Source organism: Spermophilus citellus, assembly GCF_964194105.1.
Source record: "Spermophilus citellus genome assembly, chromosome: 2".
NCBI lineage: Eukaryota > Metazoa > Chordata > Mammalia > Rodentia > Sciuridae > Spermophilus > Spermophilus citellus.
In genome coordinates this window covers 127,705,664-127,777,752 of record NC_138183.1, presented here as the reverse complement: position 1 = coordinate 127,777,752, position 72,089 = coordinate 127,705,664, and the positions used below count along the sequence as shown (strand labels likewise).

General features: G+C 39.8%; 1 protein-coding gene across 4 annotated transcripts; it reads right to left on the bottom strand.

The window, feature by feature from the left end:
* Positions 1–24,513: 24,513 nt before the first annotated feature.
* On the bottom strand, positions 24,514–68,168 carry SNX19 (sorting nexin 19). Of its 4 annotated transcripts, none has more exons than XM_081260608.1 (11): positions 67,965–68,168; positions 63,284–63,422; positions 62,268–62,368; positions 62,035–62,154; positions 60,057–60,187; positions 58,849–58,945; positions 58,165–58,345; positions 54,946–55,075; positions 33,174–33,358; positions 32,236–32,323; positions 24,514–31,071 (listed from the first exon to the last, which is right to left on the bottom strand). In XM_081260608.1, the coding sequence occupies exons 3-11, from the start codon at positions 62,319–62,321 to the stop codon at positions 30,939–30,941; spliced, it is 1,119 nt and encodes a 372-aa protein (XP_081116734.1). In that variant the 5' UTR covers positions 62,322–62,368; positions 63,284–63,422; positions 67,965–68,168; the 3' UTR covers positions 24,514–30,938. The 4 variants fall into 4 exon arrangements, with proteins under 4 accessions (XP_081116734.1, XP_081116731.1, XP_081116733.1 ...); XM_081260605.1 differs by having other exon boundaries at positions 65,934–68,105; XM_081260606.1 differs by lacking the exon at positions 32,236–32,323 and having other exon boundaries at positions 30,935–31,071; positions 65,934–68,105.
* Positions 68,169–72,089: the final 3,921 nt, after the last annotated feature.

Here is a 72,089-nt window from a genome sequence, read left to right as displayed (position 1 = left end):
GATAGGTATACTCTAACTCACTGCTTGTTTATATTCTCCTCCTCGTCCTCCTCCTCCTCCTCCTCTTCCTCCTCCTTCTTATACCAGGGATTGAACCCAGGGCCTCTTCACCACTGAGCAATATCCCCAGTCCATTTTAATTTTTTATTTTGAGACAAGGTCTTGCTAAGTTGCTCGGGGCCTCACTAAGCTGCTGAGGCTGGCTTTGAACTTGTGATCCTCCTACTTTATCTTCCTAAGCTGCTGGGACCACTGCTTGTTTGTATAAATAAAGTTTTATTGGAACACAGTCATGTCCATTTGTTTATGTATTGTATATAGTGGCTTTAACAGTACCCAGAGTTGAGAAGTTGTTACAAAGATAGGTGGTCCACAAAACCTAAAATATTTACTATCTGGTTCTTAACAGAAAAAGTTTGCTAATCCCTGCTCTAGAAGCAAAAAATATAGGGAGGAATTAATGCTTTTATTGAGCTTAAGTTACCAGGAAGTCAGAGCTTTAATTGGAAGAAGTTGGATGAAGAGTTTAAATGACCCTTTAAAGCAATGGAATATTGTATTTTCCTCACAGATTTTCAAAATATACTTAGAGGCAGAGATGAATGCTAAGAAATTTGAAAGGGTAAATCTTTAAGCCTGAACATGTTTAAAGATTAATGGGATTCTTTTGGTTTAATAGAAAAGCCACAGAAGCCAGCAGAGAAATCCTAATGAGTTGGGGGATAATTATTTCCAAAAATTTGATTGTGGTTTAAGTCATTTTATTAAAATGGAAATTTCTGTTTTCAAGTCCAGAGGAATAATTTGGAGAAGGCCACAGAGCGTTTATAGCAGGGGAGTATTTTGAACAAAATTTGGTATTTATACTTAGTGATTTTTTTCTTTAAACCTGAAAATTAATATTCTCAAATACAGGATACAGTGGAATTCCTGGTCTTTAAACCAGAAAGAGAAAACAACTTTAACATTCACTTGTAAGAAAGGAGTGAGTAAATTTGATAACAGCAGATTGAAAAGATAATTTTAAAAGACCAAAAAATTTTAAAAAAGAAACAACAACAATAAAAAGCCCAAACCATCATAACACATTGAAGTTAGATAGAACCTGTTCAGAGCAGGGGAGAAATAGAGAGGACATGCCCACGTAGAGGGTTTGGTATGGCTAAAAACGAGAGACCAGGACAGGAGAACCACCAGGACAAGGTTAGCATTAACATCAAGAAGCTGGTTGGGCAGGGCATAGTGGTATACACTTGTAATCTCAGCTACTTGGGAAGTTGAGCCAGAAGGTTCACAAGGTTAAGGCAAATCTGGGCAACTCAGCAAGAACTTGCTCAAAATAAAATTTAAAAAAAAATGTCTGATTCAGTGGTAGAGAACTTGCCTAGCATGCAAGAGGTCCTGAATCTAATCCCTAACACCACCCAAAAAACAGGAGAAGGAGAAGATGAAGGAAGTCAGCCTTGGCCCAGGAACAGCACTCTTCCATGATGCTTTGGTGCCACATACGAAAGGCCAGGATCTCATTGCCCCAGGACCCCATTATCCTTTGAGGAACAAAAGTGTTTCCTGGTGCAAGGGGCTGTGGTGCTAGGTGACCTTCTTTTGTCCCATTGATCATCCAATAGGAATGATGGATTGTCATTTGTACCCCGAAACTTTGCTCATTTATCTTCAAGCTACTTCAAATAATCCCCATTTTTAAGGGCTAAGGATGTGCATTAACAGAGAGTAATGGTGGAGCACTGTAGGGTTGAAGTGATATGGAAAAAAACAGTTCCTAGTGTCTGTCCTGGGGCTGAAAGGTAGGGCAGGATAGACATGAGTTTTAGATCTCCCCCAAAGTAAGTTTGTAGTGGGATACACCCTGTGCATAATAATGGTTAGCTCATTAAGAGATTGGTTTGTGGAATTCCTCAAGTATTTCTCTTTTGTCTTAGTTTGTCCTAAGATTTGTAATAGAGATTGAGGAAAGCACTGACAACATGGCTTGCTGAGCAAGTGCTCAGTGCAAGGAAGCTATCTGTACCACTCAGGTTCTCTAGAGAAACAGAACAAATTGGACAGATATAAATATTAAAGAGCAGATATATTATGAGAATTGGCTCACATATTATGGAGGATGAGAAGTCCCATTATCTGCCACTTGCAAACAGGAGAAGCTGGTGGTCTGATTCAGTCTAAGTATGAAGGCTTGAATATCCTGATGAGAGATGGGAAGGGAAGAGGGTATTGGCAAGAATCTTATAATCCAAAGATCCAGGAACCTGGAGTTTGATGTCCAAAAGTAGGAGACATATGTCACAAAAGAGAAAGCAAATTAGCTCTTCCTCTGTCTTTCTGCCTTCAACCTATTGTATGACACCAACCCACATTGTTGAAGGTAGATCTTCTTTACTCAGTCTGCTGATTCAAATGATAATCTCTCCTGGAACATCCTGACAGACATACTTATAGCTAGCAAATAATAAGCAGCCAACTGGGCATCCCTTAGCCCAGTCAGGTTGACACATAAAATTAAAAATTATACTATTATTATTTTGACTATTAAAACCAAACTAAAAACTTTGGGTTTTGTTTTATCAGCTTTAACAAATCAATTTGCTTCTTTAGAACAAACAAGTAGAAAGCACTTAGTCTGAATATCAGCGGAGCTTTTAGATCCTCATACCCAGAAAGTCCTTTTCCTAGTCACTCTTTTCTCTCACACTAGGATGCACTCCTCTTGTAGCAGTTTTCAGGAATGACTGCCTAGGAGTATCTATGAGCTTAGCAAGTACTATTCCTGATCTGTTTTTGTTTCTAATTCCTAAATTAACAACTTAAAATTCCCCATTCAATAAACTTCTCCACCAGTTCCCGCTTTCCCAGAAACACTATTCTTGCTGTTTTATACATGTTCAGGATACAGGAATGTAAACATTTAAATAATTATATATTTTTAAAGGCATAATGGGGTTAAGTAGGTAAAATAGCCCCTATCACATCATCTGCTGAAGAAATCTAATAAGTTTTGGGGTTCATTGGGGAGCCAGAGAATATTCAATTTTATGAGAGGATTACGTTTTTATTGAATTATTACATCTTTATTCAAGGTGATTTGGTTCATCTATTAAAATGGGAAGTTTAACTCAATGATTTGGGGACTAGTAAAGTGTAAACCATGACGAGACTCTTTTGATGAATCGGTTCTTTTGATAAAGACTCTATTGGGGCTTGAGAGTTGCAGACAGAGAATGTTCCCTGGAGATGAGTTTGGTGGTGACTTTTGGCCTCTTCTCCAACAGACACAGCAAATATGTTCTATGTCCCTGAATGGCCAAAGGCAGAGGAATGAATAGTGAATGAAGGCTCAGGAAATCAAGGTTCTAGTTATGGTTTTGCAACTGATGGTTGAGGTTCCCCAAATTCTTTAGACTTTAATTTTTATCATCTGTAAAAAATAGGGTATAAGACTACTGGTGATTTTAAAATACTGGTTTCATGTGCAGCTAGTGACTTAAAACTAGTTGCTAAAAATACACAATTCCTAGCATAAATCTGGAATCACCCTAACTGTTCATTGATAGGGGACTGGTTAAATAGGTTATGGTATATATCCAACCATAAGTGCCCTTTACAAAGCAGTAGATCTGTGTGCGCTGATATAGCAAGATCTCTAAGGAGTGTCTTTGAAAAAGCAAAGTGTAGAGCTCTAGTGTAAGTGCAGAGTTCTTGTGTAAGTAAAACTGCACGCATGCTCTGTGAGTGTGGCAGAGACTTACTTTCCATTTTTGTTTACTAAAAGATACACATGAAACTATTAACAGTGTTTATCTTCTTGAAGTCTAACAGCTCTACCTATTTACAATATTACTAGTAACAATCATAATGTCATCAGTTAGAGGTTGCTTCAGCCTGCTTTTATGATGTCTTCCTTCTTTTGCAACTTTTAACATTAATCTGCTCTCATTTAACAACAAGGATGGGCTTGGTACTGTGGGAAGACCACTGAACAGGCAGGAAAGGAATCTGAGTTTAGATTACACACTGCTTGAACAATTCTGTATCCTCATTTCTCTGGATCTCAGTATGCTCATGTTTTAAATGGAGTTATAGGACTAGCAATCAAATTGGTGGGTCTATTTTAATTTATACATAGTTTTTATAATCTCTCTAGGGAGACACAGGTATATAGAAATACACATATATATATTTTAAAATTTTTTTAGTTATTCATGGACACAATATCTTTATTTTGTTCATTTATTTTTATGTGGTGCTGAGGATGGAACCCAGGGTCTCTTGCGTGGAGGCAAGCGCTCTACCAATGAGCCACAACCCCAGCCCCACATATCCATCTTAACATAGAATATCCAGTAAAGAATTTGTAGTAACTCTTGAAAATACTTTAAAGTATTTTCTTTGCTTGACAACATGCAGAATAGAGAAACAATAAACTCTATCCTTAAGAAATTTTATGATCTCATTTGAGAGACAAAACCAACTAGAGAATAATTTACAGCCACATCTGAATGACCATGGATTACCCTCATTCTTATGGAGGACCCTTTAAAATATCACTCACCTGAAACTCAAGAAAACCAGACTCAGTAATAAAAGTAAAACCCAAGTCCCTTGGCCACACTTGCATTGATCTGTAAAATAAGGGTTAGACAGATGATCACTAAGTGACTTTGCAGTGATAAATTCTCGGATTCTGCAATTTCTGAAAACCAAGTCCAAACGGAGGAAGATTTTTACCCCTTAAATCAGATTCCTCTTTACTCAGTAGAGGCTACATTTCCACTGAAGGACTTTGATAACCCCATAAAATCTCTGTGTATGTTTAATTCCCCCAAAGACAACAGCCAAAAAAGGGCCTTGCGTTATGTTAGCCCAACTGTCTGGGTCATCGTTAGACTCTGCACTGCTTTGTCAATGAAGTGGGAGAGGGGACCTAGCTGGGGGCAACCAGGTGGCCGTCTGGCCTGTTACTCACAAAGGCCCCAGTGAGTGTGGGACAAGCACAGGACAGGGGCTCTGGCAGGTCAGACTTGACGCCTAACTTGACCCCATTGGCAGCCAGAGTCTGATAAAGACGTGATTGAGTAGGATTTCTTCATGACAACTTAACGGATGGCTATAATTAGGAGGTCTGCTCTGAGGGTGTGGAGAAACATAGACTCCTTTGTAGGGAGGCTACATACTATAAAGGTCAAGGCCAAAGTATGGCATGAAAGAAGCTCAACGTTTTCCAATATGTAGGAGGAGTACGTCTGCAGGGAAATGTGTTTACTGAGTAAGATCAAGAATACCAGTCTCCTGTTCCTTCCTGTGTCTGAGAGTTGTCATCAAAGGTGGATCTTTATCATGGAGCTTTGATCCCTGAGACTCAAAGAGTCTAATACTGTAAGGAGAAGATAATATAAACTTCTCAGTCTAACAGCTTGTATGGGGGCATCTCAGAAAACTAGTTGACTTTCTTTTTTCTCCTAGAACTATCTCCCTGACTAATAATAATAATGATAATGACAAGAATAATCAACACACACACCAAGATCTTTAATGGTAAATTTAATCAGTATTTGTCAGATCTATTTATGCTTCATTGTCAAAATGATGATTAATGAAACTGGTTTTAAGCCCAAGACAATTCTGGGGACTTTTTAAAGCCTTTTTCTTAGAAACAAGAGGTTGCATTGTGCCAGCCATAATTAGATCCAACTTACAATGATCAAGAAAAATACAGTGAGTAATGGCAATAATGTTCTCATCAAGGAAAAAAAAACAGCTCACGATCTGGACAGAAACTTGGAGAGTTGGTGAAACTCTGACTACACAGGGAAGGTAGTTAGGACTTGAAAATGCTCTTACCTGATCATAGTACCAAAGTGATTTGATTTCCTGGTTAAATTGGTAGTATAGATATCTTGAAGGAAATTCATTAATCCAAGAATTAGATGATCCCAGGGTTCCCAGGGAGACTTTGGAGGCCCTACAGTGCAAAGTTTGAATTATATCTCTCATATTCCTGCCAAGCAGCTGACCCACATCTGTTGTGAGGATTCTGGTGATCAGAAGCTCTACCTCTTTATTCTGCCTATTCCAATTTAGGCAGCCATGAATTTTTTAAAAATCTCTCATCAATACATATTAAATTAAAATTTATTTCTTCCTACCTTGTACTGATTGATCCCATTCTATCTCTTGGGGTCACATTGATAACAATTAAGTTTCTGTTCTACATGGAACCAAAACTGGCTGGGCAATTTGCAGGGCCCAGCTTAAAATGTAAATGTGGACCCCCTTATTTAAAAGTATTAAGGATTTCAAGATGGTGACTGCAGAGCATTAAGCCAAGTGTGCAGTTCTACCAAGTGCAGGTCCTCCGTGGGGGCACAGGAGAGCCCACCCAAGATGTCAGCCAGCTGTGTAGGTTACTTTTTGTTCTGTTTCTGATATTTGAACTAAGTAGAGTGCAAATAGAAACAGCTTTATTTTTTCATCTATTTTGTGTGAAACTCTTTTGCAATTCCTTCCTGCAGACCCCATTGTAATATTCTGGTGTTTTTCAGTTATTAAAAATTCCAAACTCTAAACTCTCTTTTAGTTATTATTTCACCCTCTCCTGTGGGGACTTGCTCAGGGCTGGAAAGCCTGCAGACACCTGTTTCTCCTCTTCTGCCTCCTCAAAGGTCTCTTCTTCTTCCCACTCTCCAGGGCTGACCAAGGGCAGGAAGCAGAGGGTTAGTGGGTGGAAATGGCCTTTCTTACTTGCAAGTACAGATGTGATCTGGTGTAAGTGCTCTTTGAGTTGAGGACCCAAGTGCTGCCTCTTTCTCTCATAGGAACTTCTCAGGATTCCTGTGACTTTTTTCCACTGGGGACTCTTAGCTACAGTTTGCTGTGTAGGCATGCCTCCCCAGGCTGGATGTTTATGGCATTGTTTCCACCCATGGCTGATGGTTCACCACAGTCTCCTTCTGCTGAGTCTCCCACCCCACACTTCCCACTTCTGACAGTCCTCTTGGATAGAAAGTTTGCAAATTGCTTCATGGATGGCCTTTTCTTTGGGGTGCATAGTTGGACCTTGAGAGCTGTGTAATTTGTCCTGTCTTTGATACAGCTCACTTAATTGCAGCTGTCTCTCTGTTTTGCCAGCCAAGCCCACACCACCCCCCCCCCCCGAAAGCCATAGTCTCTCTCCTTCAAACTTTCTTCCAAATGTGAGTCAGATACCAGTCTCAGAATCTTCCCCAACTCCAAGGTACATATGTCAAACCCGTTGAGAGGTTGGAAGTTCTTCTCAGTTGGCTTGGGTAGTGCAGGATCAGGGGGATGCATGCAATTGTCTTTCTGGAGAAATTTCACCATTTGTTTCTCCCTACTAATAGATTCTTGGTCTTTTCTCATATCATCTGAAGGTGAGAGATGGGATAATTAATGTGAACTGGACAAATTTTGGGCCTGACAACTTTCTTTATATTTGTGATTAGGACACAGTTGTTGGATTGAGTGTTAGGGCTTCAGCAGAAATTGAAACAAGAAAAATCTCATTTTCACATCCTGTTACACAAGTAATGAACTAAAGAATGTTTAAAGATGACTACTGCTATGGACTTAATATTTGTGGCCCCTAAATTCACTTGCAGACTCTCCAAAATCTAATCTGATTATATTTAGTGATAGAGCTTTTGTACTTAGGTAAAATGCAATCATAAATATGGGGGCTCTAATCAGATAGAGATACTATTCTTATAATAGGAGATAAGAGTGAGGGGAAGGGTGGGAAAGGCGAGGAATAGCAGAATGAAATTAACCTACGTCATGTGCATGTATGAACATAACAATGAATTCCACTTTTATGCGCAAATATCATGCACCAATTAAAAAAAGTAAATCAATTTTAAAAAGAAGATACAGGAGTGCACTTTCTCTCTCCCTTTCTCTACCTCCTTCTTGTTCTCCCTTTGCACCATGTGGGAACTCAGCAAGAAGAAGGGCATCTGCAGTCCTGGAAGAGGACCTGCACCAGAACCAAAATGCTTGACCCCTTGGTCTTTGACTTCCCAACCTCTAGTTGTGAGAAAATAAATTCTTTTTTTTTTAAGTCCCTCAGTCTAAGGCATGCTGTTACTGCAGCCCAAACTGACAGAGATAATCATTCTGCACTTTCTTGAATATTGAACACTGAACTCTGAACCTCTGCACTTTCTTGAACATTGCCTTCTTAAATTTGGGCATCTTCTATTCCTTTGGCCTTTCTCAGCAGATCAGAATCTGCTTGCTCATATCTCTGAATGGGCTTTGGTTTGTTAGGTAGTGAATTTGCACCTTCTTTGGAGATTGCCCTCTGGCATAAGTGAAAACTATGATGAGTCATCTCACCCTCGAAAATCTTGTGGGTTGCTCATAAAATATAAAATACCAGATGACAGAGATGGGCTGCGTGCATAAATATATAGCCAGTTTGGGCTCTTATTGATTTAAGTTAGATGGCTGTTTTCTTTTTTGCTCAGGTGGTACTGTAGAATTTGGGTAAGTTAAATGCACTTTTGGGATGCAGTGAGATTGCACTGATCCCGATGGCCTAAGTTTGTCCTATTGTCTCATTTTCATCTTATCCTTAATGTGTATATTGTACATAAAAATGTAGGTATAGAACTTATAGCCCTTCCATGGTCCATCCCTATTTTCCAACATTCACTGATTGATTCAAATGCATGTATTGACCTTAAAGTACCTCTTTATATGGTACTTGTTAATTGTAAAGGGAAAACTAGGAACTTCATTGTGGAGAAACCTGGCAGACAGTACCTTAACCAAGTGACCATCCCTAGTAACAAGACACAGCAACATCAGACACCACCTTATATGATGCTTCAAGAAGGACATAAGATCAGTCTGGTATTCTTACCCAAAAGGCATAACTTCAATCTAACCTTGAGAAGATATCGGACAGATGCAAATGGAGGAATGTTCTAAAACAAAGTAACCAATCCTCTTCAAATGTGTCCAAAGCATGAAAGAGATAAAAAGATAAAGGACCTAGCTCCCAGATTGGAGGAAACTAAGGAGATATGATGATTGGAGGCAATGTGGGATCCTGAACAACAACAACCAAAGACTTCAGTAGAAAAATTGGTAAAAGTCTTTAGATCAGTGAAAAGTATGATACAATGATAATGTCCAGGTTCAAATAATTTTACTAAAGTTTTATAAGCTGCTAACACAAGAGAAAGTTGGGAAAGGATTTTTGCAATTTTTCTTTGAGCTGATATACTTTTTTAAAAAAATTAAAAAATATATTTAAATGAATACCTTTTCTGTGCCATCTCTGTGCTGGGTGGGTGAAGACAGTGGTGAACATGATAGAAACCTGCCCCCAAAGGCTTGTGGTTCAGTTGGCAGGAGGATGGGCAAACCTGCATTTGTTAGATAGTTTTATGCACACAATACAACAAAGACTGTGTAAGGCAGCACCTGGTCTAGTCCCGAGGCCAGAGAAACCTGGAAGTAACATATAAAATGAATCCCAAATATTGGGAAGAAGTTATCCAATAAATGAAATAAATATGGAAGAGATCTATGGGGAAGCCATTCAGGCAGATGGACAAATTGCTCAAAGGCAGACAGCCTTGAGGAAATGTAAGCCCTTGGTATGCTGGAGGGTGGGGAGAAAGCCTCCTTTAACCCTGCTGAGGAGTTGGGAATGGTAGCCATGCAGGGGTGTCAAACAGAGACTTGAAATTAGATTTATGATTCACTATAATCACTCTGGTTGTTTAGCAGCTAATTATCTAGAACCACTAGTTAGGGAAAGTGATTGGATCATGAGGTCTCAGACCTCATATTAATCAATAGATTACTATTAATCCACTTATTAATATCAACCCACACATTGACCAGTAGATTGATACTTGAAGGCATTATAAAGAGGATATGGGACCTAACTGAAGAAGTAGATACTTGGGGACACGCCCCTAGATACTATATCTTGTCCCCAGTCTGTTCCTTTCTCTCTGCTTCCTGGCTGCCATGACTTGAGCAGATTTCCTCTGCCCCACCCTTGCACCATGATATTATATCTCACCTTGGGCCCAAAGCTTTGACCCCAGCTGGCCATGAACTGAAACCTCTGAAACTGTGAGCTGAAGTAAATCTTTCTTTCTCTAAGTTATTTGTGTCAGGTATTTTGGTTACAGTGGCAAAAAGCTGAACAACACAACTGAGACTGAAGCCTTGGGCTGTAGGCTGCAGAGCTCACCAGGGATCATCTGATATTACATTTGTGTCACTGGCTCATCATTGTAAGATTTACACTCTGGAGAGAACTGGTCTCCTCTAGCTCCTGTTCAAGGTCAGCCAGACTGTATGCATATAAACAGCAGAAATCTATAGTTCCTCTGGGACCTTCTGCTAAGTGACCCATAGTCAGTCCAGGCCACTGAGTTTTCACTGTAGCCAACTTGGAGCTCCACCCTGTACTCTGTACTTTACCCTCAGTTTCCCCAACCTCTCTGCACCCTGGACTTCCAGGTGGGTTGAGCTTTGAAGTTTGTTCTGCTTTTCCACATATTGTTCCAGTTAGGGACTTAAAGAATGATTTTAAGCTATTTCTCATTCAGATTTGTGGCAGTTATTCTCTTTCACACTCAGCTGTGTTTCATGTTCAACTTAGATCCAGGTTCAAAGAATTTCACAAGATGGTCTTAGATTATAAACTAAAGAGACCAAAAAGGCAGGAACATTCAAAACCAATTAGGTCCCAAATTATACAATTTCAGGGCTAAGTCTACAAATACATTGTCAAATTGCCTCTCTGCTCAGGGTCACCATAATTTCTTCTTGATTCTGGAAATTTATTCTGAAGATGTCTCTCTGTGGGTTCTTATACCTCATCTCCCTCTACCCACAAAGAAACCTCTTTTCCTCTTCTGCTCCTAGGCTATGTCATTTCCCACACCTTTCCATTGCTGACACTTCCATAGGTTCATAGCTGTTCATCTTCATTGAGGTGCCCAGAGTGGCTTCCACACTTTCACCTTCTACTGATTCTCAGAGACAACACCCTTCTCAAAGAGCAATTTAAATCCATGTTTAGCTTCCAGAACCTGCGGTGGACACAGTTACAGGTAATTTGGCTTCTATAGCATAGAAACTTATTCTCTTTAGGATATCTTTCTTTCTGGTCTAGCAACAAGTTTGCTTACTGTCCTTTACTAAGCCCAATAATAACAGCAAACCCTCTGTTTGAATTCTTCTGGGACCAAGTCATTTCTCAAGAGAACACCCTGGGGACCATTTTAATCCTCATGGTTGAGGTATTCATCTAGAAATACAACCATTCACATGATATTACATACTCTGGCCTATTTGAGCAGGACCTCAATGCTGATTGTTAAGAATTCTTAGGCCATTCATCTGGATAAATAACAAGTTAAAATTTTATACAATAGTCTGGGCATGTCCTTGACAAGAGAATAAATTTATTTTAACCTCAAGAGACATATTTTTAGTGTAAAAACTTTAGGTATTATATTAGCAGTAAGTAAAAAATCTTTGGAAATCTTCTGCAATCCAAGTATTCCCTTTTTTTTCCCTGTGGGTGATATAGACTTTCATGATTTTCTACTATGTCCATGCAGATCAGTATAGGTGGAAATATCTCTCAAGTGATTTTTTGGTATTTGGAGGTGAATAAAATTTTTTTCTCCAACTTCCTTTGTTCCTTTGTTTATTCATTCATATAATGAGTATTGGCTTGCTATGAAGTGCTATTGTTAGGTTATGTGAAAGTTGTGTGGGAAGACAGAGGCAAGAGCGTGTTCTGTCTGAGAGATGGTAGAAAGCTTCATGGGATCATGGAAAGCTTGGAGGAGATTTTTGAAGCAGCAGTTTGACACCTTTGCCAAGAGGTAAGGTGATGGGAGGCTGGGAGGAAGGAATTCCAGGCAGAGGCAGGGTGACCAACCATCCTGGTTTGCCTGGAACTAAGAAATTTCAGGGAATCTAAGATTGTCACTGATAAACTCCAAACAATTACAGACAAATCTGGATGTCCCATCACCCTAGAAAGGGAGAAATGTCTGCTAAGTGAGAGTGGTTTGACCCCTGCCATTTTTATAATAATGATCTATTCTATGTAGTTGGCATCCTTATTCTGTTTAGGATATATTGTATTTTCAGATGCATTTTCTCATCTCTATACCTACATCATCCACATGAGTAAACAGAGCTTTGGGTAGACAAGGAGTGGAACCACATGGAAGTGTGCAAGCTACACTGAACGATTTCAGCAGTAGGTGGGGTAGCAGGGATTTGGCCTCAGGTCCTGAGGCACGAGGCCATTGACCAGTGACCTGTAGAGCATATAGCTGCCTGTTGTCTCAGCAATGATGACTGTCCCCTGTAGGAGAGGCCTTTGAAAGCAGGGGCTGTGGGTTTTGGCTTCATCAAGATTTTGAGTGCAGTGCCTGGCACCCAGAAAAGAGCTCACGACTTGGTTGTGAGCTTCCTTGATGGATGTGTATACAGAGAGAAAATCAAAGACTGAGAATTCTACCTCTCCAGTAGACAAAAGCATGAACTGTCCACCTTCAACATTGTCAAAGGTACTTCCACCTCAGACACCAGCTTGTATAGCCTTTTCCCCAGGATCCTAGTGTCCTGTTGATTTTCCTGACCCTGAGAGCCCAACGCTGTGATGCCCTTGCAAAACTTATTTTCCGGGAATGATAGTCATATTTTTCTATTTCTTACTGTTTATTTTCAATAAGATTTAATAGAGGGCCCAAGAAGGTAAAAGTTGTAGGTTTGGGTTCCTCTCCTGGCTCTATCACTCACTTGATGTGTGACTCTGACCAAATTTTTTACGTCTCCAAGATTGTTTATTTATCTGTCAAATGGTGACTGCCTGAGAAGGTCAAAGAGCAGTGCATCAGGGGTGACACTGGGGACACACTCATCATTGTTGCTTAGCGGCTGATGGAATAGCCACTACCTCCAAGATTGCCAGGTGGCTGAGCCAGAAGTGAAAGTGCTGTGTGACAGGTGTCTTATTAGTACTCTAGATGGGTAGCAGATCCATTGATGTCTGATTGGCTAGAACTAGTCACATGGGGCCATCCAATCATGAGGATCTGGGAAGTGCAATTCTCATGGGTAACAGGAAGGCACCCAACCGGGAATATCTAGACATTTGTACAGTTGTAAAGCACTTAGCACCATGACTGGAATGTTCTGTATTCATTCTACACTTGCTGCACGTAGTTTGGATCTGTTACCCGTAAAGTTTTGTATATGTATTATTTTAGTATGTCCCTAAAGTGTTACTGGCTAATAAATAATTGATGTGTTACGTCCTCCCTTTCAGAAGTGCCTACAGCTTAATAGAAGATTCCTGGAGACATAGTTTTAAAATTCAAGGAAGGAATTTTGGCCAGATGGTGGAAAAACTTGGGAGATTTCATGGAGGAGGTAGGACTCAAAGTAAATTTGAACGTTTGAGTAGCATTTCAGAAGCAAGAGACCAGGAAGGACTTCCAACATACAGCAAACAGTGTCTGAGGTTTTTCTTAGATGTATGAATGCATTTATTGTTTGCCCATCTGTTTATTCATTTATGGATTCAATAAGTGTTTGCTAGATGCTTATACATGCCAGGCACTGGGGATACTATCTTTGAAGAAACAAAGACATTTGCTTTCATGGAGCTTGCATTTCAATAGAAAGTATTAAACAAACAAGCAAGCGAAAAAATCAGTGATTGTTTAGTAATAATACAGTAGTGTGATGACCGTTGTCAGTGAGTAAAGCAGAACATGATAGGACATGCCAGAACTACAGAGGGTAAAAGTGTTGAGATTTTATTTGGGGAGGTCAGAAAAGCAATTGAGAGAGAGCAGCTCTGTGTAGATCTAAGAGAGGAGATTCCAGACACAGGAACCAGCAAGGGCATGGCTTGAAACTGAAGAATGAGTAGAATGGTGGAAAGAGCAGGAAGCAGGAGTTGGGATATTGGGGTTTTGTCCGGGTTCTGTTGCTGGTTTACCATGGTCCTTGGGGCTGACAATAGAGCAAAGTGGTGATGGGGATGCATTGGGACTAGGCTACCTGGGTTTGCACCCCAGTGTGGGGGCAAGCTACTTACCTCTCTCAGCTTTAATTTTCCCATCTGTTATGTGTAAGTATGGGAGAAAACCTCATAGTTCATGTGGTCTATCTGTCTATCAAGGAGTTAATGCACGTGGAGCACTGAAACCAGTGCTCACAATGTGTGGGTTCTCTGTGTTAGCTGCATCTATCAGAGCAAGTCCTCTCCCCACTCTGTGATTTGGTACCACCATTCACTGATGTTGAGTTTTATCTCATGTTCTCCTGACTCTAAGCCTCTTTGGATAAATCTGAGGCTAATTTGCATGTGATTTTGTAGACCATTTGCATGTCATTTGTTCTGTTATCAGGAACTGCTGTTTGTTTGATTTTTTTTTTCTTCATAATCTTTCCCCATCAGAGTCCCCTTAACAGATCCTGCCTTCTTTCTAGTGGCGTTGAGTAAAGTCCCTCATTTGTCTTTGTTAGACTCTGTCTCACTGGTGGGTTTCATTCCTTCCTGGAACTTTGTACACCACTTCAGTACACTTTGTTGATTAAAAACATTCTCTCCATAAACTTCAATACACTGGCAAGGGAATCACTGTTGCAGAAAGTTTCAAAAATGAAATTGCAGGCTGCTTTCTGTGTTGAGAGACAGCATCTGGGAAAGATGCCATTTAAACTATGGGTACACCAAATCTTGGATGGCCCTCCCTCCTGCATTGGTGCATGTGGCAATGAAGCATCAGACTATTCTAGCTGCTGCACACTGGTAAGTAGTCTGAAAATCCCTCCTATGTTGTGGTTGAATACTTCTGTTTCACCAAAATCCATTTATTGAAATTACTACCCCCATCAGTAGGAAGGGCCTTTGGGAGGTGACTAGACCATAAGGGTGGTGCCCTTGTGCATGAGATTAGTGCCCTTATAAAAGAGGCCTCAGAGAATTTGTCCCTTCTGCCATATAAAGACATAGTGAGAAGATAGTTATCTATGAGGAAATGGACTCTCACCTGATAATGCATCTTCTAGGATCTGGATCTTGGACTTCTAGCTTCCAGAACTATGAGAATAAAAGTCTATTGTCCTGTATCTTTAGGACTCATGGTGTACTGTGGGCTCCATTAATGCTGGTGAACATTTGGTGCTCACTCATGCTAGAATGGCAGGGAGTTTTAGAATGAAACCAGACCAGCTACCAGCAGCTATCTGTCTTTCTGCAAACAATGGCATTGTGTGTGATGGGCCTCCCATCTTTGGAACCTGGGAGTTATCCTGTATAGCATCTCTCAAAGAATGTGTGAATATGCTGGGTACTACTAGATACGCTCAGCTTCCCTTCTTCATCTGGGTAGTGAACTCCTTAAGGATCCAGAGAGCAGCACTGCCTGGGTGAAGGGTAGAATTTGCGGTTAGGTGAGAGGGCCCTGGTGCTATCACCTCCTCTCCCTAATTGGATGATATAAACTCCCTGGGTCTTATGTTTCTCCTCCATAGAACATGGGCATGGGTCTTGGTTTTGATAGTGACAGTATGAATTGGTGACTACTTTTCTTGCATAAGGAATGTGTATATTGACCTGATCAAGTAAACATACAGTTGCTTTTCAATTGAGATCTTACCAGGTCAATATCATAGTGAGTTTGTTGTATTTCCTGATCAGGAAGAGAGAAAATTAGTGACTAGTGACAATGCCAGATCAAGGTCAAATATGGAGTTTGGACATGGCTCCAATGTCTCTCCTGATTTTTCTTTGCCTTTGGGGGGTACTTATATATCTCCATAGGTGCCCACAAATTAAAATATATATTAGGGACACTGTTGCCCTTTGAATTTCTCCAAAGCATGTTGACCACAAAACCTATTGGGGAGATTCTGCACAAGACCACAGTTCCCACTGGTCCTTATATCCTGGTCTGGCTCCATTTCCTACTTGTAGTCACTCACATGAGAACCCTACCTGTCCACTGTGCTAGTCTGCCTCCTTGTTTACCTACTAGAATTCCCTTTACAAATCTTTCCTAAGATGACTTCTCAGCTTTGTAGACCTCTTTGAGGGCTGGCTACCAGATAGCTTTTACTGGTCCACCTCTGCAGCCCACCAAGTGGTAGCGTTCTTCTCCTAGCCACCTTGGTGTGTTCCTGTGTCCCTTCTCACACTGTGACCTTCTGATCACATGCCTTCCTATCCCATCAATGATGAATTCATCCAGGGCACAGGGTTTGCCTTTTTTATTCCTGAATCTAAGTTGGCCTGGCACTATAGAATATGTTGTTAATGTATAATGGACACATGAAATGTGGGAAAATCTGTTGGGTAGAAAGAAGGACATATTTCCTTCATAACCTCCAGGTTCTGTTCTAGCAAGACAGCCAGAACTAGAGTCCAAGAAATTGGCTTCCTCATCTAGAACTTTTCTGTCTGGTCAAAGTGGCTCTTATCTCTCCCACATACAGCATTTGGAGCTCAACTTTGCTTTCCAGGGCGGGTGTCAAAGATTGTGTGAGACATATCCAGCATCTCTGGGAATCACCCAGCATTTATGGATGCTAGCTATACCCAGCCTGTGTGTTTGCAGCTACTCCCTTCACGATGGCTAAGGCAACATCGCCACCTGCTGGTCTTGATGCCACTGCGTGTGGCCTGGCTTGGGCAATTTTGGGCGCCATCTTGTGGTCTTTCAGAAAAGGGGATGCAGAAATCAGTTGGTTATCCCTAAGCTGAAGATGCCAGTGGGGACTTCCACCTCTGATATCTGAGTGGTTCTGTGAGCCTGTATAGGAGAACCAAACCTAGAAATCAAGCCCTTGTTAACAACTTAGGTACAGAGGATCAGAGGCATAGGTGCAATGAGTTGCTAGGTACAGGTGACAACATGTCATACTCCCTAGTGACAATGTCCAGAAAGCTCCTCTAGGTGGCAAAAACAGCATTGAAAATGGTGGTCAATGGAGAGGAAAGAATTGTGGGGAATGATGGAGCTGGGGAGGGAAAAGAGGTGGATGAAAAGAAAAGAGGGTGTTATTCTGACCCAGACTTCCCACTTCCAGGGCTGAAGCCACTAAGGAGCCCATTTAAGAGGAGCAGGGTGGAGTATAAGGAGGCCTTTCTCCATAAGGAGTTCTGCAGCATTTCTGGATTCCCCCATGTTTGAAGCAGTCAGCCCCCGAATCTCCACTCAGCTCCGTTGTGTTACTGGCAATCATTTGATGCTCCTGGCTGGGTCCTGCCTCGGCTCCTATGTCAGCCATGTAAGAATCTCAGTGTCTTGGGAACGTGAGCTCGACTTGAAATACACTTCCCTGAAAGGCTTATTTTGTTTTGGGACAAATCTCATACCAATCTGTCCTGCCAAGAAATGACTGCTGTTAAACTGATGGTTTTCATTGCTGTCAAACACAATCTTACGAGGAGAACATGAGGCAGTTACCCTTGAAAGCCAACTGGGATAGAAGGTTTTTGACTGGGTAGTACTTTCCTGGAATCCTTTGGAGAATTAAAAATGTCAACAACAACAACAACAGGAACATCTTTTAATGGTTGCTGACATAGCAGCTGAGCCTTTCTCAATGATGCATTGAGTGGGGTCTTGTGTACCCTGTAGTGACCCCAACTGCATGACCCAAGTGCCTGGAGAAACCAAATGAAGACTTAGAGCTCCAATTGCAGCTTAATTTTGTGAATATGCTTGGATTTCCTCTTTATTGCAAATGTAGATAGTCCCTGAGTCCTACCTAACACAGAAAGGGTGGGAAGAATGAAGAAAAAAATATCCAAACAGTATTTGTGCAGAACTAAGTGCAATATATGTACCTCCTTTTCAGTAATGCCTCTTAAAACACTTGGAAATATGAAGTAGTGACATTTTATGCTATTGGCTTTGTTCTCTTGTTTATTTTGCTTTTGATTTTAATAAAAACTATTCTAAGGCAAAACTCATAGAAAATCGATAACTCAGAATCTAGCAAGATGAATTGTCACATCAGACTATGCTCTAAGGACAGTTTACTGTTAGAAGATAGTGACTTTCCCAGTTCATTTCCATCTTTTTTCCCCTGCCTCTTTGGGACTCAGTTTCCTATTTTGTACAATTGGGGAGTTGACCTATTTTCAAGGACCTTTATAGTTCAAATACTGTTTGAGTTGTTTGAAAGGAAACCTTTTATCATGTGGGCTTGACTACATGTCACACTGGCACACAGAATGGTCCTCACTTTACAGAGAAATGTCCACCTGTTTGTTCATTCACTCATCTACTCATTCAACAAAGAGTGAGTTCCTACAGTATTCCTGACACTGTAGACAGCTGTAGGACAAGCTGTGAAGTTCATGGCCTTTGTGGGTTTGTCGTCATTCTTATAGGGGTTGCACACAATAAAAGATTTAAAAGTATATACTGTAACTTGAGGACATTATGTTAAGTGAAATATGCGAAGACCAGAAAGATAAATGCTGTGTGACCTCACTTATATATGGAATATAAAATAATTGAACTCATAGAAACAGAGAATAGATGGTGGTTACTAGTGGCTGAGGGGCTGGAGGATTAGGGAGATGTTGGTCAAAGGACACCGAATTTTGGTTATATGGGATGAGTATGCTCAAGAGATCTATCAGACAACATGGTGACTGCAGGTGATAATATAACATGCATTTGAAAATTGTAGTAGATTTTAAGTGTTCTTGCTACAAAAAAATGGTATATATGTGAGACAATGCTGTTAAATAGCGTGATTAGCCAGTTCACAATATGTAAATATATCTTCACATTGTATGCCATAAAAAATACATCTTATGTTTCAATTTAAAAAATTACAAACCTTTGTATAATATATTTTAAAATACTATCATGTAAATCGGTTAGTTGTAAGTGCTATGGAAGAAAATCAAGCAGGATAGGAATTATGGGATAAGGAATGATGTTTTTTTAGATGAATGGTCAGGAAACTGATTTCTGGGAAGGTGGCATTGAGGCAGACAATGGAGTGGGGAGTGAGCCATGGGGACATTCAGGGAAGATTATAGCAGGTGTAGGAGAGTTAGTGTAAGGGCCTGATAACAGGGATGGACTTACCATGTTTAAGAAAAGTAAGGAGACTGGGGAGAGTTGGGAAATGAAGCCATATCCTGGATTCAGTCTTAGGTTTGATTCTAAGGGGCCACTAGAATTGATACAGTGCAGTAGCATTCCTAAAAGTCAATATTGTGAGCAAGACTCCTTGCTTGGCACTAGTAGTTCCCAAGCCCTCAGTGTATACTGGAGGATGCTTTCAAAGACATGCACTTATCCATATAAAAGCGGGTAGCCTATGGTGAAAGAAAGTATATCAAGCATGAAATGCATGTGCAGGGGCTGGGAGTGTAGCTCAGTGGTAGAGTTCTTGCCTAACTCATACCAGATCCTGGGTTCCATTCCCAGCACTGGAAAAAAAAAATGCATGAGCAGACTCTAGCTGTTTAAGAGTTGTGGAGATAGAGGGTGGGGCAGACAGAGATGCTGGCCAAAGAGGAGTTTTAGTCTGGATCATGAGGAAAGGGCACAGCAAACTCAGAAATGGACTCTTCTGGTAAGGAAGGGTAAGCAGTGGGAGAAGGCAGAGTGGACATGTTAATAGGCAAATGGCTTGGATGGAATCAAAGCATCTCAGAGCATAGCAATGGGAAGCAAGTGGTAAAGACAAGCTGACCAAGCAGGAAGGAAGCTGTCAGACCCCTTTTTCCAAGACTGGATAAAAGAGTGCTTCTCTTATTCGGAGTGACCTTTGCTGATCAAAATAATCAGGACTTGGATGTTGCTGTTACTCAAGGAGAGGTTAATGGGCTCCCCTGGAGGCTTCGTCCCTTCCAAATGCTGATAGGGATGTTATCTCATAGGGCAGCAAACCCCACCTGTCCTTGGGTGAAGCAATCCTGCCCCCCAGGAACCCTGTAAAGGAAGTTTGGAGGCTTACACTCCCTGGGTGCATGTCCTCTGTCATGTGAATGGCTGCAATCATCCCTAGCCCTCAGGTGCTTTAAGACATACAAGGGATTTTTCTGACAATGTGACTTATCCAGAAATGAGGCTCTCTCCATCTCAGCCTGCGCCTTCCTGTCTCCCGGGGATGAAGATGTGCAAGATCTCAACTTACTAGAGCACAGATTAAAGTCTGGGGCATCAGACCGTCTGTCCACCAAGAGCCATGGGTGTGAAGTACTCTTAGGACCAAATTCTGGGCCTTGCCTGCCAGCAGCACACTGGTGCCTGCCTGCTGCCACCATCTATGAGATAATGTCTCTCCATTTTGGGACTGTGACATAGTTTCATCAGACTTCAACGGTCAGTGGTCACATTCCAGGCCTGAGACCAGTGTGACAGCAGAGAAGCCTGAGACATGAAGGACATTCTCAGGCTCAAAAATCACAAACCCGACAGGGAAAGGAATTTGATCAGAAAATGACACCATTCAGGTTATTTTAATGCCTGGATTTGAGCTGCCCTTTAACCAGAGCCCCTTCTGTCTTAGAGCTTTGGTGCCAAGTGACCCTGGCAGATGACTTTCACTTGTTTTTAACTGTAGAACAAGGTTGTGTTTGGTTCCAGCACATTACATGGAGCTTAGGTTCTACAGGTTCTGAGGCTTAGTAGCAGATAACCTGGTGTGAGTGCAGAGAGATCACTTCTCCCCTTGGTCTGGAATGATGGTGTTGAGTGCATCTAGATAAGTTCTTTGTTCCCCCTGAACTTGGAACTAGTAGGTGGGACCACTGTTAACCACTCTGGGAGGCCATCAGCAGTCTATCACACAATTAATTCACAAACCCAGAAATATTTGTGTACTTATTATTTTCTGAGCATCTCATTAAGAGCTCTAGAGGGTTAGAAACCAACATACAACATAGTCTGTCTTCTCAGGAAGTACACAATGAAGGTGCAAAAACAAGACTAGCACTCAGGGGATGATAAATGGTCAATTCAAATGGTCTGGCATTGAGGATCATTCCAGTGGACACACAACATAAGATCTGGAGGTAATAACAAGTGTGTGCCCATAGCAAGGAATCACCCTAAGTCTTTTTATCTCCTAAGACCCATGAGTAGAAGACCCTTTCCCCAGAGGATTGGGAGAGACTGCTTCAGACTGACAGTAGTATTGGAAAATAGTGCTGGGCTTATACATTTAAAAAAACTTAAGCGTGTTGACACCTATTCAGGACTATGGAGGACAGTGTGCACCAGAGGAGTTTGGTGCAAGACCCACTGAACAGAAAGAATTTGGATGGGCTTTTCACTGCAACACTGTAGACTCAGGTTCCTATCTGTGTATTAGGGACAGTATTGGTGTAGGGTACAGAAATGTCACTAAGTTAGAAGTTGGAAGATTCTGGTTCTAGTTCTGGTTTTGTCATAAACATGTATTATGTATTGTGTGCTAGAAATTGTTTCTAAATACATCAACTTGCAGCTCCCTTGTCTGACCATTCTCTGAGAGGTGAGCCCTATTCTTATTTTTGTTTAATGAATGAGGAAACTAAGGCACAGAAGGTTTACTCCATTTTCCGAAGGATACAAAGGTAGCAGAATTGGATTTCTCCCTGGTTGTGTGTAGGCAGAGTCATTAAGTTCTCAATCACTGTGCTGTGGCCTTCCAATACAGTGAGAAAATGAGCTTGGCCAAAGACAAATTCTGTCCTATTTCTTTTCAGTAAAATGAGGATGTGGGGTAACTCTCCAAATGACCTTTAAAATGATGGTCAAGATTTAAATTCATGTAAGTATATTCCTTAGAATAATGAAAGGATAAAACAAGATGGCCAATGGAAAATACTCCAGAAAATGGAAAATTAAAAGTGGATCCTTTAATGATCAATACCATCAACACTACTGGGAAAGGCTAATTGGACATGAACATAGATCCTTGGACTCCATGAAAATTTGATGATGTAGTTTACTCTTTAAATATGTATGACATCCTGAATTGACTTGATTTTGCTAAGTTCAAAGAAGGAAAACATAGGATAAGATAGGAACTGTTTATCTAAGGAGTCCAGAGAAAGCCAAGGATATTCCTGTCAGGAAGAATAATATTCCCTTATTTCTTTCCATCTCTCCCCTTTGTTATCCTTGCTTCCTCCCTTAAATTTAGACAGATCCAAGCGAAGATGAAGAAAATTCCTGCTGAGATAAAAGTAAAGATGAAATGTAATTATTCATTTTTATGATGAGCATTCAGAGAGCATCATTATCCTTCCCAAAACTGGCCCAGACCTGACAATTCCTGCTCTCTACAGATGTTGTCAAGCTGGATGGGGTCATATCTATGGTCTCATCCAACACTGTATTGAACATACTGAAGTCCAGGTAGGTAAGGAGGAGATTGGTCCAAGGTCTCTAGGACCCTTGACTAGAAGCCAGCTCCTCTCAAGTCAGATAAATGTGCCTTTCCATTTCATTGCTTTCCTTTGGCAGCGATGGGGGGCAGAAGTTGGAGTGAGTAGAAGTCACAGGACATATCGTGACAATTCCAAAGCATAAAATGAGCATCTCTGCCTTTGAATTGCCTGAAGAGTTAAATAGACATGATCTAAGTCTCGGGATACTATTAATCGCCTGTTTTCCTACAGCAAGAGGTGCTGTAAGAGTGAAATCAGCATTCTCTTACAGTGGTGGGTGCATCTGTGAGCTGAAACAATCAATTATAGCCATTAAATGTCTACAAATTCCCCAAGGGCAGACCTAATACTCCCCTTCATTTTTTAACATTGTTTGCTGAGAAGCTGCCCTGAGAACAGGAAGAAAATTCACACCCTTTGTTGTTACTGCCCCCTTCCACTTTAACTCAGCATTACAAACCACACAAGATGAACACTTTCACCAAGAGATGTGGCTGGAGGGTCTGTCTGCAAGTGAAAAAAAGAGCAGCACCCTTGGAGTTCATCAGATTCTTCCTGTGGTGATCAGAGACTGATTCACCCCAGCAACCAAGAGGCTTTTGCCGGATATGTGCTTATGAGGTGGGTCACAGTTAAGAGCTGCCAGCCTGGGGTCTGTTTCTGGGGACATTTCCACCTCGGATTAGACAAGCTGTGTCAAAGGCATTAGAAGCAGGAGCTCGCTGGTTACTGTGGCAACAGTCTTGGAGCTTTGCAAATTTTAGATAGAGGCAGCTGAAGCTCCAGGAACCCCCTTCTTTGCAGGTTGAGGTTAAGCAACCTATCTTCTGTTGGTATATTTTCCTAGCAAAGGCAAAGTCTCGGGGAGACAAGAGCTCAAGAACTGTGTGTTCTTGCTCTCTCTGGTTTAGTCAGGAGGGTTCTTCAGGTTCTATGGTGTACAAGAAGATGGAAAGAAAATTGTCAGATAGTGATTAGGATTCCAAGTTTACCAGAAGGAAAGAAAAATGTTGCTCACTGACACAAGAAGCTTGCCAACTTCTTCTATAGACCAAGCAACTATGCAGAGTCTATCACTAGCATCATTACCATGTGCACAGGATGGAGAAATTGGCCAAGGCTCTGGGAAATTTGTGATGTGAGAGACTGTATAAGGAGAAAACTAAGCCTGGTTGGGCACTAAATGGTGGAGAGATAACAATAAACAAGATAATCTGCCTGCAAAGAGTTTATAGGCCAGCAGAAAAACAGAGGCAATAGGCATTATGTATGGGCAGATTAGATGGAAATTGGACTGTCACTCAGTGAAGACAGTTGTGTACTTGCCAACCAATTTGTGCTGACTTTTAAGATGAACTTATTTACATTTTTAAACAAGTTTTTAAACAAATTTTTTAAAGGAGCTTATTACATATTGTCTATCACTGAAGGTAGGAAGCAGGTACATAGAATGAAGAGATCCAATTAATGACAGTTTTTCTTCCTTTGTTTTGCACATATTTCCCCTCCCCACACAATCTGAGCTCTAATTAATCAGCATTTTCACAGTATTTAGAAAGTTTCTCTAGGAAGTTGAAAGTATAGAAGTTATCCGGGGGAAGTGGCTTTATCAGTGTTTCTAGAAGTTGCTATATTTTCCAGTGTCTGAGCTGTTTTTACAACATATTTGCAATAGAAAATTCAAGTCACTAGACTATTTGAAACTCAGAATCTGAACTTAGAATCAAGGAAGATATCTGTATGGCTAAATTTTCTAGTGTGAATAGTGAGCAACATATGAATAATTTATCAAAATCTCAGGCTTGATGGCTATTCTGATTGCACAGATGGAGATTGGGCCAATGTTTCTCACAGAATAACAACTATGGAGTCAAGTTCAGGAAATACAATTAAGGCTTACCCATAAAGTTAAGTTGATGCCAATATTAATTTACTATCAAAAAGATAGACTTGTGGGCCAAATTACCCACTTAGACTGATAAGTTGAGGAAAAATTAGGGATAAAGAGAAAATAATTTGGGCACTGTACAAGAAAAGGAGGAATGATAGAGATACGAACAGTTTTTTAAGGTCATTTTCTGCTCTCGTTTTTAATATAAGGGTTTCAGAAATGAATATAGAGAAGCAATTGCGTGAAGCAACCTATAGGTTCAAGAATGGTTGTATGAAAAAGACTAAACGAAGAAAATTTCCATCACTTGGAAAAGATCCACAGAAACCTTAATCCTATAAATAACTCAGGTCATCCCTGCCCCCACCCCCAATAGTAGGCACATTTCCATTTCCAAAACCTCAAGATGCAGAGCATGCTGAAACACAAGCTCTTGCCTCTATCCTTTCTAGATTGCTAAAAAGACATAATCTTGCTCTTGCAATCAGAAATGCTACAGATATTATTGCTGTATTCATATGTGCAAACTTATTCCCCACTTAACTTTCCAGACAAGCTCTTCCTTATATACACCATCTGCTACTCCCAAGATCATATCTATGCAAGATACACACATGTATATGGATATAGCTTTGCTTTTAAACATTGTAACAACAGATTTCTTTACCCCATCCAAACCGAGCCACTGAAAAGGAAACTTTGGGTCCTCACTCATATGAAGATATACAAAGCTGTCTGGGACAGATCTGGTATTAATTATCCAGTGCTCTCCACTGGAATAAGTGGTTAATCCCAAGGAGGTTTACACTGGAGACTAACCAACCTGCCCCAGGGTGGATACAGAACCAATCTTGGCTCTAGAGACTATCTCACATCATATGTTGTGCAAATGTGCACCGGCATGAGGCATGAACTTCATTCCACAACAGATGCAATTCTTCTTATGCAGGCATACTTTAAACTAATATATGACCCAAACACTAAGTTGTCTAGAGATTCTCCTTTTTATAAAATAAATAATAGTTTTGATTCTCAGACTGAACTCACTCCTCTGTCTGTTCCTTCTTTTCCATCAATGGACTGACAATTATTCTTCAGACAGAAACAACAGGTGATTTTATTGCCATAAAGCAGCATTGTAACCAGAGGTCTTGGCTTCCTTCTCATTCTAACCACAAGCTGACTCATTTTGATCTGTCAGGTTTGTGCAAATAGTTGCAAATGTGGTGGGGAAGTCAGCATATACTCTATGCTATCCTTCCTTTTCTTCACATTTACTACAAACTTTGAACAGAGTTTTCTTTGTGGTATCTTATACATACATGGCTTAGGCAAACTGAGAAATAGACTTTTAAAGGAACTCGAGGATAATTTTAAAGAATTCAAATAGCAGGGGGAAGGGAAAGTTGTGTTGATTTTCTCTTCATAGTAATTGTATTCCTTGCAGATTTGTGTCTGAGGCAGGAAGAAGTTGATATTATTTTCTTTAGGCAGATATTTGGTTTACTCCTGATCTTAGATGAAAAGTAGGTGCAGTTGGGGGAAAGGGCTGTGGAATCAGCAGGGATGTTGGCTATTTTTATGACTGAATGATTTTTAAAACCATTTTCAAATGGAGACACAATTTTTTAAAAAGCTTTTTTTTTTTTTTTTAAACCTTATGGCCCACATACTTAGATGAGAACCAGTACTGTTTTGGCATGGAAAATAAAAGAATAAACTTCTTTCATTTGATACTTGCTGTGAAATAAAGATAGTATACTAAGTTCCTAAAGATGAAAATTTGTCACTCTGTTGTCCCGGCTGCCATCTTAGATCCATAGCAATTTTTTCCATTGTATTTATTCACATATTTTACCTCTTAAATAAGCAAAGCCTGGTTTTACATCATTCATATATGTGTGTGTGTATAATATATATTGTTGTTACTGCCCTTCTGCTTTAATTCAGCATTTTATATATATATATACACACACACACACACACACACACACACACAATTATATATATATACATACATATGTATGTATGTATGTGTATATATGTGTGTGTGTATCTCACAGAGAGAAAGAGGGGGGAGAAAGGTTGGGGAGGCATAGGGATATAATAGGAGTAAAAGAGATACAAAATGTGTTTGTTGCCATCAAAAAATGATAATCTCTATAATGGATTCTTCCCCATGAAAAAGTCTGACAACCAAACCTATGTGACTCAGAAACTCATGAAGCCTTAATGGAAGATGCCTTCACTGTTCTTGAATCATTTGCATTCCTCAGTAACATAAGGCTCTTTTGAGTACAACCATATGCAGCTGGAAAGGAACTGACTTGCTATCACTTTATGAAGTTGGACTTCATATGAGCAATATTTGTAAAGGCCATGAACTTCAAAAGAGGTTTCCTCCCTTATTAAGGTGTCTTCTCCCTCATGGCAAGATTCATGGTTAATATTTTAAATAACAACTGGAGAAGAATTATTCCTCAGCAGGGGCGACAGGCAAGAGGGTTGATTATCTGTGCTTATTGGTCACCAAATCCAATTTGACCTGAGACACAAGTCATAGCTTCTGTGGACATGTTAGTCTCTTTATCTGCAATCAGAGACTTTGGTGTTTATCTAGCTTGGTCTTTATCCTCAGGAGTCAATCCAAGTTTCTAGAAGTAATCATAACAACCCTCCTTTGTTTATAATAACTGGGTGCAGTGGTGACATGATGTAAGCAGAAGAAAAAACAAGCCAAAGTGTGGATGATTTATATATATGAACCACACACTTACCTTCTTAATCATTATAACACTTTGATGCTAAAATTAGTTTTCATTACCTAACCAATACTGGCTAGTAACAAAGGGATCTACTTTAGGATAAAAAGCACAGAAAATGTCACATGTTGTCTAAGTTTGAATCTAGATACTGTGCCTTCTCTTGTTCTTTTATTCTTCCCTCCCAACCCAGTAACTGCTAGTGACTCCTACAGAAGCATTTGCAAGTGAAGTCTGAAAAGTAAAGACATGTAGAGAAGTCTAGTTGTCAGATATCAAGCCAGTTCTCTGCATCCTGTTACATGCTTGTTTTCACTTCCAAGAAAACAGTGTCAAAATGGACTTTCAGACCAGAGACTGGTAAGAAGTGAGAGGGAGACAGCAAAAGGCTCAGCAAGTCTGAGAATAGCTCAGTGTATCTGCTAAGGTGACTGTTGGTGTCCATGTTTTCTCAGCCATTTCAGAGCTGTGTCTGTTTCCTTCACTGCTGCCACTGAGCCACATCCTGAAAAAGCTTCACTTAATGAGTTTCACTTGTTTCTTGCTTGATACCTAGATATTCTTTTTGGTTTAGATATGTGTGTGTGTGTACACACACACACACACACACACACACACACACACAGGTGAGGTTCAGGGTGAGGACATTATGTTTGGGGCAATGTCTCCCTCACTGCTTTTTTCCTGAGAAATCCTGTTTGTGTGTATCCATCTCTCTCAAGTGATGGACATTTGTGTGCTCAAATTCACCCCTCAATGATTTCATTCTCTTATCCACAAAAGCAGTGTGAGCCAAAACTGCCCTATGATTTCTGGCATTTCCAGTGGAAAGGAAACAGAGGGGCCAAGTCATGGCAGAGCTTTCCCAGTTGGGCCTTAAACTACAAAAGCATCATGGTTTCCCTTCCTTCCCAATTACCACTCCTTCCCTGGTTCCTGTCCCCTTTCCTATCCAGAAGAGTTGACTAACCTTCTTCTCTTCATAATGGGAAAACACATCTTGCTCCACTGCAAGGGATAAACAGCAGGTGCTGAGGGTCTGTGGAAACTGAGGCTTGCCAGGGTAGCTTGGCTGAATGGGTTCCTGAAGACCGGCATCTCCAACTGCTTCCTCACCCAGTGAAGGGGTGAGATAATCATGTCATGGACATTTTTATAGCATAGCACTAGTATGTTTACTAGGCCTCATTCCAAACAAATCAATCAAAACTTACATTTTCCCAAGATCCCAGGTGAATGAATTGCAGCCATGTGGAAGTTTGATAAGAATTATTCTAACTTGCTAGACCAAGGCTCTGCAAATTATAATTCATGGGTCAAATCTGGTCAGCTACCTGTTTTTGTAAGTCAAATTTTACTGGAACACAGCTACACTTATTTGTTTGTGAATTGTCGATGGCTGTCTGCACACTACAATGGAAGAGCTAAGTAATAGAGACCAGATAGCCATGAAGGCTGAAATATTTACTCTCTAGCCCCTTAAAGAAAAATTTTGCTAGCTTCTGCTTTCTTCTGTCATGCCCTTCTGCTGTGATGTTCTGCCTCACCGTGGCTTAGAGCTGTGGAGTCAGCCATCTGTGGAAGGAGACTTCAGAAACTGGAAGCCAAAATAAACTTTTCCTCCTCTAAAGCAAACTAACAAACAAACAAGTTTGCTAGCTCTTATGTTATAGACTTCTTAAAAATGAAAATTTGATTTTATTTTTCTCTGTAACATAAAAGACAGCTTAGTATAGTGTATTATAGTGGTTATGTATTTAGGATCAGAGGTGGACTGACAAGCTTTTTGTCTAGGCTAACCCATTTCCTTCCAATGGACTGTGAGGATAGCTTATCTTTTAGGGGCAGGTGGAGCATGGGTGGGATCTCTTATATAACATGAAATGCAAGCAAGTTTTATGGGATGGAAGTGTCAAAGATTCCTTAGAATTCACTGTTATAGGAATTTTATGGTGTGTCAGGTTATCATCCACCAACTTTGTGCTGCATCTGAGCCAGAACCAATAGTGAATTTAAAGCAATCTAAGTCTGCAGATACACATGAGGGGAAAGTATGGGGAAAGAAGGGTAGGTACACATGAGGGGAAAGTATGGGGAAAGAAGGCTACCCATCTCCACCTCACCAAAGTAGAATGGTCTTTACTGAAAGAGTCACAGGATCAGCTTTAAAGTGTCCTGCCAGACCCCTGCAATTCCACAAGCTACCCTGTTGTGAAAGTCTAGGGTGGAAGATGCTTCCAGAACTTTAAAGTCAAGTTACTGTCATAATCAACCTTAAGGCCAGAAGGGGTCACGAATGATTATCTCATTCATTTCCTTGCCCTTTGGCAAGAGTAGCATACCTAAGCCTTTCCATTACATCATAACATAACTACGGTTAGGAGCCACCAAAGGAGGTAAAAAGTAACATGGTTTCACAACTTTTTTCTATGAACAACTTTAATTGTGTGCTCATTACCTACTTCAAAGTCTACAAGAACCCTGATGGATGTTGGTTCTTGATGCCTCACCCCATTCTAATTGGTCTAATCCTTAAAGACTCTTTTTCTCCCAGTAAGAAGATTTCATGGTTCAGTGAAAACAGGGTACAAAGAGGCAGGTGTGATGCTAAAGGGCTGAGGGGTTAGCCATGATCTCCTGGTGGCACCCTGGAAACTTTTTTTCACCAGATATTCATGCACACTGAATGAGCGGCACTTTCCTTGTAACTCCATATGGTCCCTTTTCTACCGGCAATTCCTTTGAACTGTTCCATCTCTCTAGTGGACACTACAATCTGCTGGAGAACCTGTCCTCATTGCTTGGTTCTTAAAGACTAACTAGATCATTAATTCCTGCAAGTATGCTAATATTATCTCTTCAGAGTAAAAACTTTCTGCTAAAGATGTATGAAGGAAGAACTCTCTACTCTCTGGGTTTCTGGGCATCCCCAATCATGGAGCAAGTACTTTCCCTTCTCTTTGGAAACACTGAGGCTGAATATATATATAATTTCCCATGTGATTTTGTTGAAGACAGAAGGAAGGTCACAAATCTAATAACTCAATGGCTTTTGGGCAGGGGGTTGGGAGGAAAGCTAATAAATAAAATCTGTGTTGCAAATCCCTTTCAGGAAAGGGTGTGAAGGGTGGGGTGGATTTACCAGAAGTTCTGGCAGTTTGCTTTGAAACCTTCTGGAGAGGAAAAGTGTGGCCACCCAAGGGAGCAGCATTCACAGCACCCTCCATTAGGCTGCTGTGCTGGACAACAGCCAATGAGTGAGAAGTCCCTTAAGAAATATTTTCCTTCCCTCTTCTTTTAGAATTGTTAGGTAACTAGGTAGGACCAGGGAATCTGGCTTTCAAGAGTGGCCCTGAATGAATTTTTAGTTTCCAGGTGGGAACAGAGAGCTCAGAAGATTGTTTTCTCTTCCAAGGATATCTGGCTATAGTTTTTTCTTATTCTTTCCAGATCTTGATCATGTGTGGATTGGGCACATGTATGTACAGGATCAGATTTCTGGCAGTCTTAGGGAGGAGGGCAAAAGGAGAAGCAAAAGGGGCTCATTCCTCTACTTCACAGCTTCCTTCTCCAAAGTACACAGGATCTACCACGAGCAACAATACAAACACCACAAAAAAAAAAAAAAAAAAAAAAGCCATGGACATGAATATGCATGCAATTGTACATATACATCCTTGTCACCTGCTACAAATGGAGTGGGACTCAGGAGAATTGAGCCACTGAAACCTAGGCCTTGTAAGGTGATTCCTGAGGTCCAGGCATCCTGACTGGTCTCTGGGTGGCTAAGTCTCCTTTCTTAATCTGTGAAGATCATGTGAATAACCCCTAGCTAAGAGGAGACTCCCATCCTCTTGGGGATGCCTGGGGTATCTGAGGCAGAAGTGTTTGAGGCAGATTCCTCATCAGATGCACTGAGATTCAAGAATTCTATGATGATGTCTCCAAGGCAGTAAATCAAATGTCTGAAACAAATGGATAAAAGAACTTAGAGAAGAATCTGGCTCAGTCAAGAAACATAAGATCCTATTTGTGACATTTATTTTAGCTTCCCCCTTCACCCGTTACTGATAACTTTAAACTGCAGCATTTTGATAAAGTGTCTCCCAAGATGTTTACTGAACTACTAATAAGTGTTTGTTGAATTACTAAAAGCTACAACCATAATAATGGCAATAACAATACTTGAGACTAGATTTTATAAATTGCCACTTCTTTTTACATTAGCACATAAGACTATTCTGAAGAACTATAAGGGAAAATCCCTATGATATCACATTACTAACTACTGCTTCTTCTTAAGATTAATAACTACAGATTTATAGGCTACCTTATAGACAGTGAGACAAAGTCAGGACTCTTGAGGAGTGGCAGTTGAAAGACACAATCTCATCTATTTCATATTAAGCAGAGACAACCCCTAATCTCAACACTGGTCAAGTTTTGCAGTGAGGCTAGGATTCTATGTTAAAAATCTATAATTCTATGTTAAAAATTCTAAGGGGGAGCACAGCTACTCATACGCCCTTGACTGAAGAATGGACTTCCTCTTAGGAGAAGGTTATCTTCTTTACTAAGTGTCCAGCTTCTGGAAGAATGCACAGGGAGCAGTGATGAAGGAAGGGAATGCCTGCCTCACCAGCCAGATTGCCTAATCAACTCTGAAAATCAATGGGGTAATAGATGTAGTAGCCAGATTGCCCTCACATCCAACTATTATGTATAATTATAAAGCACCAATAAAAATTAATAAAAATCATATGTGGCTTATAATGCATAGGCCAAGGTATGTTCTTGCAGTGTTAACATGGCTGGCAGATGGTGGAAAGAACTGTTAAGCACACTGGACGAGCCTGGAACAGGGTTTTAGCAGCTCATATGGAGTTCTGTGCTGAGTTCTTCCAAATACAAATGGGGGCTGGTCCCATAGTCACTTACTACCATGAAATGACCTGCTCAGAAGTCTGGATTTTACTTAATGTATATGGAACCTGGACGTAGACTTTGCAGTCAGGTCCATAGCAGGTCTAGAATTCCATTCTCAATGTGGGCTTTAGAAACCCTGCATACCTCTGGGACCACAGACAGCCTTATCTGTGTTGATACTGGGTACACATGTTTTAGCCTACCTGTTGATGAGTGGCTGCTGTAATGACTCCAAGACTAGACTCCAGCTCAACTGGCATTTGTTCACCCCTAGGATTTCTATTAAATAATCTAGTGTGAAAAAAAAAAGATGGAATTTTTGGTTACTACTGAAGTCTTAGGATCTAAGGAGATTGTCTCCCCAGGATCTCTGCCATCTTAAAAAGATTCAGTAATTTTGGCATACCTCTAAACCATGTAGTTAAACCAAAATTTTCTAAACTAAAGTCAAGAAAAATAAGTTTCTTCAGTTAGGTGCCTAAATAAAAATAGGCCTCAAGAAATAATTTTGTAACCTGCCACAAAAGAACAGGTATTACTTATGAGGTAATGGTTTAGGTTGGAGAAGAGATAAATAAGGGTAAATAAAACAGACTGTCCAGAGTTGCATTCACCACTGTCATCTAGTTACCACAGCCACAGGTGACAAGCTGCCTTTCCTGGCCTTTAAAATAACATAAAGGAAGAAAAAGACTTTCTTGGGTTTTGTCTCTACTTACTATTAAGGGCTCAATTTATGAAGTCTAAGTTTTTGTAGGACATATCATGTTCTTCCCCGGTCCCAAGATGCCATGAATTGGCAGAAAACCAAGTTTTCATCTGGTGGGAAGGGCACAGCTGCCTTAGACCTGCCCAAGGATTATGAACCCAAATACCTACAGGATTCTCCCCTAATATTTAGGGTGTGGCCATAGTGATCCATTTCACTGTTTTGTTATCACCTAAGTGAGGACTAAAAGAATCCCAGCCATGACCATTTTCCTATTAGTTGGCAAAATGGGTGGGTAGGGGGATCAATAGGTTTTTGAGTCTAGCTATGTTCAGAGCTCTTCTGAAAATGGGGAAGGATGTGGGGCAATGGTGGCAAAGCAGGATGGGAGGAAAAGAGCTCTCAATATAATCAATCTCTTTATCCAATTACCTGGCAGGACTCCCATCAGGCTCTGCAAAGCTTGCTTCTCAGTAGCCACCTTCTGTTCCTGAGTCCTTACAGGCCGCGGAAACTTGGGAAGAACTCCACCAGGCCAGATGGACTCCCGAAGAAGCCGGAGGTACTGCACCCAGTGCTGTGGACATGTGAGATTAGCTACCTGCACTTCTAGCCACCTATGATACAAAAGAAAAGAAATCTCAGATTAACCCAGGGGAAAAAAAAAATGGTGCAGCAAGACAATAAACTGGATGTTTATATCTCCCTCCTAGATTAAAATATTGAAATCCTAACCCTCAATGAGATGGTATTAGGAGGTGAGGACTCTGTGAAGTGATTAGGTCATGGAGGAAGAGCCCTCATGATGTGATTCATGCCCTTATAAAAGAGGCCCAAGAGATCATGTGAGGACACAGGGGAAGACGGCAGTCTACGAATCAGGAAGTGGGTCTTTGCAAGATATAAAATTTGTTAGTGCCTTGATCTTGAACTTTCCAGCCTTCAGAACTGTATGAAATATACTTAGTTGTTTATAAGCCACTCAGTTTATAGCATTTTTTATAGTATCCCCAGTGGACTAAAATAGAATAAGTCATGTGAACAATTAGAATAGGACAAAGCAAAGTCACAACCAATGCTCAAAATCAAAACCAAGCCAATTCAACAATGGGGATTAAGAATTTGAAGTTGAGTAACAATAATAGTGTTATTTACTGATTCACTCTGAGCCACATGTTGTACAAGGGTTTTATAGAACAAACACTAAAAGGGCCTCAATCTTGAGTTAAGGTTGCATCTAACCTTTCCAGTAGGAATCATTAGAACCTTCTAAGTAACCTGTACACACAGCCTTCAGAGTTAAGGGTTTTGTGATTTTCACACAACAAACCCTTAACCTTCTTTCTTGTCACCCTGGCATGTCCAGTTGGTCTTCAAGTCCCTATGACCTATTTTGAGGAGTTTCTATACCTGCCCTCTCCTCTCAAGTAACAGAAGTCTGCCACTTTAACACTCCTTGTTTAGTTGTACCTCCTCCAGGAAGAGGTGCTCTCTTCCTGCTGAGACCTCTTCTAGTCCTTAGTGCTGGATCACAAGTTTGGAGCTAATATTTTACTTTAGAGTATGAATGATTTCTCATTTGTTTATATCTTTGCTTCTTCAACTCCATTGTAAGTGGCACAAGAGTTCTGTGTCTCCTACTTCATAAAAATTTCCCAAAATATTTTATGCTCAAAAACGTATGTTAACTGACAACTGTTTTCAGCATAATAATTACTTCCCCTTTTTTCTTCCATATACCAAATCCAAAGTTTAACTAAAAACCTGGAAGTTGTCTCAACATTATTTGTTCCTGTATTTTTTTTCAGAGTGACATAATCACTAGCTGAGGTTTAAGACTGTCAAGGTCTCCTTAGTAGACCTGGTTAGAGGCTGGCATAGCTAAGCTGGTCATGGATGGACCTTCTACCACTTCTATTCACGTCCAGAAGTCTGTTTGGGACCATACCACATGGCAGCTCACACCATTGCTCCTATACCCAAATTACTTGTAACACGTCCAAGAGCAGAGGGGGCTGCCAAGGGAAACTTTATTTAACCTCCACTCTGCCAGACAGTCTGCATTCCGCTCAAGCTGGGCATTCCAGTCCTGGGGGCTGCAATCCCCCAAGCTCAGGGCTCACAAATGATTCTAAGAATAGGAAGTCTGAAAGGTAATAGCAGGGCAGGAATGGCAGACATCGATGGAGATCAAGAGCGGCACAAAGCTGCTCTAACCCAAAATAGCCATCACGATCGTGTCTGTTATTATTAGGGCTACATCTCCTTTTCACAGGGCTTTTCATTCAGCAAGCCTAAGCCTCCTGATGAGAGGGATCCAGTGGCAAGAATTCCTGTTCCTGTTTATAGAAGAGGGTCACCAGAGGGAGGAGGTTGTGATGACCTGATTAAGTTCTCTGCAGAGGATCAAGTGACCCAAGGACTCCCTTCTTCACCTCAAGCCACATACACTTCTGTGCCTTTCATGGAAGTGAACAATATGTACTAGGATGTCATCTAAGAGATCTGTGAGACAGAGACAAAGTCTTGCTAATCAAAATCTTTGAGAAGCCTGGAGAATCAAAGAATAAGACACATTCAGACAGAATTAGTTCTAACTATGCTTCACATTCACATATGCAAATAATAAGCCACTCTGCCAAAAATGCCTGTGATTCAAACTCTTCAAAGGTATCTCAGCATCTATCCATTCCTTCCTAGACTAAGCACATTATACAACAGCTAATCTGGGCATCAGTCATCTTTTGGGCATGCCTTACAAGATAGGAGCAGGATTCTTTTGAATTGGTATCACCTGGTGGGGACAGGACCTTGCACTGCATTATAGCAAGGATTTCCTTTTTATTCTCCTTCTATAGTGATTTGGCATCTTGTGCACATATGTTGAGTGCACGATGAATTTTAGTATGTGGCAAAATGGTGAATTTATACAAATTTATAAGACAACTTATCAAACTCTAAGTGGGAATATTGGAAAGAAGCATCAAAGTCTGAAAAGGTAAAATCAAGCATCCAATGATAATGATGAATCAGTAAGTTAAATGAATTTGTGGGAGTTAACTGGGACAACTAACCACAAAGAGAACTGAAACCTCCAAGTAAAATGCCAACTGCTAACAGAAGAAAGGCACTGTCAAGGACTTCAAACTTGAAGCCCAGAGCTGGTCAACAGAAGGCCCTGAAAGTTGGCCCTAGGAATGTACGAAATAAGACTCACACAAATTGGCAGAAATAAAACAAACTTTAGGTTTACAAAAGGTACAGAGGTTACAAAGTGGCTTCTGTTGACAAGGGGCTTCTGCGTGCCAGCTTTCCTTACTCTTTTCCATACCTTACAGACTACATGCTTGCACTACATGAGATTTAAACATTCACCCTCTTTCCAGAATTTTCTTGCCCAGGCCTTTTATCCTCTTTCTTCTCCTCTCAGAAAGCAAAACTTTCTCTGAGACACTGGGCTGAGTCCCAGGCAGCATGTGTAGAAGGCTAAGGGCAACAACTCTTTCTTGTGTACAAAATGCACAGCACTTATGAGGGCTGGTATATTATCCTGAAAACCAGACACTCCAGTCTAGAAAGAAAAACCACAAAGCCCAAATCAAGAAAATCACAACTACCTCTGCTCCTCATTTAATACAACTGCTAAAATTTGTGAGCCGTAATCCAATTCTAAGACATGTTTTATTATTACACATGATACTTTTCTAAAGTTATAAATGGCTAGATACAGGGATCTGTATAATTAGCCTTGTCTGACACCTACATAGGACTGAATGCCAATAGGTGCTTGCTAACAACAAAGAGGGTAGAATCTCTTCTCTCGTGTCCATACCTGTATTTTATTCTATCGTTCTGCTCTAAAGTGAAGCACCATACATACCATCATTTCTTTATCTAACTTTATCAACTTCCTTAGTCCTATGGGGTTTGCTTAGAAATTGAGCAAGAGCAGAGAGAACAAACAGATTAGGCATAGGAGTGTTAGAAGAGAGACTGATCCCTTGACCCTTCCTTGTTACCTCCCTTCATCTTTCTAGTCCACACATTGTCTTTATATTTTTAGCATAGGAGTAGGAAGATAAAAAACAGATCTGTGTCCCTATAGCACTCTTAAAGCAAAAGGGATGAAACTGATGCACCACAGTAGCTTTTCAATATCAATTTTTGGAATCTGTTTGTATAGAAATCTAAAATTTCAAGGTGGATACACACATGTGTCCTTCCCACTGTTTATTACAAATTACTTATAATAAGTCATTTACTAAATACAAATGTTGTTGTTTATGTAATTCAAGATGCATGAGGTAAATATGCTAAAATAAATATGGTAGATAATAACCTCAAATAGCATTGGTTTTATTTTCCATCACTATTCCAGTTTTGATATTTGATTTAGAGAGATATCTGTCATGCATTTTATCTTTATCCAAAGAAAAGAAGGGGAAAACCAGGTCTTTTATGTCAGGCCGTCTCTGAAAGATGTAGAGCATATGGCAGTCTTATTAGGGGGCCCAGAAATAACCAATAACACGTCAAAAAGCAACAGGCTGCCAAAGACATTTAAGAGTCTCTCTTGTATCAGGCACAGAAGGAGGATGTGGAGGATGAAGGCTTGCTATCACACCAGGAATGCATGTCTCCTCCATGCTCAAGGAAAACTGGTCTGAAATAGCTATAGATAGAGGAATGAATGAACCAGTGGCTAAAAATGAGACAGTTTAACAGCAGGGCTTATGATGACACTTCAAGGTTAGCAGAAGGTCATTTTCCATCAAAATAGCAGAATCAAATTTCATAAGTAATGGGAGAACACTCTAAAGATGATGTCTAATCCAGTTAGCCAAATTTACTTCTCTTCTTTTCAAGTGTGCTGCCATGACTAAGTGAGGAAGGGACCTGAATAAATGGTTTAATAGGAAAGAGACTGGGAAAATAGTGAATCATAAAATAGAAAACCTATCAATAGTCAAAAAAATATCTGGTGCATTCTCAATGAAAGAAAATGACAAGTTCATTCCTGATGGCATATTTATTCACTGGGTTGAACCTCAGAGAAAACCCAAAGGTTGTTATGCTCAAACTTCATCCTAAGCTAACAACTACAATTTAAAGAAAAAGAGACAGAAAAGGATGAGGAGGTTAAAACTGATCTTGAATGGCTCCTTCTTGTGTTTATGGACAGCTTCTATTATTCCAAATAGACCTACAGTAGATTACAAGTGTTGACTCATTTTATGATCCCTGTAACAGGGTTTTTGATCTTGGTACTATGGATGCTTTGAACTGCTAATTCTTTGTTGTGGAGTCGGGGGCTGTTCTATGCATTGTAAAATGTTTAGTGCACCCCTTCTCCTCTAGACTCCTAAGTAGATGCTAGCTGTGAAAGTCAAAAATATCTCCAGACATTGCTACGTGTCTCCTGAGAATGAAATGGCATCATCTGAGAATCACTGCCTTCAGTGTAGGGTCTTTTGGATCCATGTATCAGGGTACTTTTACAGACATTTTAAACTCTGTAGTTATACAACAATATTCCTCAAATTGTGGACATGATTGGAAGTTACTTGTGGTAACATTTTAAGAAATCGAAATACAAACAGATTAGAATAGAAAATATATGAGAATTACATGTATGTGTGTGTGTGTGTGTGTGTGTGTATCTCAGATATGTGTGGACGTATATCCATGTACATGGCTGTACTTATGCATGTATTCATGACAGGATTCAAAGTCAAATTTATTTCTTACTCTGGATTGAAGTTTTCAAAAAAAGTCTGGAAAACACTAATATAGTATAAAGGATTAGGAGTTCTGAGAGAAGGGAGAACAAGCCCAAGACACATTTTTAGTTTCCTGGAAACACTGGCCACCTCCACCCACCCAAGTACCCTATAAAAGGTTTACAATGGTATACACCATAAACATTGTGATCCGTACCCCTGGTCTTGCATATTACTTTGAGTATTGGCTCATCCACTTAGGAGCCCCAATCTATAGGGTAGGAGAAAAAGCAGGTCTTGAGGGGGAGATAGTGTGGATTTAGGGCATTTCCCATTAAACAAATTGTTTTTGTCAATTTCACACCTGATAAAAGTTACTTTTCTTCCCTCTATTCCTTTCCCAGGCCTCTGTCTTCCTGCCATGGCCCCTTGTATTTACAGACAGTTCCTGTTGTCACCTCTTAGTCCTAGACTTCTGGGTCCCATAACCAGCCAGACCCAAGTTACTCAGCTGTGTCTGAGAAAGTTCAACATTGCTGCCCTCTGACTGTGTATCTAGGTCACCATCCTTTCCTGCTCTGTGTAGAAGAATGAGGAGGAAATAAACTCCGAGGATATGGAACTCCAGCTTCTTTCTCCAAATAACTATTGTGACATCTAAAATGGCTCACAGAATATTCACAATTTCTTCTTGGATCTTTGCTTTCATGTTTTAAATCATGGATCCACCTCTTTGAAACATGTCCACCAAGAGAAGAACTTAACCCTGCCTGACCACCACAATTTAAAAAATCTGAGTTCTATACTTTTATATCCAGGAACAAGCATTTTTTGATTTTGATTAGTAATGTATAAGTCATAGTTGTGAGACTAATATGCATTATAAATTTGAAGATTCTTATTCAAAGAAACAACTTCAAGAAATCATTTATTGAACCTTAGAGATTATTTTTTCCAAATTCACCAATTCTATACATGTAAACACTGAGAACCAATAAAGAGCATTTCATATCAAGTGGCTTATAGACACAACTTGAGAGTTGGAAGAAGGCTTAGAGGTTATCTATCTAATCTCCTCCAAAGCAGAAATTCCCTCTGTAAATATTGAGGCACAGACAAGGGCTCTGGCTTGTGAATCCCAAAGCTTGTACTTCTATCCTACTTTTGCCACCCATTAGAGTGTGACACTGGGAAGTTTCCAAATTTCTGAAAAAGATAACTACAGTTCCGTAGAAATGTTTCTTAAATATTGGGAACCCAAATCCACTTCCTTGTGAATTATAGTCATTAGTCCTAGTAGTTCCATCATGTGGAGTTAACAGATGGTAGATCAAATCTCTCCATAAGACAGAACTTTGCATTTCTAAATTCATCTATTATGTATCTCTTAAATTTCTTCTACAACTTATACACCCTTGATTCTGCCAACCTCAGAGTTGGGCACCCAGTAGATACTCAGTAAATGTTTGATGAATGTAAGAGAGAAATGAATCATTCCTCATCCTGGTTCCACCCTCTGGGTGGATTCTGCTTTGTTTTTTTCTCTCTTAAACTAGAGCACCCAGAACTATACAGCCCTGAGATGTGACCTGACCAGCAAGGGCAAAGGAGATTAGTGCTCTCCTTGATCTAGATGATATTCTTCTATTAAGACATCTAAGACTGTGCTGTGCTGGCTTTTTGACATATACAAAAAAATACTGACTCATACTGGATTTGCAGTCAACTAAAACCCTAAGTCCAGATACTTAAATTTTTTTTAAAAAAATTCACATGTCCCTTGTTTATGCCTATCTTGCACTCTTTATTTGTGTAATTAAAAAAATGTGAATTCTGGTTTATAACGTTTGTTTTAACCAAATTTCATTCTGTGGTTTTAGATTATCATTCAAAATATTTTTGAATCTTGTCTTTTGTCATCTAGAATATAAATTATTTCTCTAAGATTAGAGTTACTTTCAAAGCTACTAATGAAAAAAACTGAACAAGATAAAAGCAAGAGCAATGTTCTATCATTAGACATTTCTTTCCAGTTTGACATCAATTTAAAAACAGCTCAACTAGCCACTAATCACTTAAAAGTACTATTATAGTCTATGTCACACATGTCAATTTTGTCTATACACATCTTATGGCAAAAGCTTGTTGAAATCCATAAAAAATGTAACTATCATTGTAGTCCTTTCATTTAAAGGCCTCATAATCCCATCAAAGACACAAACGATTCTAAATCAGGCAGGACACACTCCATACTGCTTTCTAGAGCTTGTTATTGCCTTTCCTGAGTGTGTAAAAAAGATCTATTTCCTAATCTGCTTCAGAAATTTCCAGAGATAAATGTCAGGGTTCACAACCTTTATCCATTTTTTAAAAGGCAAGATGTTTGTTTAATACCAAACCATTTCTAGCAATGCCTCTCAATGATCTTATTTATAAATATAAATTCTTTCAGTTTCATGAAATAAAATTTATTTAGGCCCGGTACATGAACTGGAAAACACATTAAATGCTCTCTTATTATTTTCATTCCTATTTTAGTCTTCAATTCTACTTTAATCATGCTTATTTAATTCTTGTTAGAACCTTCTCCTTAACAAACAAAAAACCAAACCAAACCAAACAACAACAAAAAAACACAAAACCAAACTAAAGCAGAAATTAAATAGCCTAGCAAATAATAGACTAATTCGTTTTTTGTTGAATGAATGCTTTCTCATGTATCCCAAGCAATTTACCTTTTGTAGTTGTTACTGTTGCTGTTGCTCTTTTTAAAAAAGTCTTTCCCCCTAATATTTATCTACAACTTCAGTTCCTTCTGAGTTTAAGTTTACCAGACTCCATTCTTATCTGTGCTACTCTATGTGTCCCTCTCTATTTTTTAATGTATGTTAATTTACAATCTGATCTTAGTTAACTATCCTGGTTTCACTTGGTACTGATTCTTTTTTTTTTCCTCATTGGAATCATGTGTTTAATTTGTTTATTCATTTATTAAACATATATTGGTTGAGCACCTTATAAGTATCAAAAGAATAAGACTGTAAGGTTTTAAGGGTAGTAATCTGACTTAACTCATTCTGATATCTCCTTCTGCATTAGTGCCAATCACACAATAAATCATTAAGTATTTACTGAATGAATCATCCTGTTCCAAAAGTTTCAGGGATACTTCTGGGGTTAAAATTTTATGTTCTTTTGTTACTATAATATATAAAGCAGTATTTTTTAAATCTCATTCTCTATGTTCTCCTGGGAATTTTAGTACCTTTTTGTCCACCTTTGCTTTCCTTTCTGAATCAGCTATTTTCCACAATTTCTAGTTTTTAACATTATCTAAAATTGGCTTCCACTATTCCCTTTTCATTGGACTGAAGGGTCTCCTGCAGAGCATATTCTTTCTACTATTCCTCAGTTGGACTCTCTTTGGAGTCTGGAGTCTCCTTGGCCCCAGCTTTATTGCTAATGAATCCTCTACAGCATTATTTAAGTGATTTTTTTCTAAATTGCAAATGTGATCACATTGTCACTAATGTTCTGTAAATTGTTTCCCATCAAATGGGGGACAGGTGCTATATTCTTCAATGACTCACAGGGCTCTAAATGAATCAGTTTAATCACATTAAACCCTACAGTGTTATCTTCAGATAGTCTTTTTACACACTGTATATTCCTAAGCATACCTAACTTCTTTAGTACCACAGATATATTGTTCTACCATTGTTCTGCCTTGAATGCTCTATTCCTCAATGTCTACTGTAAATACCCTTCACTTTTAGAAGTTATTAACATACGTTAATATTGTACATAATATTATTGGGGGTTCAGTGGTATTTCCATACACGCTGATAGCATGCACTTATCAAATCCAACTTGTTTTCCACCCTCCCCTGACACACTTCCCAATCTCTAGTAATCATTATTCTACTTTCAGGTCAACTGTTTTAGCTTCTACATATGAGAGATAGTATGCAGTACTGTCTTTCTATGGCTGACTTATTTCACTTAACATAATGTCCTCTAGTTCCATTCATTTTGCTGTAAATGATAGGATTAAATTCTTCCTTATGGCTGAATAATACTCCATTGCATATATATACCACATTTTCTAAAATCCTTTCATCTGTTGATGGGCACCTAGATTGATCCCATATCTTAGATATTGAAATAGTGCTGTAATGAACACAGGCATGCAACTATTTCTTTATAATGCTGATTTCATCTATTTTGTAGATATCCCCAGGAGTGGGGTAGCTGGATCACATGATAGTTCTATATTTTGTTTTTTGAGGAACCTCCAAACCTCTATAATGGCTGTAACTAATTTATATAAATTAGTTAATATAAATTTATATAAATTTATATAAATTTATATAACTAATTTATATAAATTAGTTACAGCCATTATAGCATATATAATGGCATCAATAGCATATAAGACTACTTCTTTCTCTATATCCTCCACCAGCAAATGTTTTTTTTTTGTTGTTGTTGTTTATTTATTTATTTGTGATAATAGCCACTCTAATATCTCCTCAATCTTTAAGTGCTTTTCTGATGTCATCTGCTCTGTAAGCCTTTTTGGGGCCCCTCACAATTGATTACTTGATCCCTTCAGACTCACACAGACAGTTCTTTTTGAAGCCTCAAGTTTACACTAGAATTTCTTGTTAAGTTTTCACTTCCAACTGGATATTAAACTGCCAAAGGTACAAATTTGGGTTTTTTTTTTTTAAATCACTTTTTAAAAAATCTCAGTTTTTAAATCAGAAAAAAAGTGATCTCAATTATTAATGTTTATGAATGAGGACAATGGTAGATTTAAAAGACTATGGACAAGATGCAAATACTTTGTGTTTGGCATTCATATGTATTTATATAAAGATTTCACAATAAACTTTAGATTCTTTACTAATGATCTTTGTTTAAGCTAATAATAATACTAAACTGTGGGCCAATCCACCAGCTGCAGGGTGAATGTTTTAAAGAGTATGCTGGGTAGTAAGTCAGCTGACCTAGAATGAAGAATTCATTATGAGTAATCCATGTAATAGGCAATTCACACCTAGTTATGCATTCCTCTGGAAGCAAAGAGAGGTGGAAGGCAAGGGAGTGGGTCAGTCATGCTTCCTTTCTGGCACACTATAAATCCTAGAGAAGAGAGACAGCTACCAGCAGCCTATGTTTTTGTTGGTTTTCCTGGCAAACAGGTCTAGAGGACAGAAGAGAATGAAAGTCAAGCAAAAGCAAAGGAGGTTATGTTGACTATAAGTCACACTTGTATTTTGGAAGGTGACTCTAATGGATGGAACATTATCCAATTGATTCCAAACCATTATTTGAAACAAGTTAGAAGAAAAGAAGAAAGACCATAGCAGGATGTGGGGAAAAAGACCAAAATCAAAGGTCAAGCTACCTTTCTAACAAATACAGAATAAAAGGGAGGGGGAGAAATGAATTACAGTAGAGGGGGTAGAGAGAGAAGAGGGGAGGGGAGGGGAGGGGAGGGGGGAAAGTAGAGGATGGGAAAGGCAGCAGAATACAACAGACTCTAGTATGGCAATATGTAAATCAATGGAAGTGTAACTGATGTGATTCTGCAATCTGTATACGGGGTAAAAATGGGAGTTCATAACCCACTTGAATCAAAATGTGAAATATGATATGTCAAGAACTATGTAATGTTTTGAACAACCAACAATAAAAAAAAAGGGAGACATTTGAAGATTCTGTGTTCTTGGGATAAATATGATTAATTACAAAGGGAGATCTCTAAATATTTGTTTAGATTTGAGTGACACCCTTGGGATTCCAATTTAAAAGTTTACTGCACAAATCTAGTATGTCCCTGAAGACTTTTAAATAACCTTTTTTCTGTGCCATACCATCTTGCTATCAATGCACTACAGTCCAGATCAGAGAAAATTAGGGCTGATAGACTTTACAATTAGCATGGAAAAGCCACAAACACCTTTGAGCCTTGTCTTTTGTCATCTAGAATATAAATTATTCCTTCACCACTGACAAGTTGAATGAACTGAATTCTGGCTCCCTTATTTAAAAAATGGGCTAATTCTTATTGTGCTTTCTTCATGAAGTTATCATCAAAATCAAGTAAGACAAATGAAAGCCTTTTTGAAATTGCTTGTGTGTTTGTGCATGCAACAGATCAAAAGAATCCTCTAAATTCTCTTAAAAAAATTCTACTAGGCCAAAGGAACTAAATGATAGCAGCATCCTTAGGCATTTATGCTTGAGTTTTCTCCTTGTAAAATTGCTTACTCCTCTCCTGGCAGGCCCAGGGAAGTAAATAACAGGAACAATGAACAATTTGGTAATGAGTAAATAAAACTGGAAAAAGGCCCTGGGTAATGCCAAAGTTCTTATTATGCAGAGATTTTGGAGTTGCCACCTCTCTGAAAGGGCAAGGAGAGAGTGTAAAGTATCAGGATACATAGCCTTCTACTTGGAAGGTATGATATGAGTATTCAGAGGGTGTAAAGTATCAGGAATAGATAGCCTTCTACTTGGAAAGGTATGGTATGAGTATTCAGTTCATGGGTATTCAGTTCTTTTCCATGTTAATTGTAAAGTGTGTCAGCCCTGATTTTCTCTGAGCTGGAACATAGTGCATTGATAGCAAGATGGTATGGCACATAAAAAAAGTTATTTAAAAGTCTTCAGGGGCATACTAAATTTGTGTAATAAACTTTCCTTCCTAAACCTGACCTGTATGTTTTATACAGTGAAACTTTCATTGTAGAAATTGGATTCAAAATGTCTGCTTCCTCTCCTTGGCCTCATGTGAACTGTAATCCTGGCTGATTCTCAGTCCCCAGGTAGTTATTCTGACCCTGCCTTTCCAGGGCAAGGGCAGGGAGGTGGCCTGGAGAAGGGGAAGGTAATTAAAGTGGCCACCCATTCAGAAGAAAATTGAGTCTGCTAGAGGGGAAAGGGCAAGGAGAGGGTATAAAGTCCTTGATGGCTGGAACACCAGGAAGAAAGGCAAGACACAAAGGAGAAGAGAAGACAGTGATTTAGTGTTGTCCTGACAACCAGAGCCCCTGTTGTTCATGGTGACTTTACCTCACAGGGAGAGCTCCATGCTCTGCTCTGGGCATAGAACTACCACCACAGGAGACAAGGATGGGAAGGGAAATAGTGGTAGGGGGAGAAGTGCTAAGTAATTATGTACTCTCGACTCATAAGGGGCTGACCTCCAAATTTCTATTGATATTAGAGGTAACAGAGGAGGCTGGAAAAGAACAGCCTTGAAAACAAAGGATATACAAGAGAAGCAGATGTCCAAGATAAAGAAGCAGGAAAAATGCTCGAGATGGTGTGAAGGAGAAGGAAAGTGACTATAATGAACAGAATCATCTGTATGGAAGAATTATCTGAAGATATTTGTTTCCAGTTTCCTCTCTGCAGTTTGAATTTCAAAACCTTTCCAAGCTAGAAGGCTATCTATCCTGATACTAAGGACATAAGGACAGAGAGGTGGCAACTCTAGAATCTCTGCATAGTAAGAATTTTGGGGGTACCAACTGTGTGATTAGAAAATATGGTTAATAGATAACATTGAAAAAAAAAAGAAAGAAAAAGAATAGAAAAAAGAGGAAAAATAAACCATAGGGGAAAGAGGTCCAGGGACTTATCTTGACACTGCATTTATATGGCAAGCTGCCCTCCCATGAGGGCTAAATTCCCTGTTGAGAACTCCTTTGATGCTGGTATTACATTAGAGCTGGACTAAAGTATATCTCCCACCAGTTCACCCTTACTCTATCCTTGCTCCAGTTTCAAATAGGTCTATTCCTAAATAAGACATTTGGTGAAGACTCTAAGGCCAGAGGTAAAACACTTGCCTACCATGCATAAGGCCCTAGGTTCTATCTCCAGCACCTCAAAACAAAAACAAAACTGAGCATAAACATGTAATTGCTTCTCTAAAACCAAGTTAATAAGAGCCAAATGGTTTCATGGCTGCAAGTAACAAGAAATCCCTTGCTTACATAACAGGCATAAGATTCCTAATATCAGGGCAATCTGGCACTAACTCTCCAAAAAGTCCTTTAGTATAGGACAAACTAGCTTATACAGAATTGACAAGATTCTTTCCACTTAGATGTCCAGCTGGTCTCATCATCTTCACAGACTGGTTCATTCTATTCTGAAAGAACATCTTCTAGCACTGAATTCTTAAGGGATAGAATTCACTCAAAGGGACAACTTCTGGCAGTATACATTGCTCAGAGAAAGAAGAAAATGTTGAAGACCCATCTGAACAGAGTAAAGGGTGAAAGAAAAAAGCAACTTGGCTTGTCTAAAAGTCATTGGCACTATGGAGTGGGTGGACTGATGGCCTCTGAATCATGATGCAAGATGCAGCATGGCTTGGATATCATCACCATCAGAGCAAGTGACCTATAATTGCAAAATAGGTCTCCCTCAGAGAAGGAATGGGTATTATTTAACCTGCAGTGCCACCTGGTGCCTATAGGGAGAATTCTTGTACTCATTTCCACCTAGTAGCTGGGCAAGTCTTCCTGTGACAATTTTATTTAATTTTTAATGTGTGTTTTGTGTATTTATTGTTTTTATTAGTGCATTATAGTCATACATAATAACGAGGTTCATTTTGACATATTAATAAATGCATAAAACACAATTTGCTCCATTTTCTGTGATACATTTAAAACAAAAACAATGTCGACATGACACATAGATTCTTTTTCTGAGAGCATGGCTAAAAATATTCAAAACATGCTTAAAGGTTATCTTTTATTTTAAATAGAGACATTATCCTTTAAAAGTATTTCAGTGTCTGGAATATTATTCATCCCAAGTCATTCTAATTGATACCTGTCTCAAAAGGTCTAGCTCCATACATACTTTCCTCTTTATAAAGCCTCTCTAACATTTATTATCTCTTATTCCCTAAACAACTTCATGAGAAAGGTACTGTTATTCCCATCAGAGAGTTAACTGTGGCAAAGGCAGATTAAGTGATCTGTTCAAGTCACAGATACTAAACCTAAAGGTAGGATTTAGATTCAGATCTGACTGACTTCAAGGTTCATATATTTTCTTTCCCAAGTGGAAGGAGAGAGATCTAGAAGGAGCAGGAAGAGGGTGGACCATGCTTTCTGAGAGGGTAAACTCAATGGGGCCTCATAGTGGGGAGCCCAGGAAGGTCAGGGGCACTGTACTTTTTTGGAAATGATAGTGCAGATGGACTGAAAAGCCCCAAATAAAAATCTCTTTGCTTAGGCCCATCATGACTCTGGGAATTATAGTTGCCCAGTTTAAGAGCTGGGCATGCCCTGTGGGGGAAGGATGAAAGATTGTTTCCATTTGCATTTCTTTTCCCTAGTCCTGTTGAAGAACCATGAGGGTCTCAGTAGTGATAACCAGAGGGAGTGATTCAAGTGGAATGGCATGTGATCTTACACATTCATTCATTTGACACAAATTAAATAAGTGTCTCCTATGTATCAGGCTAGGTATTTAAGATGTAATAATGAATAAGACAGTCCCTTCCCTCAAGAGTCTTAGAGTTGTCATTAAAACATTAAGTTGTCAGAGATATAGAGATGTATACCAATAATGTGACTCAGGGAACAAAAGGCCGTAAGTTTTAAGTAATTTTGACATTCTGCATTTTCCCCCCTAACTTTTACAGTAACCACTGCTGTAATTGAACTTGAGTATATGAGAATTTAAGAGCACATGCCATATACAAAAGTGTACACACACAATGCACAGGCACAAGGCAGTCAGCTGTCACATACTTGTTATAACTTTAAAGGCACATTCAAGTGGAGACTGTCAGTACATGACAGGATGGGCACAACATCTTTAAGATGGGTGTAGAATAAGCAACATCTAAGAAAGTTGTTAGGCAGACCATTCGTACAGTAAGTATCTAGTAGGTGAAACTGCTGGGCTCCATTCTGGCCTGATCTGTAGAGGTCAAGAACTTCGCTTTGGCATGGCCCAAGGAAGAGGCATGGTACAAGTAGAGCTCCTTGTCTCCAAGGAGATACAATGCAATCTGAGCAAAGCTATCACTGTGAAAAGTTAATTTCGGCACCACTAAAACCAGTCCGAGTCAATGATTATTATTAGGCCAGGAGTTAAACCTGATATGAGAAACCTTAAGACCTAGTTTGAGTTAATTTTGTATCTATAACTTCTACAAAAGTATTCATTTTTCCAGAGTAAGCATTTTTTTCTAGAGAAGAAGCGCATAGGAAGAGATCAGGTATAAACTACAGCAAGGCACCAGAGTAGATGAAAAGGAAGTTAGGGAGCAAAGGAAAAAACTGTAATCTGTATTTTCTGAACAAAGGAAAGAATTGTGATTTGTGTAACTCTGAACCTTAATTTTTATACTTTATCTACTTTCGAAAAAGTAGAGATGTAGAATGGTGAAACCTAGTAAATCTCTAACTAGCTGAGGGGTGCTTTAAGAATAAAATAAGAAAATGCAAACAGAAATAAGTTTATATGCTACCACCAGATGCATGTCTTCCTGGGACCAGTCAGATGGACAGCAAGATATTACACAAGAATAAGTCACAGGGGTTTTCGAGTGAGAACAATTGTAGTGGCTACTCCGTAAGAAAGCTTGCACAGAGGTAGGCAGTGTGCAGTAGTAGAAAGTGCATGGGTGTTGACATCAGAATGACTTATGTGGAATCTTGGGTGTGATACTTCCTGGTTCTATGATTTCAGAAAAGTTATTTAATCTGAATATAATTTTCCTCATTTGTAAAATGTGAAAATATAAATCTATCTCACAGAATTGCACATTAGTACATAAAGTATGTAGCTGCTTAACTGGTATAGTTAGGCTGTAATAAATTCATTTCCTTTCCTGTTATAATTATTTGTGTCCCTTTAGTGGCAGGCTTTGAGTTTCCCTTAGGAAATAATCAATGTTATAAAAACCACTTTTCCATCTACTACTTACACGTCTACCAAGAAAAGATGCCCTTGCAGTGGAGTTCCACCCAGAGAACATCTATGATTCTGGAAAGACTTAAGACAATTATGAAAGCAAGAGAGTTCATGGTCAACAATTCCCATTTATCCGTAAGGGAGGTGGACATCCCATCTAGCAGTACAGCACTCTTCAATGCTCTGCCATACTCTTATCCTAACCTTTCCTAGCAGATAATTGTAGAGAGATATCTTTTCTAAGAAAACAATTCCATGGCCTGACCTAAATTTCAGAACTTGCCATTTAATTTTCTCCCAAGTTCATTGCTTATTGGACTCATTATTCCTGTACATTCTTTTTTTCCCCCTCTGTAAATTTCTTTGACTTTAAATTTTATTTTTTCTTCTTAAAAATAACAGAACCTTCTCCTTTTTACTGACTTTATGCCTAGTATCCCCAACATATACAACACAATCTCTCTCCTCTCTCACTCACTCACTCACTCACTCTTTAAGAAATTTTGATGAAGGTGCCAGGAATGTGTCTGCTGCCCTTTTGACACAGGGTCTGATACCATCTTCAGGGCCATGGGGAGGGCAGAGCCCTGGATGTGGCATTCACGTACTCTACTGCTGGCCTGGCTCCTATTTTTATCATGGCATGGCTCTGGGCATCTAGGCAGGGACCTGGTCCAACTTCTTCTCATTCCTTTACTCTACATCAGACTCCAAAATAATCTCACCCCTTACCTTGGCTGGATCTTCTTGCCCCAAACCTTCTATCATCAATGGAGCACAGTACATCTTTCTTCCTTCCCTTTAACCCAGGCTAGTTCTGAGTACTTTTCCAATTCCCTAAGCCTGATTTTGATGCATATAGGAATACTGTCAAGTTTCTTCTGTTTTCGGACATGAGCAGAGTTCGCACAAGCTGGATTTGCTCCTTGGCTTAGTTTGCTACCCCCACACCCCTTCCCCTTCCAAATAAGGAGCGCTCCTTGTTACATAATTGGACCTTCCCAGCACAGAAGCTGGCATGAGAGGTCAGGCGCGCATGCGTGCAAGACTTCCCTTTGACTTAACAATGCCTTTTTTGGGCATCTAACTTCTCTTAGCTCCCCTCCCTTACTCTCTCCACACCATCAACAAACAAGAGAGATTTATAAGTCTGGCTCAGAACAGAACTCCTCCAACTTTCACTTGGAAAGAGGGGTCATGAGGTTAAATTTACTCTGTCTTTTTTTTTTTTCCCTGCCTTGTAGGCTAAGGAGAGAATATGCTTATAATTTGGCAGAAGTCCCTGGAGTCCAAGGGAGCTATGTATATAGATCTTTTAAGGGAGCAGGAGAGTAAAGAAAGCTGGAAGCAGAATAAACTTGTCTGCTTGGAAATAATATGAGGTTGGAAAATGAGGCTGTTTTAAGGAGGAGATACATCTAAATCCAGGTGGCTGTATTATTCCTGATGCCCAAACTGCTGTATGTTTATGATAATTAGCGAAGTGGACGCATTCACCTGAGGTACTGACACAAGATATTACTGCTCCTTAAATCACAGAATTTAAAGGAAGAGAAACCTAGTACCCTTCAAAAGGACATGGCTTAGCTAACTGTGTTTTCAGAGAGAACAAACATGTGGCCTCCTGGATGGCAATCATGGGGACATTGGGGACACTGGAACCTCATATCACACCTCTTGTGGGGGGGTGGTCAGGGTAGGTGCAGAGGGGAGGGTGCTGTAGCTCTAGATATCAAGTTCCTGGCTTATTTGCTTACTAAAGCAAATAAAGGACTACGTAAACTACTTTTTAAAAATAAAAACTGCAAGCTGCCCAGGGAATAGTAATACAGGCTGACTTTAGGAGGGAACAGTGTTCTTTTTGTTACATGTGAGATATAATTTGGATTCTATAAACTATCTGATAATCTCTTCTTGGGGAATGTTTGCTACTCAGAGTGAAAGATTTTTGGGTTGGCCTTATCCTTCAAATTATAGGGCAAAGGTTCTGATCCTGAAAATTAAAGAATCATTATAGCTAAAAATTAGAAAAAACTGGGTTGAAATTTTATGTGTGCTATTTTGACCTGTCATCTTGATGTAATAACACAAATTCTTTGTAAATCGTAGTTTCCCCCATGTTAGAAGTAGGATTCATAATACCTATTCCATATGGCTCTTAAAGAGATTAAATGATAGAATATGTTTGAAATGTTTAGCCCAATGTTTGTGTGAAATAAGACGCTCAACAAAAGCTTGCAGGATAGTAAATACCTTGCTGATGAGATGATCAATCTCTACACTCTGAATTTAGAAGTAAGGCCCATCTTTTCCATGTCTACCATATATCCAGGGACTTGTTGGTATGAGACAATGGCCATGAAGGGCAAATCCTTGGGCCTCTGGAGAGGGAATTGGTTCTTTCTTCATACACTATGACTTATTACTTCCTATCTAAAGGAGGCTTCTGGAACACTGTGAAACCAGCACAAGATTCTTGAGAAGAGGATCAAAAATGTAAAGTGAATAGGGATTTACATGGGAAGACAGAAGGTCTTGAAAGGGGAAGGATGAGATTATTGTCTATGGAAGCACAGGATGAGGAGAGTGCCAGCTAGCTATAGTTCTATTTCCTTGTAGCTAACAGAAAATGAAATGGTCTAAGGATAAAGTTAGACTACATATAAATAAGAACTTTTGGGGCTGGAAGAGATATACCTAAACAGGTTACAAAATACCATTATTTAGAAATACCTATCATGACCATGTTTAACAGTCTATAGATACAATAAGGTTTTCAAAAGCAGCCACAAATTTCTGTTCTTGTACAATATTTACCAAATATACATTCACAATTTCCTGTCTTTCTAAATAGTGATGACATTCCATAAGAAAACAGAAAAGAAAACCAGGAATGAAAAGTGAAGAGCAAATCAAGAAAAATTCAGGAGCAAGCCCTCTCTTTGATATAATTTATAGCATGAGTTGCATAAAGGTTTTGATAGTTTTCATTTACCAGCTGTGTATATGTCTAGCTAACTGGATCTAGCAGAAGTGTCAAGGGATGGGGACAGAAAGGTGAAGAACTTAGCTTGATTCCAAAGCTTTCCTATTAGAACAGATTTCAGTAGTTTTCCCCACCTAGGTGGCCAGGAGCACCAGGAAACCTGGAAAACACTATGGAACTATGTACTTCACATGTGCTTGTCGGTACTGGACAGGAGCCCAGGTGTTCTGTTTCCTAATGTAAGACTGGGAGTGCTGTGGTTGTTGCTTTAACAAATGGGACCACTGGCACAAAATCACTTTGAAAGACCTCATAAAGCCTTCATTATTTAGAAGCCCAACTCTGTGTGGCTCAGAGAGATGGGCACAGAAGGGATGGTGGTAACTGGCAGAAGGAGACTGGTATGGGGTGATGTATCTAGAAGACATAAAAAGTGAAGCTAATTTTCAGCTACTAGTTGAAGGCATCAGAAACAAAATATGTTTTATTATTCTTCTTTTCTGAAGAGCAAATATTAAGAACTATCGTTTAATAGACATCTTGAGATAGCATTGTTAATTCTGTTTTCCAGATGAGGAAACCAAAGCTCAGAAAATTTAATTATAGAATAATAGCTTACTGGAGTCGATAAGAACTTGGGCTTTTGAGCAGCTTGGTTTGAATGGTGGCCCTACCACCGATTAGCTTTGTGATTAAGTGTAAGGCCCTGAATTTCAGCACTCAACCTCTTTAAGTTTATTAAAATATAATAAAGTAGGGATCATGCCTATTTTGTTCACTATTGACCAGCTTTTGGTAATATACATTTTTTCCCCCTGTGAACAAAGAAGCAAGACCAAAATCAATCCCCAGGTGTATAAAGAGAGACAGAAGCATTTAAAGGTAAAGTGGGACAAATGCCACAAAACCGCCTGGCCAAATCTGTACCATCAAGCCAAGAAAGAGTTCAGAGTAGGAAACACAACTATTATTTCTTTAATCCTACACACTCCCCACTAAGGGTCTGCAACCTGGCTTAGAAGTTTCTCAGCCTATGTTTGACTACTGAAAGTCTATCCCATGTCTACTGTACCCCTTGGGACTTACTTCCCTTGTATTTAACTTTCCTGCTTAGATTTCCAAGGATCCTCTCTATGTGAGATATCAGTTCTTCCATGATCTTACTGTAATTCTCAGGATCTAGTTCTCTCTCTCTTTTTTATCTGGACTGGCCCAAGCCATTTCATTTTTTGAGCTACTCAAACTTTAAGGCAAATTTTCCCCTACCTTTTAAATATAGATCTTAATCTTTTCTAAGTCTCTGCTGATGCACCTATACTTTTTTTTTTCCTTTTACACACATTTATCAGGCACCTACTATGTGTTATGCATGGAAATAAGCTGGACAACATAACAATCCACAAAGCAAATATGGTCTTGCTTGCCCCTGGTGTTCAGTCAGCAGAGGTGGACAACTAAGCAATCAGCAAGTTAGAAAGGCCCAGATGCTGTGAAGCAAAGTGGGAAGCAGATGGCTGGGAGCTTCCCTGAGGTGACAGGGAGAATGGGAAGACCTTAAGGAGGGTAGAGGGAGTAAAGGGCAATGGCCCGCCAGTGACTTGGAACAGGAAGGGTGTGGCCAGGTTTCCAGTACATAGGGACTGACTGGGGTGAGAGTGGGGTCACCACAGGAGACCAGGCAGGATCTGTGGCCCTTCTCTTGCACGAACTAACCGTAGGTCTGTGGGTACGCAGCTCCTCAGAGCCCTTCCACCTATACTTTTAAACTCCTACTGAACAATTTCTTATGTTCTGAAATTAATTCATCAAGTAAATGACTACAGGGGAAGGGGTGTTATAAAAAATCACATATTATCTATTTGTAGGATCTTTACATTTTAAAAAAATATTTGGAAGATAAGCAAAAGAAAGTCTGACAGAGAAAGAAGAGACATGGAGGCCTAATTAGCAAGAGTCATAGGGGACTGAATAAAACATTAGGAAACTATATTTTTAAGTATAAAGATATCGAGAAGGGTAATGTTTTTTCTTTTATCAAATATTTAATGAATCTACTATGCCCCTGTCCTTGTGTAAGTTGCTGGGGATACAAACTAGTTCTGGTCTAGGGCAGGGTTTCTAGTCTAGGGCAGGGTTTCTCAATCTAAGCCTACAAACATTTTGGGAAGGATATTTCATCATCGTTAGTGAGGGAAGAGCTTTATATCAACAACAATGATCTGTTTTCTCCATTTTTTAAAAATAGTTCATCATCACAGTGACTCCAGGTCTGGGGACATAAAAGGAGAACAGATCCCAGAGAAGACAGAGTTAAACAAAAGTCTATTAAGATCACCGCAGTGGTGTTGGGGCTGGGGCTTTCTGATAGTCTTCTGGCAATATTCATCCCTGCCCTGTAGCAGACAGCCTACCTTTTCTTATGGCCACAATTTTCCTGGACTCTACACACTTACCCTTCCAAGTACAGAAGTCACCATTGTGTCCAATTTCCACGCAATTTGAGAACCTGACATGAAGGAGAACTTAGCAACCTTACCTTTGAATTAGGGTCCCAAAGATAAGATGAAGAAATTTCTGCATGTTTTCAGTACATAGCCATTTCCACTGTTTCATTAACAGCAAGAGGATTAGATTCAGGGCTGTGTCAGCTAACTCTGTTTCTGTTCCTGAGGGACAAAAAGGCATAAAAGTAACTAAGAAGAAACCCCCAATTGAGGATGTATTTAATGCACTGGTGGCACTGGGCTCTTCTCTAGCTTCATATTCATCATCTTGGACTTTACTTTTTAATCCCTCTGCACTGAAATGAAGAGACATGTACTTCATACCTAGAAAGTTCAGTGATAGGCTCTGTATGTATTTATAATTCTTCGGTTAATGAATAAGTGTTCTTACTTTTTAAAAAGATTTTATATATATTTTATTTTACCTACCTAGCTTCTGTTTCTCCTTTATTTCCCCAGGTTGCTGAATTCATCTTGTTCCAAGTAAGAGCTCACAATTGGTGACTAACTGGAACTGGCAAAACTTTGTCTCTTTCTTGCCTTCCACTCGCCCCCACAATTCATCATGGAAATGTTGTGGGCAGAACTGGGGAAAGATTTGGGCTTCATTCTCCTGCAAAGCCTTGTTTTGACAGCATCTCCATTACACAGAGCTGTGGGGTTGAGATTCAGGAGGCTCCAGTTTGATTCTAAGATAACATGTGGTTCTAGGAAGAGCTCCACACCTCTGGTAAAGTGCCATGACATTTACTGATTTCTTCCCTGTTTTGAAGACTTCTGGAAGGGCCACAAATGAGCCTACACTCATGATAACCTGGAGTTTCCAAACACATGTATTTTATGGAGTTTAACATCCATTTTCTAAACCTTTGTGTGGTGGGGGGACAACACTTCTGATTTGCTTTCTGGAGATTTCCTAGGAACACATAATATTCCACAGTAAATCTGAGGTTTCTGGTGCTATTGTTGTATTTAATATTATAATTAATCATCAACAATAACTTTGTTAGTCTAGGACTAACTGGACTTGCCTAAGCTCACCTCATTTAAGGGTCCTCTAGACATGAAAAAAAAAGGCAGTATCTCACAAAAACAGAAGGGAAACCAATAAAGTAGAGGAAGAGGATTGAGAGGGAGGGAGAACGGAAGGACATAGGGAATTTGGGGGAATGAAATCTACTAAATTATTCTGTCCATGTATGAATATATCACAATGAATCTGCTTATGTACATAATCATAATCATCATCATTATCATCATAATATAGAGATAGAGAAAATGAATCAGAGGAAGAGAAAAGATGGAAAGGAAAGGTACTGGGAAGTGAGATCAATCAAATTATTATGTGCATGTATATATATTGCATTATGAATTCCACTGTTATGTATAATTATAATGTATCAATAAAAAAAGAATATAAGTGATTTGGATAGATCTGCTAGAATTGAAACCCACTTCCCTCTAAAGGCCATCTAATACATACTTCCTTTTTCTAAATTATATTTCTAGTGGGCATTTGGCTGATGAACTGCTTTCTGACTAGCTAAAAGCTAGAAAAGCTCAGGTATAAACTATCCATTTAAAAATACTATATTCAAAATGTATAGGGTTGATTTGGGCTAGAGTTATATTGTTTCACCAATCCCTTTTATCTGAAATTTACTCAAAGATGGGCTATTCCATTCCAATTCCTGGGAAATAGAATTCTCCTCTATCCAATTACTTTTACTCTCTTAGTTTTTCTATTTGCTTGAAGCTGCCACCATGTGGTAACACTCAGTCATAGCAGTAAAAAACAATAAGGCGAACAAGGTACTGCCAAGTCCTCTGGAAGAAAATGATACGTTTTCTATCATATGGTCACTTTTGAGTCTCTCAGAGCTAAAGAAGAAAAGCTCAGGTATAAACTATCTATTTAAAAATACTATATTCAAAATTTACAGGGTTGATTTGGGCTAGAATTGTATTGTTTCACCTATCCCTTTTATCTGTAATTTTTTAGAGTTTTCTGATGCTTTTACTGTCGTACTACTTCATTTACCTAACCAATGAGATACATGTGAAGGGGTGGGATTTTAAACCCCCTTTTCCACATATTTAAATTGAAGTTCGTAGAGCAGAGGTAAGGTGATTTGTCTATGGTAACCTGAAAGACAACAGTAAAATTGGCTTTTTTCCTTCTGAACCCAAGATTTTGTGATCTTTTGTTCTCACTAGAGGTCTTTTTCTTGGTGGAATTGATGTACTTTTTTCTTTTAAGTTCTAGTTAAGCAAATACTAATTAATATCCAAGGCTCCAATTCTTCCTTTGTAGAATGCATCTGCCTTTCTTCTGGGAAGCAAACTAATCCTGCCTCAAAGGATATAAAGGGGAAGTGAACCTAATCTCTTCTCTTTCCCTTCTCTGGCCTAGGAAACAATGTAGTATCATTTGTCATAGCAGTAAATACAGAAGGGAGAGATTTAGGAAAAAAGATGAATTCTATCTTTTTTTTTTTTAATTTTTTTTTTTAAAGAGAGAGTGAGAGAGAGAGGAGAGAGAGAGAGAGAGAGAGAGAGAGAGAGAATTTTTAATATTTATTTTTTTTTTAGTTCTCGGCGGACACAACATCTTTGTTGGTATGTGGTGCTGAGGATCGAACCCGGGCCGCACGCATGCCAGGCAAGCGCGCTACCACTTGAGCCACATCCCCAGCCCCATGAATTCTATCTTGAACATACTGTATTTCAGCTGCTCTGTGGTCTGTTCACATGGAGGTGTATAATATCCAACATTTATGCATTATTGGCATATGTATGAGAGTAGAAACCAACAGTACAGTTGGGATTACCTAGGGACAGCATGAGGGGAAGAACAGAGAGCCCAAACCAAGGCTACAGAGGGTTGGTGGGGAAAACAAAAAAGGTGGGCCCAAAAGGGACCACAAGGAGAGGGAAAGAAAACCAGAAAAGGGGTACCATAGACACTAAGGGAAAATTCTAGATAAAGACAGTGGTCCCATGTACCAGAGTATGTTAAAAATATTTTAAGATACTATACACATGGATCTTCTGCTGGGTTACAACTCCCTGTGTCTGGGCCTGCCTGGCTTCACTATTTGACTTGGCTTTAGGGACTGTGTTATACTCTACACTGGAGTTCAATATGTGGCTTGCTCAGTTAAAGACAAAAGATATTAAAGCTACAAAGTGCACCTATCCCAAGTTCTTATGGCTCCCTTCTCTGTAGGAGTAGAGACCTTTCCATTTACCTGCATCACTGCTGCTGAGGTCCTGGGATAGCATGGTTGTACCTGACAAGCAATCATCCACATAGTCTTTGGAGATTTGTTCTGGATCTTTTACTGGGACTTCTGTTGGCTGCATTTCCAGTAACTTTGTCTGCTTTTCAATAAAGGATTCCATCCCAGACATGGATAGGATCTCTGACTCCTGAAGAAACAGCCAGTGGCATATGACATAAAGAATGCAGAAAGTACAGAAGTAAATGCAGCACTATAGGTTTCCCTAAAATTTTTGTGCAGACTCTGGAGACTCTACCAAAGTACCATGAGTATAGAACCCACTGACCCTAAGGCCAGTCTATAAAAGTTTCTTTTTTTTCTTTTTAACCCAAATTTCAAGCTTTCCTGGGATTATCACTTTTGCACACATTCTTGGTCATCTGTTCTCTTCTATAAACTGGTTTTTCTTCTCATCCTGTCATTCTTAATTCTGAACCCACTACCTTAAGAAGCCAACCTGCCAACCCACAACAATTAGAATTCAAAAGCACTCAGAGAAAATACTTTTAAATGTGAGACCCGGATGTTAGTTAAGTTCTTGGCAAGACACTTCAGTTCTTCCTGACTTGAGAGAATGTTTCAATTACCTATAACTATAGAATCAACACCCTGGGTCTTGATTCCTACAGTCCTCTGGGCTTTGGGGCTTACCACATTGCGCTCCTGGAGACAATAGAGAATCTTTTCATGTACTTCATTCACACTCAGTGCTGGAGAAATTTTGCTGGATGAGAACCTCAGTCTGGACCTAGTACAGCAATAAAGGGCAGAAACAGAATATAGTTTTTGGTTTTTATTTCCATACAAAGAGCTGGCCAGAATTGATAATACATAAAAAAAAAAATTAAAAAAAAAAAAAAACAACCCACACTTATTCTTAGGGGCTTATGGTACTCAGAGTTGCCAGGAAAGATTTGGCCCTGAAATCTTCCAAACCATATATATTCTGGCATTTCTTCATAGATAGTGCACATACTATGCACACATTAAAAATTTGTTGAAGGCTAAACAGACAAAAAAAGAGACTGAGGGAAAATTCTAGATACCCTTTTTGTTGTGGGTACCCTTTTTGTTTTGGACAACCATTTATTCCCCTTGTATTCCAAATAAAATCAGAGAAGGGATTGCCAAGTGATAAATCTCAATGTTTCAAGAGATAGAGAACAAATAAGCACAGGCACAATGGTCATCTTATAAAATATGGGTCAATTAAAAAACGCTAACTATTGTGAGTCTGGCATTGCTGGATTTTAACATAAACACAAAGACAATGGCAGTCAGACACACACATACATACTTTCTCTTTCCCTATGGACCCATATTCAGATGAAATTTCCAGTAAGATTAAGTGTGGTACCCTTGCCTTCCACATGTTGGTGTGGAGTGATGCCAAGGAACAACTGGGACTCTAGTGCAGGATGCAGTAGCAGTCAACCAGTTACTAAAATAGACCCTGCAGGTTTCTATTCTACCCTTTTCTTTTTTATTGTTAGTATATGAAATTTCTGAGCCAAGATTACCAGAAATGACAGCAGAGATGAGTTATGAGCCTTAATTCTTAATAGGAAAAAAAAACCTCAAAATATCAGAAGATAGAAAAGAGAATATCCATAGTCTACAGTATTCCTTCTAGTAAACAACAACAACAATAATCCTTGGTCAGCTGAGTGCTGGGTTCCTGCTCTAGGGGTGTGCTAAGTAGCCCAGAGTCTGGCTTTGCCTAAAAATTTTTATGTGTGCCCCACCTCCTTTTCCTCCTCCTCTTTTCTAGGGCTTGAGAATGAGGTAGGCTTTGGTTGAAGATTGAGGATCAACCTGATAACTGGGGGAAGGGTCTCTGGGCCACCGAAGGTTCTTACTTGCTAGCCTTCTTGCCTTCTGTCTGGGACTTGCTTTCGTTCTCGGCCTCACTCAGCTCCTCTGTGGGGCTCTGGGGTTCAGAGCGAGGAAATGCTGTCTTCAAGGTATCCACAATAGCATTCACCACCATCTGCAGGGGTCAGAGGTGCAGGGTTAGTACAACCATTTACATCTCCAGATGGAAAATGCCAAACAGAAAAGAAGTCAGCTCATTGTGCCTTACGCAATAAGATGAGTAGAGTGCCAGGCTATCTAGCAGAGCCTCATCCATTAGGAAAGCTAAATACTCGCCAATAAAAACAATCTTCCTTTTTCTCTATGACCATCAATATCGTTTTCCTTGCAGAATAAAACAAACAATGCCATGGGGAAAGAAGCCAAAACAAACAGTGGGGTAAATAAAACCTAGGAGTTCTGCAGGTTGGTGACTTCCTTTTTATATAAAAAGGTGGTCTCTAGTTTCTAAATTGATATAGCCTTCAATAAGATGGAACAAGTGGAAGTAATATAAGGAAAAAAAGAAGAATAAAAAAGATGATCAGAAATAAAAAATACAGTCTAGGGACATAAATAATATAAACATGCTTTGGGTAATTCACACAGACCAAAGAATTTTTTTTTTATAGTTGAGTTAAATAATTTCTAATAGTAAAGAAAGAATAAAAATCACTGGGATCAAAATGAAGAAATCTAGAATTGATATAAAATTTTCCAGCCATAAAGAAAACCAAATAATTTCCAATGAAGAATTATCTCTATTTCTCAGAATGGGAAAATGACAAACATATATTTACTAAAGAAGACATACAAAAAACCAAAATCCTGAAATTTTTATGACAAGGAAAGAAACCGTTCCTTTTCCTTGGTGTCTCTTGTTCTCTAACACTGTGGGAACAGCATATGCCTTCTTCGAGACATTCTTGGATGATCCTGCACAAGGAGCACAGTACAGCTAAGACAAGGTGGAATAGACAAGAAGGCTACAGTGGAGAGTAGAGAACAAGCCAGGGAAGGAACACAGAGGACAGCATGAAGATAGATAATGTAGCTCAGGAAATACAACTTGCTCTTTAAGCTCAAGAACTACAGTCCGTAGGAGAGTCCTAATCTGTCTCATCCACTTTTGCATCACTAGCAATTGGAACAGTGCCTGACTCAAAACAGGCATCTAGTAAGATGTTGAAACAATCAATGAATGAATATATCTACATGGAACTCTGGGAGTTTTAGTTAGATGATCCCTTTGTAGTCTGTGGTTTATCCCACATAGCAGTGGATGTCCTCTGGCACCTACCACATGAAATTCCATTTTATTTTGTGCTCCCAAGCCTAGGTGAGAAGAGAGAAGCCCTTCTTCTGCCAATGAGACATTGTAAAACAAACCATCTTCTGATGAACATAAATCTCAGGCTTTTGTCCTGCAGACTGTGATAACAGCTGGTAATCATAGCTTATAAGTTCTTAAGTATTCCAGATTTCCTTCTCCTACCATCTCCATGGGAGCTGAGAGACCCTCTTGAATAAGTACAGTTTTTGAATACTCTGTTTTCCATCAGAAAATCACAACCTCAACTGAAATCCAGGTCTGTGTCCTGCCTTGGAGCTCTCTTTCCTGATGACCACACTAGGAATGACCTTTCCCACAAGAAGAGAATCCCTACAATTATCCATGGATCTTCACTTGATCCTTACATGCCTCTACTGCAGGAACAATCAACATTTCCCCAGGAGATGTGTGTACACTTAGAGTCAGGGCTACTATCACCTAATAGCTGCTCACTGTGATTTGGCAAGTTGATGATCCAACCAATATTTGGCAACATGTCTTAAAAATTCTAGTCAATGTTCTACTGACTCCTCTGTGCCACTTTGGCCTATACCCTACCTCTCTTATTTTTCAGATACTGCCTCTGTTCTGATGAACACTGCATGTCTGCAGAGAGAAATGAAAGCTGAGTATAGCAGCTTTGCTAGTACCTTATCTATTCTGGAGACCATGAATGGTTTCTTGACAAAGGCAATTCGAGCATCTGTGTTCAGAGCAAGAAATTCCTGCACCTCTTCACTGTTAGCGATTTCAGGAATGGCACAGAGTTGCTGCAAAATTAAGACAGAAGGATTTTAAAGAGAAATCCCAGTTCCTAGATCTCTCTGCCTTGGCTTGGGTGGGCAGGAGTCAGAATGAGGGCAAAGACAAAAAAGATGCTAACCTTGAGGAATGATTCCAGAAGGCTCTTTCGGGCTTCCACTCTGTCACTATCCATGTTGCCAAATGGAAGATCTGGAAAGAGCTTTTTAGGACCTTTCACATCTCCAAAATAAAACAAAAATACCTCCTTTATTTAACATTCATAGAGAGTTACCCTATATAAAAGAGTTATTGAATATTTTTTTCTGACATTTTTTTTTAATTTCAGGAGTTCCAAATATGCTCCCAGGATGTAATATACAGAATCTACTCCCACTACTAATATAAAGAGACCAATTGATATAGTTAGAAGAGAGGGCTTTGAAGTCTAATCGATCAGTTTGGGGGCTCCAATCCCTAGTATAATGATGACTGCAGGAAAATTGCATAATCTTTCTGTAACTTTGTCTTTTTTCTGTAAAAGGGAGATGATGGTATCTATCTCATAGGCTATTAAGAGGATTAAATTAACTAACAAGAGAACCTGACCCATGTATTCAAGCTTGACTCAGTATTAGCTATTGTTACTAAGAAAGAAAATAAACAATTATGCCCATAGTTATTAATATATTTATTTGGACCAGAATCAGCATTTTTTTTAAAAAAAAAAAAGTAACCAGTGACTAGCTCATATTTATAGTTGAGTTTTATTACACTTTCTTATTTTCCCTGGGCCTTGGAAATGTCAAACAGCACACAAAAGGCCTGGTTGTTAAAGGAAAGGAAGTGACATGAATTTCTGTATAATATTTTAATATTTAAAAGTGAATAATCTATTTTTCTGGAAAAGTTATAATGTCTCACTCTATCTTATGGGCACAGATAGAAATTTGAATGCATTTAGCAGCAAAGGACTACCTCAGAAAGAATGTAATCAGAGTTGTCTAGCACAAAACCCTCAAACTTTCAAAGCAAATTTGGGGAAGAACATCAATGCTGTGTTATCCTCTCCACAAACCCATAGGCTACCAATCATTCAGTTTAGGGTGGCTAGATGTGAAAAGCAAGCAGCCAGTCAGGGACTGGGCAATTCCTAACTTTTGATGAACTTTCGTAGATCTGGTTTCTCCTCCAGGCGGGTCTGCAGGTTCAAGAATTCCCGGTATCGGCGGTTCACAGTGTGGTAGGCCAGCTGCTGCAGGGCACTGCTGTTCTCACTGTTAAAAGCTGTCTCATACTGTTGAAGGAACAGATTTATTGACAGAATCAGCCAGGTTTAGGCAATCTTCTATTCTGGATTTAATGAAAACATGTTCAATGGCTACACAGTAATAGCACAGTAGGGATAAAGGGAGGGAGATATTCCTATTCTTTCATAGAACCTAACACATCTGATTGCTGCCCTGGGTTGAAATGAATAATTCAAACTCCAAGGAAGCTGAACTGAAGAATGAGTTCCTAATATATGTGGCCCAGAATGTCAGAAATGAATTTCACTCCTCCCTCCCTCAAATATTTACTTTATCTACAAAAATGGCTACATCACTATTATTCAAATCTCAAAAGGTGAGTATAAAACAGAAGGCATAACACCTATAAAAAATGCTAACTCTATCACCCCTAAATTACAAACTGGACCTTATTAAGGGGAAAACCATTTTGCTTTTATACTCATTCAGGGATGATTTCTATTAATTGGGGGAAGAACAAATAATTCCAAACAATGAACATAAATCATTTGTTTGCGTGCAATGAATTAAAAGAACATGTGTTTTAGTTTTGCTCTGGATAGATTAATCTTCCTAGTTGTTATTTTTAGGGGTTAAGTTTTTGTTTTTTTTCCCCTAAGCACATGACATATGTATTAGAAGTCAAGTGATGACTGGAGATGTTGTTAAAGTCTGTTGCCTTTGAATGCTTGGAGGGCTTGTATGTGGAATGATGACTAGTTCTTGTATGTTCCCAGAAAAGTGAGCACCGTGAACAACATGAAAGCTATGACTCAATACAGAGGAAAACTTTGTCTCTGACAGAGTAGTTAAGATACAAGGAACTGTTATGCTTGCTCTTTTTAGGAATAGACTAATTAGGAGTAGGTTATTATTGTTTGGTATATTACTATATTGTGGCAAGTGATAGGAAAAACTATCCCATTGTTGGTAGGACTTGGTGGTATTTTAAACTTTTTTATAGCTAGAGAAGCAGGGGTACTCACTATAAATTGAAGAGAGAAAATAAGTTCCTGAGACCAGTACTCAGAAATAAAGACACAGGTAGAATTCAGGGGAGGGCTCTCAGAGAAACTAGGAGTTGTAATCTTTCTGTGGAATATTCTGCTTATTGGGGGACAATATTCAATACTGATGTGTTCACTTCTATCATACAAACTAAAACTTGTTTACAATCAGAAAGTAAAATAACTTTGAAATCAAGTTAAAATCATAGTTACATTATGTCTTTTTGAAAAGCTAAGGCCAATCTCAAACTATACATAATTGACTATATTATTTTGTTGCTCATTTTCCACCTTACCCTTTTTTCAGTGTCTACTTGAAGTAGGTAGTAACTGGTGTCAAAATTTAGCAATAACAAAAACAGTAAGTGGGAGAAAGATTATGACTTAATAATTCTCTCCATTAAATTTTCTGCTAATGAAGAGGAAACATAATTGTTGTTTAATATCAGTGTTAGAATATATCATAAATAGAAGATGGAAGAATCAGAAGCTGACGCCTATTTGTGAGAAAGGTGCATGTCATTGGGACATATGGAATTAGAACAAAAAGGCAGGCAAAATGTTTACATCTGTCCTTTGAGACTAGCCAGAGTTATTACATGACAGATGTCTATACTTGTAAAACTTGTCTATTTTATAAGGAGTGTTTGTGTGTATGTATAAATATATGTACTTGCATGTTTATGATTCTGTTGTCTTAACTTCAAAATGTCTTGTTAATTTTCAAAATGCTGTTATGATGCAACTGAATTCAGCAGATTAGGGAAGGCCCTTTTCCTATTAACAGGACTGGGATTTTGAGGATGAGAGTGTTAGCAGTATCCAGGTACATGCCTTATGGAAGTTTTTGGACTCAATGAGAAAAGCAAGGAAAAAGCAAGTAAAATACAACAGATAGGGTCTTGCCCAGGAATTCTTTTTCCAAACTTCTTCCCTGCTACATTCTTCTTAAAAAATACTAGTATCATTTGAACTCTGTTTTTGGAAGGCAGATTATTTACCTGTATTTACCTCAGAAGATAGGAATTTTTTTATTCCTGAAGACATTTAAGCACAAACTTGGAAACTATTTGGAAGAGATAATAATAAAGGAAGCTGCTTAGAGCAGTTGATTCCCTCCAAATAGCTTGAGGTCAAGGTGTCTTCACGTTGCCTGGAAAGTCTTATTTTTAAAATATATAGAACCCTGGACTCTACTTTGGACATTCTCCTTCAGAAATTGTCAGGGTCTATCAGAATCAGTGTATTTAAAAAGCAGCCCAAGTGATTCTGAGGTACAGCCAAGATTGGAAACTAGAGTAAAACCCTGAGCTTCTAGATTATTTGTATAGGAATAGGGTAAGTGCCTACTCTGCCTTACAAATTAGCTTCAGGCCATTCACATACAGATGTTTGTTGAATTAAACATAGCAAACTAAAAGTCATCTCCTGAGAGAACATTACATTTGCTGACTCTGATTTCTGATTACATTCCCAGCCCGTGGTGGGTACCTGTAGCTTGAATTCTGTTACCTTTACAGTGTAGAGTGTATACGGGTGAAATCCAGTGCCACTGTGCTCTCGGGCAGTAATGGTACCAGTGATACGAAGGTTCTGGATGACAACTGGGCCATCTGGACTGCTCAGGGGCTCAAAGCTGAAAGTGGTTGAGCTGAGAGGACCAGGTGGAGAGGAAGAAAGTGGAACTGGTGGCAGAGTTGGATCAAGGGAGCTCATATCATTGATGAGATCCTTATTATCTAAGCTCGAGGGTCGCAGGGGCTGAATCTTTTTTGGCTCCTCCAACAAAGCTGTAAGAGAGGTGTCATCTCCTTGCTCTACCTCCTTGTCTGCTGTGTCAATTTGGATCTCTGGGCAGGAGTTCAGCATGGAGACCAGCAGGCCTGTTTCTGTCCCTGACCCCTCCTCAGTCTCTGCTCCTTCATTGCCCTCGGATCCCTCACCTTCCTTTTGTTCCAGAGCCTGGGAATCCTCTAAGGCACATAGGGCATCCTGAATCCGGTCAGAGAGGAAGTTGCCTGGGGTCATGAGCATGATAGTTTCTTTGCTCAGTTCAGACAGTGGAGACTCCAGTTCTGAGTCTTCACATAAGAACAGGGGGCCTCGAATATCTGGCTGTAGGAAATGAGATGAGTTGTTTCCTACTTTTCTTTCTTCAACTATCCCAGCCATATCTGCCTCTACAGCTTCATGGCCTTCTTCAACCTCTGGGGAAGGGCCTGGCTCACTACAGTTTAGGAGCACAGAGGCTTCTATTGGAGAAGGGGCTCTTCGTTCTGGCAGACTTTCCACCTCAACAATCAGTGGTAGAGATGTGGGCACTGAGTGCTGTTCCAAGGAACTGGGTGGGAAGAGTGATTTATCTATTTTTGCTGAATCATTTCTGGCCTTGGAAAAGATACCCACAAGTAAAAGGTGAATCCAGTCAGGATCTGACAGCTTGCTGATCAGTGGTAAGATTACATTGCAAGTAATGAGTTCAACCACCACATGGCGTCCAGTTCTAGTCTCCAAGTGGGGCTTGGGCACCAGCCCTTGAAGTAACAAATTCACAATGCCACGGGTATAGGTGACCTCTGTACTAGGATTGTGCATAGCAGGATGTGGGGCTGTAACCTGGCAATAAGCCTCCCAGAGATGGGAAGGCTGGACTGGACCACTCTGCTTCTCTGTAAAGGTCTCCTTTGCCTGAATGTAGCTCTGCAGGTGACAACCACAGAGAGTCATAACTCTATGGGCAAGAGCACGACTGTTCACCATACCCATCCTCCTCCGAAGTTCCTGCACCAACCCTTTCATGGCCGCCTCCATCTCTTCCTCAAAGGCTGGCTCCTGGCTCACTGAACGATACCAGGATAACACAAAATCTCGAATAATCATCTGGATGGTGCTGTTGATCTCCTGCTCCAACTGCCTTTCTGCCTCAGGGCATGGAGGGCAGGTGGCCACTGGGATGAACCGTTCCAGGTGTAGTCGACCTGAAAGCCCCAAAATGGAGCTGGAGCCTAGCCATCCTCCCAGCACCACTAGCAACGCTGAGAGAAGGCACAGAAGCCACACGTTAACCAGAAGGTGGATAACTAGAAGCCAGCCAAGTAAGATCCCCACAATCATCAGCTTCCGGCTACCCCACAGATTATTTAAATTACGTAAAGACTGGGCAGAGGTCTCCTGGATAGGGGACACTGTGTCGGCCTCCATGGCTGAACGGCTCAGGTAGCTTCCCCCAGATGACAGCCCTCTATTTTACTTAAGTGTCAGAAAAGAAGGCAGGTACTGTGTTCCAGATACAAGAAAACTGGGGTTCTCTACAAAGAACCAGCAGGGGCTTCGGGCCCTTGAAGTCCTACAGGCGCTGCAAAGCGACACCTGCAGCTCTGCTTCTCCCCCTCACTACTGTCAACAGAGCACTCCAACTAGCCGCTTCCAGCGGAGATGCAGTTTCCGAGGAAAGCTCTGCGGCCTTCATAGTGCCCCAGGCGGAGCGCCTCTCTGCAGCCTCAGAGGGCGGTGCAGGGCCGGCTGGGTCCCACACACACTTACAAACGCCGGTGCTGCGGCCGGCCGGGGGCGGGTCACACGTCGCCAGGGGCCCCGCGTCCAGTCTGAGACCCCGCCTGGAGTGGACTCATTGGGGTTCCCGCCGACAGCCTCAGCCCGCAGCCACCGCAGGCTAGGGCGGCTAGGGCGACCGTGTTCCGCAGCGCCGACTGTGCCAGGGCTGCCGGCCGGCCAGCAGCCGGCGACAACTTCCGGGTCGTGGCGGGCAGGAGCGAAGCATGCTGGGAGAGCGGCTGCAAGCGCCGGGAGAAGCGGCTCTGCAAGGTGCCCCCTGGTGGTAAGAAGCCGTTGTGACGGTCGGTCTCCACACCTGAGAGCTGCAAAACTTGTGCTCCCCAAGAGAGGACAAAAATTCCATGTGTCACTAAACCACTGTGGCCATGAGGCAGTGACTCGCACGCTCAGATTTCTAGCGTCTTTAAGGCGATTTGCAGCTCCAGTTTTTTTCAATCTTGCTTGCAAACACCCCTTATACTTATGCACATTCTTGATCCCGCTTATTTTACATATTGCTTATTTTAATCCCATGGGGTCATATTTCATGGGCCTCTTGGATTAAAAAAGTTCACCCCCTTCCTTCCAAACCACTCCCATTCCCACTGAATCCCTAATTCACAGCCTACCTCACTTGTTCTCAATAATTGAAAAATGCAAGTCATAAAATATGATACAGGGACAAATTTATTCTTTTAATTCTATATACTGCATTATGAAATCAAATTTGTGTTTTGGGGTTATTTACTGATGTCACTGCTCAAACAGTTATATATTTTGAGCATTTGCTACGTTTAGGTGCTATGATAGGTAGTTTAGGGAAATACAAATGATCCTTGTCCTCAAGACCCTTGTAGCTAATTGAGTAAATGACTACTTTGAACATAAATAGATATTTAATTATACACACCAGTATGTGATATGGTAACTTGCAAAATATTACAGGTATTCAGAGGAAGGAAAGATCATGGTGGGTTGCAAAGGTCAACGAGAATTTAAATCTAGAAATTTTTATGTTCATTTGGTGTGAAGCCAGTTTCCTTCCACACCTTGGCCCTTCGGAATGCTGTCTGTAATGTGGCTATCCTTTTTATTTTGGCATAGAGTATATATCATTTGCATAAAACTGGTATGGTTGCCCATCTCCAGCATTCTCTATGTTGTTAGCAGCCTTTTGTCATTATAGAATTTACTTTCTAGATATAAAGGAAAATCTTCTGGCCAATTCCAATAAAAACTGTGCCAACAAGAAGCATATTTCAGCTTGTTCTCTCATTTCCATTTCTAGTGTTGGTGCAAAATTCTTTTTTAATACAACCATCATTTATATGTGAGGCATGGTTTATAGCTAACCACTTCTAACACAAATGGCGCAACTTTGGATGGAGGTCTCCATTAAGCTGATTGGGAATCTCCCTTAAATCCCAGAATGTCGGTCCACATTCCACAGTATACTCCACTTCAGTGCCACTCTCCTTCCTGTGGAAAAGGAAAGAGAAGTGAACACTGACTCTCTTTCCCCTTCCAGACCATGCCATTGTTCTCAGGAACAATTAGATGATGTCAGTGATGACCTGGAGAAATATCCCTGCCACCTAGTTGAGGATTAAAATAAAAAAGAGAATGATGAAGGGTTTAATGATGCTGCTGCTGTAAAAATTGCATGGTGGCTCAGAGAGAAAGTTTACTCTGCAGCATGATCTGGAATGTTCAGGGCAATAAGGAACTGACCTTGTAAGTGGGCACTATGCCACCTGACCAGATGGTCTGGGGCACTGAAGTATCCAAGAGTGTCTTCCTGATTCTGAAGCGAATTTGATGGACATGCCAATGCACTTGTCATTTGGACAGGTCTGAGTTTCTGCCCAGGGGTCTGGGACAGTTCTGAGTCTCCAAACAGATTAATCACTGGGTAGAGGTGAGTCAGGACTGATGTTCAGTGGTGTGTGTGTGTGTGTGTGTGTGTGTGTGTGTGTGTCAGGGGAAAACTGTCTGTCTGGCCACACTGCTCAGTTTCTTGCAGAGTCCCTCCTTCTCTTATCATTTCTCAAAACATTAACAGCATAATGCCAGATTGGTAGGAATAATAAGATAAATAAGACACAGTTATTCATCTCAAGGGACTCTCAGGCTTGTTAAAAGAGAGACAAATAGAGAAATGTAATTAAGCATGATCTCAAGTTTTATGTGGTGTGCTACTATAGTTGCCAATAGAAGAATGTACAATAAAGTGGGAACTCAAAGGAGGCATGGTAAACCAGGGAATTGAATAGTTCACAGAAAGTTTACCCATAAGTTGGGAATGGAAGAGAAGTAAGTGTATTTTAGGAAAATATAGGGTAGAGAGTGCAGAGGCAAAGGGTGGGTACAGCATACATGTGAGAACAGTCAGGGACAATGAGAGAAAATGGCAGTGTGACAAGAGGCCAAGCTGGAATCATTCCATGCCACACATTAATTTTCTCTTGAAAATAGAAGACAGAGTAACCTAATGAAGAGAGTTTCAGTGATGGATCAGGTGAGTGGAGAAAAGGTGATGGTGCAGAATTATTTGCTAATAAAGGTTATGTGACGGAAAAAGAAGGATTGAGGGCAGGCTGAGATTAGAGGTCATGCTTTTGTAGTGGTGCAATATACATTGTTGAGTTGTTTTCTCCTGAGATATTTAGTGTCCTCAATATAGGAAAGATACAAGCAGGAGGCTGGTAAATTACCATGTTGTGAGTATCGATGTAGATGAAGAGAAGTAAGTGGTTAGAATGTTGACATCCCCAAAGGAAAGGTGCTAAAATTGAAAATCATGGTGTCTAGGTCTCATAAAAAGGAAATAAAACCAGGAGAAAGATGAAAAATTGTGAAAACAGGGTTTAGTGATCTGGAAGTGGAGTGAACAAGACAGAAGAACAAAGGTTTGTGGTTGGAGATTAGGCCGTTGGCTCCTATGTTAGCTTCATCTGGCTGCTCTACCAAATTGCCACCAACTAGTGACTTACAGCAACCTAAATTTATTCTCTTACAGTTCTGGAAGTCTGGAATTAGTTGTCAGAGACATGCCTCTTCTGAAGGGAAAATCTGTTTTCTTGTTCTTTCCAGCTTCTGGAGGCTACCTTTGGCTCATGTCCCCACATTACACTGACCTCTGTTGTCACATCTCTTTCTCTGACCCTGATGCTCCTGTCTCTGACCTAAAAGTTCCTTTATGATTATACTGGGTTCTCCTGTACAATCCAGTATAATTTTCACATCTCAATACCTTTAACTTAATCAAATCTACAATTTTAGCCAAGTAAAATTACAGTCACAGGTGCCGAGGATTAGGTGCAGGCAGACAGCGCTTGGGAGGGAGCACTACAGAGCTTAGGTAGTTAGATGTTTTTGATGATTAAGTCTGGTTGTGGCCAAATAATAATCTCCTGAAGTAGGTTCCAGATAATGTGTTAGGCTTGAGCAAGGAACGTTGAGTCTGCATGTTTGAGAAGGATGGTCTTCCTGAGCCTGGAAGTCATGTTAGGGAGGATGGTGATCTTGGGACAAAGGTTCTCAACGAATGAGAACGACCAGGAGGTTGAAGGATGATGAAGTAAGCGTAAAAGATCCTGGCAATACCAACACAGTAGGAGGAAGTTTTCTATGAGTCCCAAAATGAATGATCTGAAGGAAACCCTAGGATGTTGCCAAGAGCATTTCCACATCTTGCCTTAGACACAGTGATGGGGAATAAACGGCCACCAGAGGGCAGCAGAGAGCACAGCAGTTTAAGGGGACATTTGCCTGGGGCTTGTTCCTCCTCTCCTGAATTCTTACTTTCATCTATTCATTCGACAAGGATGAAGCTAGTTATTAGGAATTCAAAGATAGACTTTATATAGTTTCTTTTCTGAATTCACAATCTACTATTAGAGGTAGATCTTGACACAATGAAAAAGTAGTATAATAGAAATATGCCAAAATGTTGCACAGAAGAGATGTCATTTGAATTGGCCTTGAAGGATGGGTTAAATATCCTATGAATAAGAGAGGAATGGGTCATTCTGGGAAGGAGGAAAACATTTGGAATTCTGCATAAGCTCCTGTGTTAGTTTACTAGGGCTCATAACAAAATACTACAGAGGG

What these genes read in the sequence shown, in the direction of transcription:
- SNX19 (XM_081260605.1), bottom strand. Translation starts at nt 67,622, where the DNA reads ATGGAGGCCGACACAGTGTCCCCTATCCAGGAGACCTCTGCCCAGTCT. An exon ending in GTCTCCAGGAGCGCAATGTG is followed by an intron (nt 58,346 to 58,848) that starts GTAAGCCCCAAA and finishes CTGTTTCTTCAG; the next exon opens with GAGTCAGAGATCCTATCCAT. An exon ending in CAGCAGCCACTCATCAACAG is followed by an intron (nt 31,072 to 32,235) that starts GTAGGCTAAAAC and finishes CATTTGTTTCAG; the next exon opens with ACATTTGATTTACTGCCTTG.